Source organism: Neltuma alba, unplaced genomic scaffold (assembly GCF_004799145.2).
Source record: "Neltuma alba isolate B1F8T4 unplaced genomic scaffold, ASM479914v2 tig00011404_pilon, whole genome shotgun sequence".
Taxonomy (NCBI): domain Eukaryota; kingdom Viridiplantae; phylum Streptophyta; class Magnoliopsida; order Fabales; family Fabaceae; genus Neltuma; species Neltuma alba.
The window spans coordinates 4,315-76,403 of record NW_021636091.1 but is presented as its reverse complement, the minus strand read 5'-3'; the positions used below and the strand labels follow the sequence as shown (position 1 = coordinate 76,403).

Here is a 72,089-nt window from a genome sequence, read left to right as displayed (position 1 = left end):
TACCATATGAATGATATCTAAGGCGTGTTTTGTATTGCGAGATGCCCATCTAATTAAGGAAAGTACTCATGAAATGTCATGTTATCCATGTTCTCTCTAATGAAAATGCTCCAAATGCCTTTTCTTATGGATTACACAAATTTCTATCATAATGAGTCATAAAGAGAGAAAAATAATCAAGAGAAATTTACGAGATGTGAAATCCACAAGAAAGGACACTTGGAGAATTTTTATTGGAAAGAGCATGAATGACATAACACTTCAGAAGTATGTAAGTATTTCTCCTAACTAAGATAGATGTAGTTGTGTAAGTGTAATATTACAATAACAATAACAAAACTCATCTCATTGGATGGGATCATTTATATGGATAGTGCTGTGTTTTTTTTTTGGTACAACAGATGGTTTGATGTTATGGTGCTCTATCAATAATTAAGTTTTTGGATATATTGTTAATTAAAAAATCTCATTCAATAATTTCATTAGGGTTGTCAGTCCTCCTCTTATCCTTTTTAGATGATTATACTATTATTAACTTTACTCACTAGCACCTCCAATAACGTTCTTTGCGTATATGTAAATCAAATTAAATGATTTTATATTATTTTCTTTTCAATAGGAGTTACATCAATTCTTTTTCACATATGTTCATTATAAATTTTATCTTTTTTTCTCTTTTGTAATTAATTGAGTTATTGCTTTATGGTACAAATGTCTTGGTCATATTCACACAAATGATTAGAGGAGTATTTTAGGAAATAAACTTCACTAATTTCATTAATCTTCATAAATTAGTTATCTAGTTTTTACATTTAGGATGGAAAAAATGTCTCTAATTGATCCTCGCATTACAAATATTTTGGGCAATTCACCCAACTGATCAATTGACAGCAATGAATTGTCTAAGATAATTGTTATCTCATGATATTCTTATCCGATGCGGTCATATGATAATGCGATTTGTTCATACACAAAGCTCCAATCTTTATATAAATATATACTATTCACACAAAATGCGGTAAGACTAGCAACAATAAATTGTATGTCTAAGAGCTCGTTTGGAATTGTGATTGGATTTTTTAAAAGCAGCTTTTCAAACTTCATTTACAGAATATGAGGTAAGTATATAAGGGGAGTCTTGTCTCGGTTTACGTAAAATTACTTATAAGCTCTTATTATCACAAGCAGGTCCAAACAAGCCTCTTATATATGTTTTGTAGTATTCTTGTTTAAGATAGCTGCTATATATCTCATGCTATTCTTGTTCGACGCGCACACAGGTCTTCTAACTGAGTTATATATATTGCTTCACAACACAAATATTTTGGTGATATTCTCATAACTCGGCATGTCTGACAGCAAATATTGTTGAACATGGTACGCGTTGTCTCATGGTATTCTCAATTACTACAGGTGTTGTCATTTTATGTCTCGGATCCATTGCAATGCAGAGACATAAATGGAATATATATTGAAGAGATCAACTTGTGACCTTGTTTCTGCTGTTAATTAAGGGTCGTAAAATGGTGATGATAGGAGCATCAAAGGTTGCTGGTTTGATCCTCGGTTTCCTCATTTGCCTGCTTGCTGTCTTCTTCTTCAGTCTCTTGTTCATCAAATTGGCCTCACAGGGGGAAAGCGACTACTGATTTAATTTGTGACAGGCAATATGGAGATTTTCTCATGTCCGGGATTATTTATTCTGCTAAGGTGTGGGTGTGCATATATATACTGGGTGTATATATATATGTATATATACTACCTCTTGTCTTTAATATATGAGCCAGTTAACTAATTTGAATAGATTAAAAAAATTAGTTAAGTTAGTTATTTGTAATAAATAGGTATTTTCTTCCCTAAAATATCTTTACCATTTGATAAAAAATTTAATATGTGCAACCACTACAAGGACTACTTTAAGAAAAAAATGGATAAATATGAGAGACAGAATAGATTGGGGTCTTATATTTAGAATTAAATTGAAAATCAAGCTAGATGTTCTATTAAGAACCGGAGGTAGTATACATATATAAGGTTGTTCATTAATCAAGGAAAATGAGAGAAGCCCTTCTGTACTTGTTCATCTCAACCCATGGCTTATGCTTATAGAACAAGATCTGGCGTCTAAAATTTCTACATGATAAAATTAAACACTTCATTTGGCCTCATGTGTTTCAGAAATATTCAAGAGACATTGTAGCAACAAGGGAGGCTAGCTCCTAGATCTATTCTGATGCTGAAGCTGATGAATCCATGTGCAATAATTGTTGCTTTGTTGCAAATCGGTCATATGAGACTTGTCTTCTTTTAGTCCTATCTCCTTCACCATTCATGGAGACAAAGAGAGAAAGTGTTTACCAGATAGAGTTACACACACACACCTAATAGTTTTAATTGGTAGGTTCCTTCGATTATTATATGTTTATTCCAGTATTTATATCTTGGGTCTGTTATTTATGAATGAAGTATCCGTAATAATCTTTGTTGCCCATAAAAATGAAAAATTGAGAGGTTACTTGACCAAGTATTTAGGCTAATGGAGAGTTCGGTTTTTAAAAAATAGTTGAAATTTGAGTAAAATATCAACATGTTGTGATGCTTGTGTAGGTGTGTCAAAAAAAAAAAAAGCATCACATTAATTGGTAATGTGAGAGTCAAAATGAGCACACTCTTATGAGGTTGTTGTGAAAATTCAAATATTATTTTGAAATGAAAGAACATATCAAAATAATATTTATTGACAGCATTAATAAAGAAAAACTGAATATTGAATAGTTTTAATGCCTTAAACAAGGAGCAACAAAAATTCTTAATGGTGCTGAAGATTTCAAATATCAAACGGTGGGTTTTTATTGCACTTAAAGTGCCAAACGATTTCAATGCATTATGAAACCGCACTGCCACCGTTTGAATAATTTAATCATCAATTCAAAACGGAGCAACCCCTTGAAAGCTTTTAAACATTTTTAATATATTAAATGATGATTTTGAAAATCAAAAGGGAATGTCATTTCTTTGCCTCCAACGGTTCAAATCATGCAATTAAGTCATTCAATGTCTTCAACGTTCAAAACTGGAATTTTATCATTAAGAGACAAGCAATGTTCAGATCTTGGAGCCTATGTATACAAGGGGCATTGGCTAGAGGTGCAAATACATACAGTTCTAGAGTTTTCGAGCGCTTATTTCCCTTCTTGTGTGTTTTCTTACCGCTGAGTTTACTACTATCTTTTGATGTTCTGCTCACCCTATTTTACAGGAAGAATCCGTTTAATCTTAGGGAGTGTCGCATCCTTATTTGCCGGTGGTTACGGAATAGCTTTTAAAGACAGCGTCTTTAGGACGTGACTCAGATTAACTATTTATTTTGCAGGTGTTACCGCCAACACAACATACCATTTTTTGTTTATTTGAACCCAGAAAGCAAAAACTATTTCATGAAAATATTAGCCTCAGCATAAGATGTGTTTACAGGAATATTGAAAATGCAGGTAATATATTTCTTTTGTTTGAGAAAAAGGTGGAAACAGCTAAGGTGAGCAAAATCAAACCATGATCGAAAACCGAACCAAACCGAATTCAATTTCAGTTTTTCGATTCGGTTATTTTAGTTTTTGATTACACATTCAGTTTTTTTTTTAATAATTCAGTTTTAGTGTCCGGTTTGGTAAGTGGAAAAAAATTCAATCAAAACCAAAAAAACCAAAATAAATATATTGTATATTTATATTTAATAAATATTATTATAAGAAATATATATGTGGATACATGTGAACTCTTTAAATATATTTATATTCAATGAATATGGTTATAATACATAATATTATAATAAATCACATTAAATGATGAAATATTTATTAATTAATGGTTGTAATTGTGTTTTATTATTTTTTAAATTTAAAATCACTTTTTACATTTATATATTTTGGTTAATCAGTTAACCGAGTCGATATTTTAGTTAATTTAGTTTTGACTAGTTTAGTTAATCAGTTTCGATTTGGTATTTAAAATTTGTTATATTCGAATATCAATGAAAACCGAGCTAAAAAACCGAATGCTCACCTCTAGAAACAGCTATACCATGCAGGATTAAAAAAAAACCATGGGAAAATCACTATGTAACCCCACATAATCTAGTCATTTAAAAAAATCTCACAAGTGAGTCATTTCTTGTATTAGAACTTGTCATTCCTTCTCATTTATTGTGGGATTTTTAGTAATAAGATTACTAACGTAAAACTGCACAGTACCAAAAAAATCATTTCCTTTAAGGGCGTGAGCATGTGTGGTTTAATGAGGCAACATGTGGAGAACATAAAACAGAAACATTGTTTTTCCTGCTATTGGTTATGAGACCAAAGTTAGAATCCAAGTGATTCTACTTATATAAGTGGGTTCAACATCAGAAAGCAAGAATCAAAGGCATGTTTTCTATATGGACAATGGCATTAGAGCAAGAAATCTATAAATCTAAAGACAAGAAATAAGCTTTCTCTGCATAATATTTTGTTATCTCCCTTTATTATAAGACCATTGCACAATGATAGATATATAAAGAAACATGAAAGCCGCTAGCCAGGGTGATAGTATATATTATTACCATACATATCATAATACTTACTACTAGCGAGCTTGGTAACCAGAAGGGGTGCTCCATATTTGGGGGAGAGGACCAAATTGTAGAAAGGAGAGTGACGATAATTAGGGGAAAGAGAGAAGGAGAAGTTTGAGAGGAGAAGAATGAGAGCAATCTTGGCTTCTGTAATGGAGAATTTCTGGCCTATACATATTCGATTTCCGAGTCCAAATGGTAAGTATGCTTGTGGATGCTTGCAAGCCTCTGAAACTCCTCTCTCAAACCTCTCCGGTTTGAACTCATCTGCGTCTTCTCCCCACATCTCTTTCTCTCCGTGTATCGCACTTATGAACACCGAAACGTAAGTTCCTTTTGGCACCACCATGTTTCCTACCTTCACCTCTTCAATTGCCTCCCTTGAAACTCTTATTCCTGGCCCATACAATCTCAGACTCTCTTGAATCACCACTGATAGCTGCCACAAAACAATACCACATTATGGAATTAGTTTGAGTCACATAGTCATATGAACCAGAGGATATTTGTATCACTTTACATGACACTGGTCATCAAGTGGGAGAGAAGCCCCACCAGAAATGAGACCTAGAAATAACAGGTGGCATGCCAACTGGCATCCTACATGGCATTCATCTTCCAATTGCTGGATGTGGAATAAGGAAAGTTATGAATTAAGAATTCTGGGTAGAAGAGTATGATCAACTCATTGTTGTGTTTTTTCAGCCAAGGATCTAGAAACAAGTTTCTTCTAACATTTAACTAATCTTATTTTCTGCGCTTTCAAGTGTTTCCTAAGGTCTCTAAATAGTTTTACTAGAGGAACCGTATCACATATTTAATAATGCACTTTAAGGAGATATTAAAGACTATGTCAAATGTTTCAGCTTGGCCTAGGATACTAACTTGCTTCATCTTTCGAAGTTTGTCCATATCACGAAAGCAGTGAGGCAATATGTTGGGGAAGGTCTCGAGAATTTCAGCTCGAAGACGATGTTGCCATTGAGGGTGCAATGAGAGCTGAACGAGAGTCCAAGTGAGTAAAACAGCAGTAGTGTCAGATCCTGCAAAGTAGATATTTTTGCAGATATCCATAATTAGTTTCTGGGAATAACGTTTATGCTTGAACTTCTTCAATATTCCCCATGCACCACGCCTATTATTGTTCTTCTCATCATCAGCTGTACTCTCAAGAATTATCTGAAGCAGATCCTTTTGATTCTGATCTTTAGAGCTTTGGTTATGTAACTTGTGATTATGAACCACTTTCAAAATCAGCTGCTTTATCTCTTTCTCCAACCTCCACACCTCTTTGTTTTCCTTGGTCGGAAGAATTCTGGGCACAAAATGCAGGTTTGTTTATATATATATATATATATATGTAGATGATGAAATAATAGAAGGAAAAAAGATGAAAGATAAAAGGGAAAAATGAATGAAACCTGGGGAATAAAAGTCCGATAAGAACGGTGGGTTTAGCAAGGGCGTTTTGCAAGGCAGTAAGGGAAAAATATCATAAGACCCACCAAAGCAAACTTTGGAAATGATATCACCAGTGAGTTCCTTCATATCATTATCAATCACAATCTCTGCCATTTCCCCTCCATTTTCTTCTATAATCCTTTCCCATTTCTTCATCATTGTCTTTGTAGATTCCTCCATAAAATCCACCATGTTCTGCAAATTCCACGACAATCACTGCTACTTAAGAACTAGATAAATAATTTGTAGGGATTAAAAAATTTAGTTCAATTGGTTATTAATAATAAATATGCTATAGTTTCTGTGAATTACCCATGTAATCATTTACGTTACAAATCACGAAAAATTTTAATAAACCTCTTCAATAGCCAATTAACATCAGTTAACTCCTCGAAAATTCTGAAATTTCACTGCACCCCTTGACCAAAATTTTATGTGTAAGAAGAAAAAAATACTATTACTTTATGAGTTGTTGTAAATCACTGAATTTGTATTGCAAATTACCGAATTCTTGTTGTAAATAACTAAATTTGAATTATAAATCCTTATAAATTTAATGGATGAATGAACAACTCAAATTTGGCAATTCACAACTCAAATAAAATAAGGGTATTTTTGTCCTCTCATAGACTCATACATAAAATTTTGGTCAAGAGGGCAGTGAAATTTCATGATTTTTTGGGGCTGACAGTAATAAAAGAATTTCTAATATGTACGATAAAAAAAGAGAATTTAAGAAAAAAAATTTATAAATTTGAAAAATAAAATGGATCAAACCCCTTATTACACTCTTACAATTAGAATCAGAAATAGTATTGGGCATTACAGAATAAGTGGAAGCGAAATGAATATACAACCTGAATCTTGGAGAGGTAAAACTGAGGGGCGATAAGATTCCTTTGAAAAGACCAGTAGCGTCCATTGCCAGTGATAATGCCAGAACCAAGCAATGGCTTTAAATGCTTGGTGAGTTGTGTGGGCTTACCAAGATCCCTTGTCTTTAACCGATTTAGCTCTTTGAGCAGTTTGGGATCTCCCACCTGTAGATGTTGCCTATGTCCAGTGGTGTACATGAATGTTGCGCCTGATCATCATAAACACCTCGATAGATATTAAGACACTCGTTAGCTTACTTAGGATTGCGGGAAAAATAGAAGGAAAATAGAGGGAAGAGAACACCATGAAGGAAAATTTACAAAAATTAAAAAATCGGGTTAATATCATCTTTAATTCTTGAAATTTGGTCTTGTTTTGGTTTTACTCTTCAAAAGCCCAAACTAAAATGAAGTCAAATTTTCAGTACTAACTATGATATTAACCCTTAAAAATGTATTATTGTTGGGAGATTTTCCTCCTAATGTTCTTTCCCCTCTAGTATCAAATAATGAGAGTAAAATAGTGGGGAGAATACTATAAAGGAAAACTCATAGTTAAAAAAATATTTTTGCTATATATTTTTTACAATTTTTCCTTATAATATTCTTTCCTCTATTTTCCCCTCATCCTAACTAAGAGAGAGACAAACAGACACTTACCATAATGTTTTCTCCAACGTTGGAGATATGGGAGAAGGGAGTGAAACCATTGTTCAGGTTGTGAGGTAGAGGAGAGATTACTGGAGAACTGTGATTGAACGTGTTTGATCTCAGAGAGGTTTCCCATGGGGAAACTAGGTTTTGGTCCTGTGATCCCTTGGTTCTCCAGAATTGATCTGATTCTTCTAGGTTTCAACCACAGCTTCTCCCATATTATCAGCACCATCAAGCTCACGACAATGGCTGCCACCGACCTAACCATCTCCTTCGTCCGCCATTGCCATGCCCATTCACCACCTTCCATCCCCCCCCCCCGGGTAACAACCGTGCCTAAACAATGTAAAATAAACAATGCTGCAAATAAAGCTTGGCTCTCTGCTTGCGTTCAGGGAACAATAATGACACATACATTATATTCATGTGTTTTTGCGTGTGTGAGAGAGAGAGAGAGAGAGAGTAATTAATTGGATTTTAAAATGAAAATATCTATGGTCATAATAGTATTTATGGAGATTAACAGATATATGGACGTTCCCTCAATTAAAGCAATATTGCCAAGAGGTGTAATTAGAATGATGTTCATGTACTTAATTATAACATTCATGCACAACAACTCATACATTGAATATTAATATTTAATTGAAAATACATGTCATTAAATTCAATATTTAATTTTTCCTTTGGGCAATATATATAAGTTTTAATCTCCCTTTCATGCTTTGTGATATTTATTTATGAACTCCCAAGATTCAAAGAACTTAATTTATGCTTTTATGAATCATGCTTGCAAAGTCCCTCCATATACATGAATTTGAATTATTATTATTAAATATATTAGAACATTCATGTATACCAAATACATCCATGAATCTTTAATTTTGGGAATGCACCTAATTAAGTTGGAGTAAATGCAATGCAGTTCTTGAATATGCATGAATGTTCTAATATTCAATAATAATTCGAATATTCAAGAAATCAATTCACAATTTCTTATTCATATTAACACATCTTTGGATATCTCAAAAACATTTCAAGCTTTCAAGTTTCAACATCATAAATTAACAATATTCTTCTTCATTTAACTTTTGTCCAGAATCCAGAATTTCTAGCCTGACATGACCGTGTTTTCTATCCTAGATTTTTCAAGGTAAGGCTTTTCAACTATATATCTTTTTTCCTCTATTATATTCAACTTATTAGCTTTCTGTTTTCACAAAAGTGTTTCAGATTGCTTTATTATTTATTCTCTATAAATAGTCTGTCAACGTGGATTTGATTCATATTTTCATTAATCTTCATTGTTCATGGTTTGATAACAAATTAATAGAAATTATGTCTAGCTTTAGTCTAATTTTACACCTTTTACTATGGCTAATCTAAGCAAAAGGAGGCTATATTTAGGTTGATTTGGTAATAATTTCAGTTAAATTAAAAAAATTGGATAACTTATTAATAAAGTATATTAGCGTATAAAATTACTCAAAAGAAAAGTTGTGTTCAATTTATTGTCCTATGAATGAAGCCCTAATTTATTTTTTGTGCAACAGGTTGATAAAAAGATCCAAAAGTCCTCTTCGTTAAATTTGTATTCGACTCCTTACCAATCTCCTTTGGTTTACTCACATTCTAAACATATGACTATGATATGGTGAGTTGTTTTTAATATTTTTATATACTCAGATTTGTTGATTCGTGCTTGCATTCATAAGTAGAGTTTATTGTGTTTTTTTTTTTTTTTTGAGAATTACAATGAGATCTCAATGAAAGGAAATAATTATCGGTAAGTTCTAATGACAGTATCATGAAATTTGTTATTACTTGCTGCTTCATTGTTATTAAGATTTTTTAGTAATTATATTCTTTATTTGGGACTTCACAGTGATTCTTCCTTTTTTTTTTGTACTTCTCTGATCCTTAATATAAGACCTAATTAGAATATTGATCTTGGTCCTACTAATTCTTTTTCTAAATTATCCCTATTAAATAATTAAATACCACAATAATACTTATTACTCATTAATAATATACCTATATATTTTATAAAGTGAGTGAGTACTTATTACTCATTAATTCCCAAGGTAAAAAAAACCGGACCGGACCGGCCGATTCAACTGAAAAACCGGTGAACCGGTCTTCAGTCCGGTCTGGTTTGGTTGGTAGACCGGGCATAAAAGGAACCGGAAACGAATCGGCTAAACCGGTAAAAACCGGTTTAAAACCGGATAACCGCCGGCTGAGGTGGGTTGTCCGATCTTTTCCTTTTTTCCATGTCCTACGGGAGGAAGAAGAGGCAAAAAGAGAAGAGCCACAGATAAAACGTATCAGACTTGAAAGAAGAAGAATGAAAGCGAGGAAAAGGAAGAGCAGGATGAAAGGGAAAGACAAAGAGAATGAGAGGAGCTTGCCGATTGTTTTTGTAGAGAGCCACATCCTTGTTGCTTTTGTTTGAAACCCATTGAAGAAGAAGTGAGTTTTTCAGAGAGAGGGGGGGGGAGGAGGAAGGTGGAAGGAGAAGAGACATGAAGTCGAAAAAATAAAAAAAAGAAGACGGTGGAGAAAGAAACAGAAGCTGAGGTCTAGTATAACGTGTTCTGTCCAACAAAATAAAAAGCCTGTGCAAATTAAAGTCAAGTGTTAGACCCTATGTATAGCCTTTATTTTGCAGGCCTGGTATAACGTGTTCTGTCCATTTTTTTTCGTTTTTCAAAGCCTCATTTAATTTAATTTTTTTTATCTCCCATGACATGTAAATTGTAAATACATATTTTATAATAAAAAAAATGACCGTCTTGCAAAACAATGAGATGAATGCAGTTTCTTTATTATACTACGTAAAAATTTTATAATCAAATATTTTATATCAAATATAATATTTTGAATTTTAATGATTAAAAGATTGTAATGATGAATATTTTCAATTATTTTGTTATGTGCTGTAACTAAATTATTACTGTATTTTTTTATATTTTGTTATAAGTGATTATTAATGTTGTTATATTTTGTCATTATTAATTAAATTATATTATTTTAATATAACCGGTCTGACCCCGGTCTGACCTCGGTCTAACCATTAACCCTTAAACCACTTCCTCGACCGGTTCAATACCCAGTCCGGTTTTTTGTTCCTTGTTAATTCCACACATACATCGATTCTACCATTTTATATTTTTAATAAAATAATTTAAAACATTTTTTGAAATGTCAGTGTTTTAAAGAAGTTTTAATTGAGGGTATTTTGGAAAACATATGTCATATTTATGATTATTACCTAACTTAAGTAACTTCTTTAATTTAATTAAAATAGTTAAATAGGTTATATACTAAGGAGCGGAGGAGTATAAAAAAAGAGTTCATTGTTTTTGTTTTCGGTAGATTAGGAATTTTTAAGATTTTGAGTCTATATAATTATTTCCATCTTTTTCACAGAATAATTCGTCTCTTCAATTAAAAATCAAATTGTTGCTTTTTTTATGGTAGTTCCTCCGGTCTTAAATATAAGACTCTTTTTATAGTATAAATTACACTATAAAATAAGTCTTATATTTAGGACTGGAGGAATATAAAACATCATGGTGGAATTTTAATAATGAAATGAAAATTGAAATGAGAGTAAAATTAGATTTTGAATAATAGGAGAGCTTTAAAATGCAAAAGACCTTAATACCATGGTCGAAAAATAATCATTTTTTCCATCAAATTAAATGAAAAGAAAATCTATCAAAGGTATGTGAATAACGGAAAGGAACACATTGAAATGTAGGAAGTAACTACCGTTGCTACTATTATTGCTGATAAAACCACAACTGCCGTCATCAGCACTGAGGCCATGTGGGTTTAATATTGATTCTCCGGAGAAGAAGGAAGAGGCTAGTCGAGGAGATGTGAGGGAGGGTGACGGTCAGACGTGGATGCGAATTGAGACCACATATGTTTGGTTGGGACATGGTCTGAATTTGATGAAAGTTGGAGGGCATTTTGGTCACTAAAATTGCATTTCCCATAGCTAAGAATTTTTAATAGAATTTTCCTTTCCGAGGCAAGGAAAGAAAGTTACCTCTTATCAAATAAAAGAGAAAGTCCTTTTTGTTGAATTTTATACACAGTGAAAGTTACATCCAGCATTCTTATATTTCTTCCTAAATATATTTAGTATCCTAATCTTTTGTATGGTATATCTAACATTCTGATCTTATCTTTAGTATATCTAACACTTTAAAGAAGATGTAACAAAAAAATAATATCAATATGCTGAACGTATCTGAAAAATAACAAAATCAAGATACTGAATGTATTTAGAAAATAAGATCAAAGTACTAGATGCACTTTTATCTTTTTATATATACCAAACGAGTCATTGTCGTCTACATGACAATATAATGTATATCTTCACCTATTTACCACACCAAATAAGGCACATGCTTGCATCACTTAATGGCATGGCATACCATACATTATGTGCCCGTCGGTTGCCCCTTACACATAATTTTTTTTGGGGCATAATATATGTTATAATATTCTTAAACATAAAAAAAAAAGTGTAGCTTAATTAGCTTTTTATGGGAATGGAATGAAGTATGATAAGATTTTGAATTTTGATATATTATCTCAATACTTATTTCCCCTTTAAATCCTTTAAGCCCCTCAAATAACTTTGCTGCAACCTCTGTTCAATCAGCAAAGCTCAATCTCTAATGGAGTCGATTGAGCCATGTTATGTGATTATTAATATATATATAATTAAGAAAAAAATTCATTTGCAAATCTCTATACTTTTATCCGATTTTTAATCAAGTTTTTGTAGTTAACTTTGAGGACCTAACGAAAAAAAAAGCTACATAAAATTGATTAAAAATGCGGTAAACTTGTAGGTATTCCTGTCATTTTGTGGTTAAAAAGGAGATGAAGAAAATGAACCACTTTCTATAACATCTAATTTCCACTACAAACAATACAAATTTCCTTGAATGGTTGTACTTCAAAAATTAATATAAGACCAAAAAAATAACAAGTAAAATGTATAATAACTTATCAATGCACTTTTTGAGCTTATTTCAAGAAAATTATACAACACATAGGAGATTCATTTAGGTCCATTTGATTCACAAAGTGAAATCATGTGACGCTCTGTTATAACACCAAAGTTTCCCTGACCTAATTCTAGCATAGTCGGTATAACTAAGAATAGTGAATCATTGGTCTTAGGATCGACTCTCATTCGGATGGACCTTTACCCAGTGGCTTAATCTTTGGATTTTATCCTTTAATACTTCTGCCCTTCTTTTGTGCTGCTTACCTTTCTATTTGTTGGAGTGTTTGAGGTTCGTTCGGAATCAAATTTGTCACACAGGACAGAAGTTTTCTTCTCCTCGGATCATCTCCATGGCAATGACAAGCACCTTGAAGAATCAGAGATGTGAGTCTCACTATTCAGATCGAGAAGCATATCCAATGGCATTTCTTGCAGCATCCTATCGTCCCAATCCAAGTGATGGTCTTAATTGCACATCAGTACTGGTTTGTTCCATTTTCTGCAAGAAAATCAAGACAGCGACGAATAGAAATACATGTTCGTATGTCTTTTGCTCACAGAGTTAAATTCATGGTGCTTTTCTCCCAATCTTGCCAAGGGAAAACTTCAGTTGCAGCTGCTAACTCTCCAGCGAGCTTGCTTTGTCATTTCCCATCAGACCTTGGTGTCACAGGCGTCACAATCTTGATCTATTCCTTTGTTATGTAAACTTGGATTAGCAGGGGCGAAAATGAATTTTATTCTATTTGACTTTTACAAACGTGAGTTAGGACAAAAGTCGTAATGTGATTTATGTTTAAATTAATCTTTATAAAAGTCAGTTTGATATATTGAAACTTGTTTGGAAAGTGATAAAAAAATAAGTTCAGATATAAAATAATTAAAAAAGATATCGTTTTCTCCAAACTAATTTACCTGACTTATATATTTATTTGTAATCTAGTGATATGTATAAATATTTTAGAGAGATTATATGACATATGATATAATCAAGTAATTTATCTAACTTCTATGATCTCTTCAAATTAGTCTTCTAGATATTATATTAAGGACTTAAAACAATATATCACATGTATATAATTTGATTAAAATTTAAGAAAAATAATAAATGAAAAAATAATTAACTTATTACTGAAAAATTAAATTACTGGATCGAGATAAGATCCATTTAAATATTTTTATCTTTCTTTTCATTCTCATTTGCTTTCTCTCTCCACGATGTAGCTGCAAAAGCTGAAAATTTTAGCTTTACAGCGTAATCAACTTTTAAAGCAAAAGTTGTTTGCACAAAAAGCCAATCCAAACAATCCAGAAACTCTAACTCACCCACAAACTAGATTTTTGTCAATTCCAAAACACATTTGGTGCTACTACCAAAAAAAAAAAACACATTTGGTACTTCAATGGCAATCCAAGTAGGCGCTTAAACTTTCTCATGTAAAACTGCTAATGACTGGTAGTACGGTCCCACGGGAACTTAACTATCTCCTTAAGGATGTAAGAGACCTGCTAAATATGATTGGACCCTTTGCTTTTGTCAATTAATGTGAAATTTGCATTTGCTATCCAAAAAAAAAAAACAATAGTGAATCATTCACAATAGGCAATTCCCTGTGATATTTTTATAGAAACAAGGTGTTATCTTGTAACATCCGAGTATAAAGAAAGTATGATTAGTAATGTGATATCTTCATTTAAGATCGATGGAATCATGTCATGTTCTATTACAACAAAAATATTTTTTGTTAATTAAGGTGTAGCATACACGACATGACTGATGATAATAAATCATTCGTGATAGGTATTTTCATATTTTAAAATAATTTATTTTTTTTTTTTAATTTTTTTTGTAATTGATGTGTCTAAAACTAAAGTTGTCTAGTTGCTAAGTGGGAGAATTATAAACAAATCTTAAAAAATAATTAACACTAAATACTAATGATAAGTGAGGAATTGTCATTTACCACTTTAAAACTTATCATTATAAGCTGCTATGTTATTATAAATTTTTTTAATAATTATGTCTTTTATTTGAGACTTCATAACAATTCTTTCTTGCTAAACATGTCTTACTCAAGGAAACAAATATTTTGTACAAATGATGATACAATAAAAAAACAATTACTCTTCTTATCCTTAATGTAGAACCTAATTATAAAGTTAATTTTGGTTCTAAATATAAATTTTATTTTTAATACTAATCAATTTTTTCCAAATTACTTCATTGATGCTCTTTCATATATAATCAAGTAGGAAAGAAATAGAAGACATTAAAAAAGATGACTAAGATATTTTATAAAAAAAACATATTATATTTATTATAATTAATCAACTCATCTAACTTTTTTAATATAATTAAATTAATTAAATAGGCTTTATATTAAGTATCAGAGATAATTTAATTTTTTGAAATTATGCCTAAAATACTATTGTCGTGCCTTATGATCATTTTCCCCGTCCCTTGTTTCAATTTTCGTTCCAATTTATTATTCAGAAGCTATTGGTTTTCATATTTTCTATTTTTTTTTTTTAACTGATTCTTCACTTAATAATCTGAAGACCATTTTCCCTTTCGCGGAGCTTCAGGAGATCAAAACGCAGATGCTTCGGTGCTTCAGTCTTGCTCGTAAGATCAGCTTCTTCATCAGAATCTCTACCTTGAAGTTTATTTGATTATTTCACCACCAATCTTGCAGAGAGAGATAGAGAGAAGGCAAAAATGGCAGGAAAGCATGTCCCAAGATCCAAATCTCGAATCCTCCTTTTCGGTCTCTTGCTTCTCGGATTCTCCCTCCTCTTCTTCCTCTTTTCCCCTTCTCCAAAGCGCCAATCTGTGCGTTCACAGTTTCTGAACCCTAACGTTAATGTGGAGACCTCATTTGTGGCCTCACTAGAGGATTTCCTCACACGTAAAGCACCTACTGGATCAACATTCGGTCGCGATGATACTGTGAGTGGGGAAGCTGGGGAAGAGGAGGTGAGAAAGCTGGATAATAAGATTTATGAAATGGAGATGGATAGGTTATATGGAGATCCTTACTATCCTGTGAGTTTGCCGCTTAAGGTTTATGTGTATAACATGCCAAGCAAATTCACCTATGATTTGCTCTGGCTGTTTAGGAATACTTACAAGGAGACCGACAATCTGACCTCCAATGGCAGTCCAGTGCACCGTCTCATCGAACAGGTACCATCACAACTCAACTAGTTTCTGTTTTTCAATGATATTCGTTGTACCTTCTCTTTTTCGCTCTGTGAATTTTATTGTGCAATTGTTTTCCTCTAGGAGAATGTTTTGTTTAACTATGTGATGATATGAGGAATAGCATGAAAGAGGATTGAAATCATTAGACAATCAGGCTTACTTTTCTCGAAGTTATTGTTATCATTACTGGTATTCAAGGTTATCTCATGCTATTTGAATGGCTGTTTTGTCGCGGATTAGTATCTAGCTAACGGAGAACACATAATGAAATGATTGTCTTAATCCTTTTGTAATTTTAGAACGATTATTCTATGAAATTATGGGAAGAAAGCCATCTATACTGAATTGACATATTAGAAATATCTTCTTTTTACTCTTTCCCTACATGTAAATCTTGGGATATAGGACTATGTTGTTCTGTTGGTATTGTTTGATTGCTTTATATAACTTTCCATGTCCTTTTCTCTCTCCTCTCTCTCCCATAATCTCTTCTTTAATCAGTGAAATCTGTTGTCAATGCAGCACTCCATTGATTATTGGCTTTGGGCAGATTTGATTGCTCCAGAATCAGAAAGACTTTTAAAGACTGTTGTTAGAGTTCATCGGCAAGAGGAGGCAGATTTATTCTACATACCCTTCTTTACTACCATAAGCTTCTTCCTGATGGAGAAACAACAATGCAAGGCACTTTATAGGGTGTGAGTGCTCTTCCAAGAGTGTATTTTTTTTCCAGCTTATTGTTGTCCCTTGTCTGTGTTGGTACCTTTGAGCTTGATTATAAATGACAATGAAGAAATTCTTTTCCTGCTGCATGAAAGTTGCTGCATTTATGAATTAGCAGTTAACTGGTTTCACTCAGAAGTTGCCTTCTCTTTTTGGAGGTTAATGTGTTGCTTGTATATTCATTAGTTGATTGTTCTCAGTGTTGCAAGTTCTCTCCCATGGCTTATGACCAGAAATATTTGTCTTCTCAGTTGGTCCATCTGTTCCACTTTGATTTGCTACTAGTTACAACATTATGATATCTTATGTTAATTGTGCCAGCAAGTCGCACTAATTCTTGGTTCAGCAATCAATTTATTTGCTTTTGTGTGTTCCTCCAATATTTAACGGCGGGCTGTAAATTAAGTCCTTTTTTCCCTGTTTTTTTCTTTCTCCACAAGCAAGCACAAATGAAAAACAACTAGGCTGTCTTATTGTGTATGATGTGATCTCCCCTCTCCTTCCCTTCTTGTTAAAAAGTTCTACTTTATTAGCACAGGTGAAGCATTAATACTGTTGAGTTATGATTTATATCTACACGGGTTTGATTTTATGTCATTATAACTACTATGCTGTCCTTTCTTTGTCTCTGTAGTAATATTTTTTCTTAATAAGAAATATTGCTTAGAATTATTCACATTTCATTTGTTTATTAAATGTTTTAATTGGTTCCCCTTTCTTTTCATGCGTGCTTTAAGTAATAGCCAACCTATGGAGGCTGCTGTTGAAGAATGGTTTTATAAATTCTATCAACTGAGCTGCTTTTGATTTAGTAGTTTTAGTTCGTAGTTCCATGGTAACAATTCCTGCATTTTTTAGGGGAGTGAAAATAATCTGTATTGATTAAACCTTTTCAAATCAATTAAGATGAAATTTACAGAATTATTATTAGCAGGAAGTCATTTCTGCTAAATTGTATGTGTAATTTCATCCAAAATCTGTTGTCATTTCACCCTTGAAATAAGTTTCCTGTTTAGTATACCTTGAACCAAGTCTATAATCCATTTCTGATACGTTTTTTATATCAGAAATTTGCAGGGTAGAATCTCTCTGTTCTGAAAGACTTGGCATTTGGTCCATTTTTGTTGCCTTTTAACCATGTAACTTAATCCCATCAAGTTAGACTGTGGAGCTAGAAGAGCTAGCTCAGATGCCTATTTTATGTGGGTTCATATTGTTTTTTCACTGCCCCTTGCATGTATTGTAAATTGTGTTTTGTCTCTTGTTCTTGTATTGTAATTTGTGCTTTTACCTTTCAGATTTTCCACTATGAATATATTTAAAAAGCAGCATACTGATCAATGCGTTTTTTTCCAAATTTTATGATTATTCTCCTGATAGTTGGCGCCTTCAGGGAACCCATTTTTCATATTTAACAGGAACTATTTGTATCCCTTGTGCTTTATATATGAATGATTGATGTAATTTAACTTTTTCCTTATTAATAATTCACTATGTCTTCTATCTGTAATGTTGTCTTAATTGTGGGCATAGGAAGCTTTGAAGTGGGTGCAAGATCAACCCGCATGGAAGCGCTCTGGTGGAAGAGACCACATACTTCCGGTGCATCATCCCTGGTCATTTAAAACTGTTCGCCGATTCATGAAGAATGCGATCTGGCTGTTGCCAGATATGGATTCCACAGGAAACTGGTGAACGCCTAAGTTCCATTTAAATTTGTATATCAAAATTTTAGTCTTTGAAACTGGCCCTGATGATCTTTCTTATCTTGTAGGTACAAGCCAGGACAGGTTTATCTTGAGAAGGACCTGATTCTTCCTTATGTTCCCAATCTTGATTTATGTGATGCCAAATGTTTATCTGAAACAAATCCAAAGAGAAGTACATTGCTTTTCTTTCGTGGTCGGCTTAAAAGAAATGCGGTAAGCATGCTACTAGTTGAAAGTATGAAAGTAAGAAATATTGTACTTGTTACTGAGTAATTGTTTTTTTTTTTTTCATAACCGCTTATGAGTAATAACATCCTATTTTAATAATAAAATAATGTACTAATTTCAAATCAATTAATCATGTTTTCACCCATTAGTCTGGCTTATTGCTGGGGCCATCATTTGTGGTAATTAGGTAGATATTGTGTGAAGTAATAATTCTAGACTTCTACTGTTCTTCATGTGATAACTTTACTTGTTATCTATGTCATGGAACATCACTTTGTTTCTTTTTGGAAGTCAAATTATCTTGATCATGTTTAGTTTAGGCTTAATCAAAATCAACTCTTGAAATGGAAATTGTAGCCTCATGTATCTATAGCATATCAGTTGTTGATTTATCTGATTAAAAGATTTTGATTGTAGACCTTTTTTCTTGCGATACTTTACTACCTTGTGAGTGGCTTTGGTATACGGAAATGCCATGGTTTTAAATGCACTTCTTTAAAGGTGTTATCCGGTATCCAGCTGTAATTTTCTAGGCACTTTTGACTCTATCTGAGTCCCTCAAGAATCGGTCAGCATCATGTGACTTCATTTGCATCCTTTAGATTATTTGATTTTCAATCAAGGTTTTTGGATGGTGTTTATAAAATTTAATTTGCTTATATTATTCATTTGCTGCTATGGGGTGAAAATATGAATGCACGTATGCTTAAAAGTTTAGTCATTCACTCACTATATGATTTGGCGGGCTAACATTTCTTGATGGATTTGTTGTTTATTTTTATATTTTGGTTTGGCTGATTTCATTTTCATTTCGCAATTTCAGGGAGGAAAAATACGTTCTAAACTTGTTGCAGAGTTAAGTGGAGCTGATGATGTAATTATAGAGGAGGGAACAGCTGGAGAGGGAGGAAAAGAAGCAGCTCAAAGGGGCATGCGCAAGTAATCTAGATTAAACACTTGAAAATATTTAGCATGTTTAGATACTTTGTGGTAATTATTTTGTTTCCTTCTATGGATCAGGTCTCTATTTTGCATGAGTCCTGCTGGTGACACTCCATCATCTGCTAGATTATTTGATGCTGTTGTTAGTGGATGCATTCCTGTCATAATTAGTGATGAACTGGAGCTCCCTTTTGAAGGAATACTTGACTACAGGAAGGTGTGTATGCATTCATGTCAGTTCCCTTGATAGATTCATATCTAGGGGGCGTCAAGTAATTAATTAGATGTAAAATGTTATATTAATCAATTGTTAAATAAGATGTAGCCTTGTGAGGTTGCTAGTTAGCTAGCCTAATTGATCTGCCGGCTTTATTTTAGCATAGAATATGTGGGCAAGTTGCTCTGTTATATCTGTTGCATTATATGTCTATGCCTGCATATATAGTTATAGCAAGCATATAATGGCTTAATGTATTTATGAAGCGTAGGATACAAACATGTTAACGTGTCAAATTTCAAAGAAAAATTTAAAACACATCTCAACATGGTGTATATTATTTGCATTAGTATATTTCTCCGTCGCTCATCTATGTCCAAGAAAAATGCAATCAGCATTATCCTAAATCTTAAATACTTGTCAACCTTGTTCCATTATTTTCGGTTAAGTCTCTCATATAAAATGTTGTTTGATATGTTATTTGTATGCAACATCATGGGGAAAGATTTTTTATTATCTCATCAAGATGAGGTGTATAGTCTCATTGTACTTTTTTTGGGGCCATTTTTTTGGGGTTTCTTGCTATCCAAGCCAAAAAGGGAATGTTTTGTCTTACATGTTCTGGCAGTGTGTTGTGGTGGTGTTGATGGCTGACATGCCTGTGAAGATACTTTATGGATGCATCTTTATTGGAAAATGCTTTCTTATTCATATTGCCTATGAGAAACCTGCCAATCTGGAGAGGAATATTGTTTAGTCTTTGAGAATTTATTTCTTTTTCATTTAATCACCTAAACGCATATGAATTAAGTAAAATAATAAGCTGGGAACCAACAGGGGCTTAGTCTAATGGAAGGGGCTAGTCTCCCATAATGTGGTGAACCAAGATTCGAATCCCCGCTGAGAGAGGTCTTTACATTTAGTGCCCGACAGTACCTCGAACAGGATTACCTCTAATAGGAGGATATTTATGCTGACAAAATAATGATGATGATGATGATGATGATGATGATGATGATGATGATGATGATGATGATGATGATGATGATGATGATGATAATCTGGGTATGATTCAGTTTTGGTACTTTTGTTTTATTGATCCATTGGCTGAAAACAGAGCAGATTTATCATAAATACTCACGTTTTATTATTCTTAAAAAATTTACGGAGGTCATTATAGACGTGACATTGGTGATGGTTGTCTTAGTCATATGGTTGTGTTGTCAAGTGTGTCATATGGCCAATTTAATTGTTGGAGCTTTAGAATATATTTTTATTTGATTGTTCAATGGGAAATTGCGTCTGACTCCTTTTGCATATTTTCAGATAGCAATGTTTGTTTCTTCTAATGACGCCGTAAAACAAGGTTGGCTTTTGAAATATTTGAGAGGCATTAGCCCTGCTGTTATCAAAGAAATGCAAGAAAATCTTGCCAAGGTTTGTGGTCATGTTATTTCTTGACTTTGTAATTCTCATTTAGAACTTTGTTGTTTGATTCTTCTGCTGTGTATCTTGCAAAATATGGGTGGTTATCTTTTAAAATCAATTTGCACGGGTATTGTTTGGTGTTAAGTATCATTTATACGCATCAGACTTGGAAATTGGTTATGTCTAAAATATATTCTAGAGTAATCCATTTTGTAATGTAAAGAAATAAATGCTCTTGTTTATACTTTTTCAGAAAATATTTTGTCCTTTGTCTTTCTGGATGTTGATACTTTTGATTGTGTTTTCTTCAGTATTCAAGGCATTTCCTGTATTCCAGTCCAGCTCAACCGTTGGGTCCTGAAGACTTGGTTTGGAGAATGGTTTGTTTATATCTTATGCATTTAAAGCTCCCTTATTGTGGTTTCTTTTAATATTTTCCACGGTATGGCATTAGATTTTTTCCAGATGCAATGCACGGTTAATACAGGGTCAATAAAATATTGTGGTGGTGATTGGGATAATCCTAGGTTTCGTCCTGACGATGGATGACAGACCGAACTGTAGGAATCCATGAGCTTTTTTAATTTAGAATGAGTCTGATTGGACCTTACTTGAACACCGCAGCGAGTACTATAATTTTTTAAAGATTTTGTTAGGTTCCTTTTAGTAGTTTGAGTCCTTAGATAATGGAAGTATTTGCATCCATGGATTAAAGTCATTATGCTCAGGTTATTACAAATGGTTATAATACACGATCCCAAGTCCCAAAAATAGGCATATGATCCTCTCTCTGCGCATTTTGTTCCAGATTATTCCTTTAAACACTGATTTGATTATACATGTTTCTGACGAGTATTTTTAGTAAGATGGAGAACCCTCTCCCGGAAATTGATTATCGAAATGGGAGACCCAACCAACTTAAATATCCCATAAAGCACCTAATAGTAATCCATGTGTATCTTAGGCGTGTCACCCTATTTTAGTCTTTGTCAATTTCTTCCACCTATTCCTCCAAATTTAGAGAATGTTAAATGGAAGATCTCTAGAAATACTTTCTCCGTTCCTAAATGTAGTTGTTAGATAATTGATCAGGATTAAGGAAATTAGTTTAGTTATTTGTGAAAAATGTGTTGGTTTTTGTAAAATACCTCATTTAATCATTTGCATTGGAATTTACCTCCTTTAATATATGCAATTAATAGAAATAGTTTGAGAAGACATTATAATCTTGAGAGATAAAATGGATTAAAGCCTTATACATAGGACCAAAGCTTACCCCCTCAATTAATTCCTGTATTTAGATGAGTATCAATGAAGAGCTGCATAATCAGATCTTAATCACCACCACTTTGAGGTGGTTTGTTTTACAAGAGGCCCACTCTTAGGATTTGCGTCATATTATGGTGTGTTGATGTTGTTATAGGAACGGTGCATTTGTCTTGTGTATTGTGAGTATAATGATGATGTTTTCTGCTACGTGATGGATGCAACAGTTGGCTGGAAAGGTGGTGAACATCAAGCTTCATTTGCGAAGATCTCAGCGGGTAGTAGAAGGATCTAGAAGTCTCTGCACGTGTGACTGTAGGCGTGCCAATACCACTTCTAATAGTGCTCCAGCACTATAAGATCTCTCTCAACGGTACTGTGTAAATGCTATCTTTATCTTTGTGATTCTGCTCACCTCTCTGCTAGAAACCACTCCCAAATAGCTCATTATTTATTTATTTCTTATGACTTGTTGTGCTCAGATACAAAATTTACGTATAATTCTTGAGTTTAAAGAGTTTGATTTTGTTATCGAAACGGAGAAGCATCCACATCGGCTTGGTTCTTTCCGATAGAAACACTATCCATCATAGTTGTCTTTAAAAAATATACAATTTTCAGATCAAGAATGGTAAAAAAAAAAAATTGAATTGCCAGATTTAATAATCAGTTAAAGATAATATTAAAATATAAAATGAATTGTGAGTATATGTAATATGTATAAATCATTGCTCAATAGACTCGTTTATTGGATAATTTAATTGTTAATGTCTAATTTTTGGTGTAATAGTGTATAGTACTTTTCAGAGGTAATGAATTATAATATATTTTGGAAACTAGCGTTTGGAAGGAATTCATTGCTTCAAGTTAGCTCGTCATTTTCTTTTTATTAAATTCTTCATTGCCTTGTAATAAATAAAGGGGTAAATAAAAATTTTTATTCTCCAAGCTTGCTAGTTGAATGTGAATATTTATCTAGATGTTATGATAACCCATAAATAAATAAAGAATCTAATACATTCAACTAGTAGTTCACCTTGTTGTTATTTATCAAGAGGATAATAAATTTTTTTTTGAATTGAGTTTTTTTATTTGAAAATCAAATGCATTGGAGTATTAAAAAAACCCATGGTAAAACTATGCAAAAAAATTCAGCTAAAAAAAACTATACAAAAAAAATTCAAAAATTAGTAAAAATATGATAATCAGAAATTGATTGAGGAAAAAAACTTCCTTTTGAAAGAGGAAAAATAAAAATTCAAAATATCCACTAAAAAAATTATATAACTCATAAAAAATTCATAAATAACAACATGATCATAAAAATCAAATAGAATAAATTTATGAAATTAAGAAAAAATAATATATCCAAATAAGATTGGGATGGGACACCATCTCATGTTCTGTCATGTCTCGTGACTCTTGTATCCCATTCAGTTTTTGTCTCATCTCAATAATTGGGACTGAAGCAAGACACAACCAAACACGCTTTAAGGAAATCCCCATTCTAAAAGCTAGAGGCAGAGAGCCTCCAACAAAACCCCTACTTCAAGATAACCTTGGCGACAGAGGACTCATGACATAAGCCTAAATATTTAGTTCATGATCGTTGATGCAGTAACCTGCACTTTATCAAGCCATAAAGTGAAAACGCAAGGCCTGGATGTTATAAGGAAAGTGTGGTAAAGAGCATACTCTTAAGCCTTATACTTTTGACTAGAATTCAAAATCTCCATGTAGTGCTCTTGCATTTCCACAGCCGAAAACATAAAGTGAAAAAGGTTATCTTTTTGGCCTTCTGAAAATGCCAATTGTAAAAAGAGTTAATTAAAACTTATCCACAGATCATTACATAGAGCCAGACGTTGCTTTTCTTTGCACTCAAATTGTTAAAGGAGGACACGAAGTTTGAAGATTGGTCAACTTCACCGCAACGGCAACTTCCTCTCAAACTGGCAATTAAGTTATACTTCTCGAGCCCTTAATATAGAATCTAATTATTGAGTTAGTTTTTATCTTAAATATAAAACCCATTTCTCATGTTTATTAATTTTTTCTAAATTATCCCTATAGATACTCACTCAACCATAATTAAGTAGAAGAGAAATAAGGGGTATTAAGAAAGATGATTATGATATTTTAGGAAAAATGTATTACATTTCTTATAATTAACTAACTTACCTAATTTTCTTTATCTAATTAAATTTATTAAATGGGTCTTATATTAAGAATTAAAAGAGTACTATTAAAATGATTAGATATAAATATCTTGAGTAAAAGCAAGTCAATATTTTTAAATCAAATAGTATTACTTTCGACTCTAAATATAGGATCTAAACGTAAGATCTCAATTCATTTTTTTTTATGTTAAAAAAATTTCTGGTAAAAGATAGTTCAGATGTGAATGATAAAAGAAAAATATTTTAGAAAATTTAATATATATATTTTTATAAATAATTAATTTAAGTTATCTCGGTAAATTAGGTATTTAGAGGAAGTAATATCTAAATATAAACCATATTACATTAATTGATTTGTATCCTTAGTTTAGTTTGCAAAATGTTAGATGAAATAGAAGTTCCTTTTCACAAACATTAATTCAAACAAGCTCAACTCACAAGCAAATATATAAAGGAAAAGCACACTAAACAAGCTCATATAAGATTTTATATGTATTCCTACTTGATTATGGTGTATATTTATATATACAAACATATATTATGATTTCTCATAAATTTTACACAAACATATGGATTACAGATTTATTTGATACGTGGAATAATTTGAGTTCTCAAGGGTTTCATCATAAATTTGATAAAGTTTGGGTCATTGATTATAATTTTATCTTTGAAATGGCAGATGGGGACGAAAACGCAGAAAAAGGAGGAAACGCGTTTGCCAGTTGAAAGCGCATGTTTCGGTAAAGCACATGTGAAAGCAATCATGATTCGAGATTGAGAGAGAAAGAAGGACACTGACTGAGGAATATAATATCCCCGAATTAATAAATAAAATAAAACAAAACAAAGGTTATATTAATATTTTACATTCTCATGATGGCGATAAGCATGTGAAGACGCACGTCTTGTTCAAGCAATGCTACGTATGTATTGGTTGCTTTTACGCGTTCCCACGTCCTTGGCCGCTATTTAAATTGAAGACCAAATAATCATTTTGAGAGCTACTTATTTCGTGGTCTTGTAAAAGCTGTAATCTAATAATAACAATTTAGAACAATACGTAGAAGTGTTTGGAAGTGTATTACTACCTACCTCCGGTCTTTAATATAAGACTTTGTTTAGTTTTTATTTTAATTCTAATTATAAGACCTCAATCCATTTTGTCTATCATATTTATGTATTTTTTCTAAAGTAGTCCCTCTAATAATAGTAGTTCTAATCAATGAACTTAATTAGTAAGGATATTTTAGGAAAGACAACACAATATTTATTACAAATAACTAACTTAACTTATTTCTTTAATCTTCTCAAATTAGTTAACTAGCTCTTATAATTAAAACTGAAGGTAGTATTAAATTAAGAATCAGCATTGTTTTCACATATATTCTTTTACTGGATATATTAATGTTGGAAGTATTGATGAATACTAAATGTGAGTATATTTTTTAATGGAGATATGTTTAAATCTTAATTTGCTGTATTATAAGAAATTAATTCCTTCTATTAAACTCATCTCTTATTTATAATCAAAATTCGCTTGATTTGAGGTGTAGAATAGAGCTAGAAGAGGTATTGGGTCTAATCATCAATTATATTCTTGAAAACTTGTAATACCCGATTAGCTTAAAACGGGTTGGGTATGATATTATAAGATCTGAATATATTCAATTAATAATAAAATCTGAATAATATTTTGATTGGGGTTTGGGTATATTGAATTAAATGAGGAGTATCATTATTAAATGAGATTTTAATGGAGGCTCAAATGAAGAAATTAATAATTAATTTTGAATTTTAATAATATTTTAATTGGGATTTGAATATATTAAATTAAATGAGAAGTATCATAAAATAATATGTCAATTGGGGTTTAAATGGAGAGATAAATAATTAATTTTAAATTTTCATATATTTTCCCTGAATTTCACATCTTTAATTCAGATACAATCTGAAGGAATAAAAAAAACACACTTCTATAAAAAATAAATCTTGAATTATCTTAAATAATACAATTTATTAGAATTTAAAATTAATTAAATATTTTAGTTCGTGCATTGCACGGGAGAGAAATTTCTAGTTGAGCCTAAATTTGGAAGAAAAGCACGGAAAAAAAAGTTGCTATCTCATGTGCTATAGTTTATGGTGCAGTTTATGAGCCTTCAAATCTCACAGAAACAGAAGGGGGGGGAGGGCAGCAGCTTGGACTCAATCTTTTGCTAGATTTTGATTTCCTTCATGCTCTTGAGCTATAAATAATCAAGATAATGATTCTAAACTGTCTCTTTAACCTTCATCTTCTCTTAGATTTCTGACATGACTGATTTAGAGTTTTGTGGCTAGTAAAAAACCTACCGCTTTATTTGAGTTTTTATGTTTTATTTGACACTGTATACCCTTCATGACTCGTTTAGGAATAACCAATTCATGGGGTGGTTGGAGTATCACAGGAGGGACTATAACGAATCCTGGTATTTGGAGTTACGAAGGTGTGGCCGGGGCACATATTGTGTTTTCTGGCTTGTGCTTTTTGGCGGCTATTTGGCATTGGGTATATTGGAATCTAGAAATCTTTTGTGATGAACGTATTCTAATGGTTTGGTGGTGATTTTTCTTGGACTTGTGATTGTCTAGCAAAATCCTAGGTTGAATATTATGGCTTTCTGGGTGATTTGAAAGTTAGGTAGTGAGCATGTGGTGTCTAAATATTAATAGATATTGGAATATGTTAGAAAAGGTGATGATGAGTAGTGAGAAATGTGTGTGGATGTGAGATTGAAAGGAGTAATTGAGGACCAAATTTCATGGTTTAATCCCTTGGTTATTATAGTGGGGTCACTTTAAACTTGTAATGAACATGAGCTGATTCTTTTTTTTTTTTTTTTTGGGTAAGCTCTTTTCTACCATTTGTAGTGCGTCATTGGGTTTATTTATCTTTGACCGTGATTTAAAAAAAAAATTTCTACCATCATGGTGTTTAATTAATCTTTGAAAATAAAGGTGCTACATATAACATCCTCAATTTTCTTCTTTTGAAATTGACTTGGTTTAGGATTAATTAACTACTACCTCTGGTTTTAAAAATCAAAATTTACTCTTTTTTTTCCCTATACATAAAAAATTTAGGTAGGGGTTTGGATTCAACCCAACCCAAGAGCAAAGCATCTGATTTGCTCCTCCTAGTTGATTGATACTGAGGAGGTGTTTAGATAAAAACCAAATCATAGTTTTAAAAATGTTTTTACGGTATACGAGATAAAATGTGGAGGAATTTGTCTTGATTTGCTGAGAAGTACTTTTGGGTGCTTCCAAACACTCTTTGATACTAATATTGGATAAGGTAAACTTACATTATATCCTCATTCTTTCAAGTGTTAACATAGGCATTCTAAACTTAGGACGCCTTTCCAAGGCCTGACAGAAGGTTAAACCCCCTCCCTTATAAGTGAAAGGATGTGGTTATCACCATTAAAACCATGGATGATGGATTAATAATACAATTTGTACTATAAAATATATATTATATTTAAGACCGGAAATAGTATGAATTTTTGGGGAGTCATCTAACAATGCGCTTCACGCCTACCACCTTTTTCCAAAGTGCGAAATGTGGAGACTGCTTTCACATTTTGATCAAATAAAAACGCAAGTTTTTTGTGGGATAAGTGACAACGGATAACACAAATTACAAAGTTAAAATGATATTGAGATTGTGACTTCCACTTCAGGCATGATAGATGTGTAAATTATTCTATTGGGTAAAGAATTAAAAAAAAAGGAAGATCATAAAAAAGTACATATTGAATTTTGACATGTCAAAAATATTATAAGAATAATCAGTATCACATATTTTGTTACATTTCTTCTTCTTTTTTTTTGTCATTTTTCCAAAAACAAATTTACTAATCAATAATTAAAATGAAACAAAAAAGTGATGGCAATTGTGTAAATAGGGGAAAGAAGAATGGCGGCAAAAGGAGAAGGGGATTAGGTGTTGAAGATGTCGCGCTCATGCCAAAACAACAGCTGGCAATTAACGCGCACGAATTGGCTTTGGTCAAATTTTTCATTTTTTCATGCATCAACAGAATAGGAAACAAAAGGGTCTCAGAATTAGTAGGTCCTACCCAGTCATCGTCTTATTGACCTAAGGTCCCATTTTAACGTTAATCTTATTTTTAAGGTATAATTTTACCCTTAATCTTTTGATGATATAATTTTGATCCTGATTTTATTTTTTTAAGTGCAATTTTGCCTCTTATCTTTTTTTTATTTGCAATTTACCCATAATTTTTAGGTGCCATTGCAAAAAAAAAAAAAGCCATAGTCAAAATTACACCGCTGAAAATATGGGGACCAAGTTGTACTTGAAAAATAATACTCCTCCAGTCCTTAATATATAATTGTTAAATTGATTTTGATCTTAAATATAAGACCTATTTCTCATATTTATTATTTTTTCTTAAATTATCCCTATGGATATTCCTTCAACCATAACCAAGTAAAAGATAGAAGAATGATATCAAGGAAGATGATTATGATATTTTAGGAAAAATATATCATATTTCTTATAATTAACTAACTTACCTAACTTTCTTAATCTAATCAAATTAATTAAATAGGTTTTATATTAAGGATTGGAGGAGTATTAGGATCAAAATTGCATCTTAACCCTTTTATTTGCTAAGAAAATTTAAAATTAATAATAATGAGATTTATTACCCAGGAAAACGTGTCATAAAATAGAGCGGATTCAAATTTGCGAACAAGTCATTTTCTCGCATGTTTTTACCGACAAAAATGTAGTATTAACAATTAAAAGATATCTAACAATTATTTACCAAAACAAAAAATCATGAATCAATGAGTAATGATCCTAGTTGTATCGTCACACGCCATGTTTAGGTGAGACTCTGGAGAGATTGTGAAATTTTCGTAGATTTTCATACTCCCTCTGTGCTTTTTTATAAACAACAAATATCTTTTTTTTTGTCAGAAATAAACAACAAATACCATCTTTCTTTTATATCTAAATATAAACAATATTATAAGTTGTCTCAAATTTTTCTAACAAATTTTCTATTTTGCTCTCATTAATTATTTATTTTAATACTTAATATATTTATTATCTTATTTTCCAATCCATCGACTTTCTCCATTTAGATTCTCTCTTTTCACAATTTTTTATTCTCTTTTTTATACTCTCCACTCCCCTATAAATAACAGTATTTTGAGAAAAATTTTAATTTCTACGTATTTATTGTTTTTAACTAATTTTGATCCACATGATAAAGTCTTCTGTTTTTTTTTATAAAAAATGACGGAAGGAGTATCAAAGAAGCAAACTTTGATCCATATGTATTTTTGTTTCGAAAAAATTATTTGTATTTTAGCCGTATAAAAAATTATTCTTGTCAGTTCAAATTTTTTTTCAAAGAAAGTCGTATAACTGAACTTTATATAAGAAATCGTTCTATTTAGTGTGAATCTAAAAAAATGTTTTTTTTTTCAAACTTATGAATAGCTGATTTTTTTTCCTCCTAATTTAATTCAAGTGAAATAAAGAAGATAAAAAAATGGTTTTCATAGAATAGAAGTGAATTCTTATTTTTTTCCAAAAAAATTCCAGTCAAGATTGATTCAAGTATGCTCTTCATTATTTTTGAGATATTAAAATTTGAATGGTGAATAAAACAAAATAGTTAAAAGTGACAGAAGTCAAGCGGAAATCGGAAAGAAAAGAAAGCAGAATGATGCACATGGCTCAAAGGAAAAAGTTAGCAATTATTCCATCACAGATGAATAATAATATGGGCATTTTTCTTAAACAATTTTGTGATGCATAATTATATTTTACTAAATTCATTTATTTTCAAAATTATAAAATTCTAGTTAATTTTTTACAAAAAGAAAAGAAAATAGAGTGCATCTTATTGCTAATATTTTTAGTCTAACAGGAAGGTGAGGTCATATAAGATCCAACCAAGGAATACTAAATTTCATTATTTTAAGCAATGGATTTGAAAGAACTGAGGGCCTGTTTGTTTCAGCGTTTCAGTGGGAGAAAAGTAGCTTATTGAGCCAAAACGTACGATTGTGCAAGTGGGATAAAAATTGGTGTGTTTGTGATGGCGTTGGAGCAATTGAGCTTTTGGATGAAAAGCCATCATAAGCCATAAGCTACTTTTTGAAGCTTATGACTTTTGGAAAAGTGGAGAGAGAAGATTTAAAAAAAAAAAAAACGTTGGAACCCATGCCTTTAAAAGAATTTATCTTAAATCATATTACACTATATTATATTCAAACTTAGACTTATATTCTTTCAAGTACAAAATATAAGCATCAAAATTTTCATATTAATATAATATATGTACACTAATTATTAATATAAGAACTAAATAACTAATTTGTGAATATTTAAAAAAAATAATTAAATTAATTATCACTTTATTATTGTTCATTTTAAATCTTACGAAATAGATATAGTTACGACTTCCAAACATAAGTGTATATGGTATACATGGTTTGTGCAATAATAGTCATTCATAACCTTATAAAGAAACATTCAAGTTCTGAAACCTTTTTTTTTTATCATATTTCACTTTAAATTTAAAATATTTTTTATGATTTTTTTAAAATTTCAAAATTTAATTCACTCATTAAAATTGACTTCTTCATAATAAATTATTTTAATTTTATTATATTATATGAAATTATTTTTTTATCATGTTCCATTATGTATTAAAACTCATACTTATTTTGGTCATTTTACAACCAAACTTACTTTTACTTAACTATAATCCAAACAAGCTTTTACCAATCTCACTTTTACAAACTAGCTTTTCTAAACTCCAATCCAAACACAATTCAGCTTATTCAATTTAACTTTTACCAACCTCACTTTTTCATAAGCTACTTTTTCAATAAGCTACTTTTTCAATCGCTGATCCAAACGGACCCTGAATATGCAAATAATATACTCCTCCGGTCCTTAATATAGGACCCAATTCTTGAGTTGGTTTTGATCCTAAATATAAGACCCATTTCTCATATTTATCAATTTTCTCTAAATTACCCTTATAGATACTCCCTCAACCATAATCAAATAAAAGAGGGAGAGGGGGTATTAAAAAAGATGATTATGGTATTTTAAGAAAAATGTGTCACTTTTCTTATAATTAATTAACTTACCTAACTTTCTTAATCTAATCAAAATAGTTAAATGGGTCTTATATTAAGAACCGGAGGAGTATATAAATATATATAAAGCAATAGATATAAACATGGCTATGATGATTACATTGACATTTATTTAATTCAAAAATTCTTTTTTTATTTCTATATTTCTTTCACTCCTCCAATGTCCTTTTGCTTTTAGAGGAATCTCAGATTTGTGCCTCATATCATAATAACAATTCAATTACAATGAATAATAACATGCTGCCCATAATGCAGCCAACTGGGCAGATTTGTAATGACTTTAATTTTTTTTTTAATTTACATTTTGCTTTTTAATTTTAGTTTGAATGAAACCAACCATAATTTGAAATGCTCTTAGTGCTGCCCCTTAATTTGTTATCATTTCATTATAATTTTAAAAAATTGGCTGCTGGCCAGCGCTGATTAAGTACAAAATATCTGAGATTATTTAAATAAGATTGAAAGTTCTAATTTTTTTTTCAAAATTTTTGCACGAATTTTCGCCTTCTTAAAAATATTTATATTTAGTTTTTTTAATTTATGGCCAAACCATATAAAATTTTCTTAACCTTATGTGATAAGTAAATAATTTTTTAATCTTTGAAACTTAGCAATAAAACTCTTCAAACTTTTACATTTATGTATATAATTTCTATACTATTAGTTTTGTTTATTATTTATCTACAAATGATTTAGAACTTATGTTGTTTATCTTCATATAGTTCAAATTCTGAGAACTTATACGGAATATAAAATTAATAGTACACAGAACTGAAAAATTTTGAATATATTATTAAATTTTAAAAGTGAAGAAAGTTATTTGTACATGATGCTATGTTTACAGAAATTCAACGTAATTTAATTTTTATATTTTTGTGACAAAATGCAAAGTCAAAGGATAACATGTGACTTATACTGAGTCATTTTGGGAACATATTTCTCCTTCTTCCTTTTCATGGTAGAAATATTCTTAGTATCCCGACAAATTTCTTTATCCTTTTATTTTTGTAATAATCCCCTTCTTCCCTTGAGGTAATAATGTCCTTTTGCTTTCAATCCAATCTAGCTCTAATTTTTCGTATAATATTTAAAAAATAAATTTTAAAATTACTTCTTACCAGTTAACTTATTATTTTTTAAAAACATTATTAATTTGGAAATTCAGGAAAATCGGGTAAAAATGCATGGGTCTATAGCAAATATACAAAAAGATAAGGGCTAAATTCTAATTTAACCAAAGATTTAAAATGATCGTTCAGACACCATTTCTGCCACCTTTGACGTTTTCAAATCGCAACCTTTCGAGGACTCCTTCTCTTTCTTCCCTCGTACCCAAGAACCTTCACACTTTCTAACGCGAAGGTTTTTTTTTTTTGGCACAATTTAATATTTTCATATATTAAAATAACAAAATTGTTTGATAGTTTCCTTCCAAGAAGAAGCCTTCAATCATGTTTTCGTAGTGCTTGTGGCTTAGCTCACGACTCAGTCCATCTGTTTCCGCTCTGTCTCTCTGCGTGTTTTTGTGTGTATAAGGGACAGTTGGATTGCAACCTCTTCAAAAGTTTGAAGCTTTCCTTCATTTTCTGAGCACAAGCTCCTTCTGCTTTAATGGGATTCTGGGAAGATCGAGCAGAGATCTGAATACTCAGTAGCATTTAGCTTATTTTTTCCTTTGGTATGCTTGTTTACACTATCTCTGCAACTTCTTGCTTGATCTCTTTTTCAAAAAATGAATTTTTGTTTTTCATTTACTGGTGATTTTTCCTGCATACGGGCTGATTGATTGCCGAGATAAACGCGAGAAAGCAGTGGTAAAGGAAAATGGACCAGATTTTTTTTCCTTTTTCTTCTAGATTTATGGTCATTGTTTGTGGGTTTTGGTAAAGCGGGGAGGGAAGTCAAAGGGAATTACCTAATGCTGCTAACTTAAAGTTGATGAGATAGGTTTGGGAGACCAGTGTTGTGCTTCTTTTCTTCTGCAATTTTGTCAAATCTAAGGAAAGAGAGACCGTAGTCGAGGATTGAACTTCGTCATTTGCACCTGGTTGTATTGTGAGCTTGGTTATGAGAAATTGAGGGGCGAAAGGAAGATTTTCGTAACAAGATCCCTATAAGTCGAGTATTTGCTTTTGGGTACTTCATATTCGGGCGAATCTATCACCTCTCACCTCTTCTTCTTGTACCATTTGAATTTTTTTTGTAGATTCTGATTACTCTGTTGGTCCATAGTGCTATACGGGCAATGCTTTCTTAAAAGTTTCTCGCTTTTTCAACTTCTTGTTTCCTTTTTTTCTCTTCTTTTCCTGGGAATTTCGGATGGTTCATACTTTGATTCCTATAATGACAGAGGAATATGTGAGAAAAGTTTTTAAGCTTTGTGATTGAGACTCTTACAATGCCCCCTTGCCATTGTTTCATTTTATTCATCACCGTATTCAGATCCATAGAAGATTTAGATTCTTTTTTTAACTTCGATGACAATTTTTGACTTTTAATTTACCATCTTTATAATGCTGAAATTAATCTCTTTTGGAACATTACTGATTTGCAGGGCATAAAGATTATCAATCTTAGTCCCTAAACATCCCTAAACATGGCGTCAAAATCATTCAGGGCTAGCCGATCATCCCTGTCAACAAGTTCTGATGCGCCCGATGGCCAGAGGCCTCCTCTACCTCCTACTGTAACATTTGGTCGGAGGACTTCATCTGGTCGATACATCAGTTACTCTAGGGATGATCTTGACAGTGAGCTAGGTAGTAGTGATTTCATGAATTATACAGTGCATATACCGCCAACCCCGGATAACCAACCTATGGATCCATCAATCTCACAGAAAGTTGAGGAGCAATATGTATCAAACTCTCTTTTCACAGGTGGGTTCAATAGTGTTACACGAGCCCATTTAATGGACAAAGTAATAGAATCTGAAGCAAACCACCCTCAGATGGCTGGTGCAAAAGGATCTTCCTGTGCAATTCCTGGTTGTGATTCAAAGGTGATGAGTGACGAACGTGGTCTTGATATTCTTCCTTGTGAGTGTGATTTCAAGATATGTAGAGATTGTTATATAGATGCTGTAAGAACAGGAGGTGGAATGTGCCCAGGATGCAAGGAGCCATATAAAAACACAGAGTTAGATGAAGTGGCTGTGGAGAATACGAGGCCTCTTCCCCTTCCTCCGCCAAGTGGAATGTCTAAAATGGAGAGGAGATTGTCCTTGATGAAGTCAACTAAGTCAGCACTAATGAGGAGCCAAACTGGAGACTTTGACCACAATCGGTGGCTGTTTGAAACAAAGGGGACCTATGGCTATGGAAATGCTATATGGCCAAAGGAAGGCGGCCTTGGGAATGGAAAAGAGGATGATGTTGCTGAGCCAACTGAATTCATGAACAGACCTTGGAGACCACTTACGAGGAAACTGAAAATACCTGCTGCTGTTTTGAGCCCATATCGGTATAGTTTATTGCTCTTAACCGTGAACTTCCTTTATTTCCTTGTAAAACTGGATTAAGCATTTTATAAGACATTGCATTTCCTCTTGGTTCAGAATGATTAAGTCCTATACATTCTATTTTAATTAATGTAATATCATGATTGGAATCAACAATGATTTCCTTGCAAAAAATTATATTAATTTTTTAGACCACTGGGTCTGCATGCTATTGTTGATTGTAAACAATTGGCTTACAGTGATCAATTTTTAGGTAACCAATCTCACATAATGGCAACTAACTTCGTTAGTGGTGTACTTGGACTCTATTTGGCAAATTAATATTAGAAAACCATGCTTGATTTTTGTTGGAAGGTAAAATAAAATTAAGCTTGATGGAGTGTTTCTTTAGGGTCTATTTCACGAATTAATTTAAGGGAGGAGGTTATTTTTTCAAGCTTTCGAATTGCTTAAATTGGAAGATGCATTTGTTTGGAGTAGCTGTTAAATGTGGTTGACCTCATTAATACGCTACTAAATTTATATTGTGGATAGCAATTAACTGCAAAATCTGTTGCATAACATACGTTTCTTTTTATTTTATTCTGTTCTATTTTTTGCTTCCTTGAACCTGAAATACTATATGCTTTCGTTCACGTCCCTGACCATGGCCTTTTTCTTCTTCCGTTTGTTTTTACAGTCTTCTTATTTTAATTCGCATGGCTGTTCTGGGCTTGTTCTTAGCATGGAGGGTCAATCATCCAAATAATGATGCAATCTGGCTATGGGGCATGTCTGTTGTTTGTGAGATATGGTTTGCTTTTTCGTGGCTTCTGGATCAACTGCCCAAGCTATGCCCAGTTAATCGTGCCACAGATCTTAATGTCTTGAAGGAAAAATTTGAGGCACCCACCCCAAATAATCCAACTGGAAAGTCTGATCTCCCAGGAATAGATGTCTTTGTTTCTACTGCTGATCCTGACAAAGAGCCACCACTTGTCACTGCAAATACCATCTTGTCTATTTTAGCTGCAGATTATCCTGTTGAGAAGCTATCTTGTTATGTGTCTGATGATGGAGGTGCACTTCTAACTTTTGAGGCCATGGCTGAAGCTGCAAGTTTTGCCAATATATGGGTACCCTTTTGTCGTAAGCATGATATAGAGCCCAGGAATCCTGAGTCGTATTTCAATTTGAAAAGAGATCCTTATAAGGATAAAGTGCGGTCAGATTTTGTCAAGGATCGTAGACGGGTGAAGCGTGAATATGATGAGTTCAAGGTCAGGATCAATAGTCTTCCTGACTCTATCCGTCGCCGATCAGATGCCTATCATGCAAGAGAGGAAATCAAGGCCATGAAACTTCAAAGACAAAATAGGGAAGATGAACCTGTTGAAAGTGTGAAGATTCCAAAAGCAACTTGGATGGCTGATGGAACTCATTGGCCTGGGACTTGGTTAAATTCTGCACCTGAGCACTCTAGGGGTGATCATGCTGGTATAATACAGGTATTTGAAAATTCCTAATATAATTCTGTTCGATTTTGAAATTATTTTTGCATATGAAAATGAGTATATTATTATTCATCCATGATGCAGGTGATGTTGAAACCTCCCAGTGATGACCCTCTTCTTGGAAATGCTGATGATACAAAGCTCATTGACTTGACTGATGTTGATATCCGTTTGCCCCTTCTTGTTTATGTTTCTCGTGAGAAGCGTCCAGGTTATGATCACAACAAAAAAGCAGGGGCTATGAATGCCTTGGTTCGAGCATCAGCTATAATGTCAAATGGCCCCTTTATACTCAATCTTGACTGTGATCATTATATCTACAACTCAAAGGCAATGAGGGAAGGTATGTGCTTCATGATGGATCGTGGAGGTGATCGCATTTGTTATGTCCAGTTCCCACAGAGGTTTGAGGGGATTGATCCCTCTGATCGATATGCTAATCATAACACAGTTTTCTTTGATGTCAATATGAGAGCTCTAGATGGACTTCAAGGTCCAGTCTATGTGGGAACTGGGTGTCTTTTTAGACGAGTTGCCCTTTATGGTTTTGACCCACCTCGTGCAAAAGAAAACCACCCAGGTTGTTGTAGCTGCTGCTTTGGCCGTCGCAAGAAGCATTCCTCGATGGCAAACAACAATGAAGAGAATCGGGCATTAAGGATGGGTGATTCTGATGATGAAGAGATGGATCTTTCAACATTCCCCAAAAAATTTGGAAACTCAACTTTCCTCATCGACTCTATTCCAGTTGCAGAGTTCCAAGGCCGGCCTCTTGCTGATCACCCTGCTGTGAAAAATGGCCGCCCACCTGGTGCTCTCACCATTCCCCGTGATCTTCTTGATGCATCGACAGTGGCAGAGGCCATCAGTGTTATCTCATGTTGGTATGAGGACAAAACTGAGTGGGGAAACCGTGTTGGATGGATCTATGGTTCTGTTACTGAAGATGTGGTTACTGGATATAGGATGCACAATAGGGGATGGAAATCTGTATATTGTGTGACCAAGCGTGATGCCTTCCGTGGAACTGCTCCAATCAATCTCACAGACAGGTTGCATCAGGTGCTTCGATGGGCTACTGGCTCTGTTGAGATATTCTTCTCTCGAAACAATGCCCTTCTGGCTAGCCCAAGAATGAAGCTTCTTCAACGAATTGCATACCTTAATGTCGGCATTTACCCATTCACTTCCATATTTCTCATTGTTTATTGTTTCCTTCCTGCACTTTCCCTCTTCTCGGGCCAGTTCATTGTTCAGACGCTCAATGTTACGTTCCTTGCTTATCTCTTGACCATCACTGTGACTTTGTGCGTGCTTGCTATCCTTGAGATTAAGTGGTCAGGTATTGAGCTCGAAGAATGGTGGAGAAACGAGCAGTTTTGGTTGATTGGAGGCACTAGTGCCCATCTTGCTGCTGTGCTCCAAGGTTTGCTGAAGGTCATAGCAGGGATCGAAATCTCCTTCACATTGACTTCAAAATCTGGAGGTGATGATGTTGATGATGAGTATGCTGATCTCTACATTGTGAAATGGACATCCTTGATGATACCACCCATCACAATCATGATGGTCAACTTAATAGCGATAGCAGTTGGGGTTAGCCGAACAATATACAGCGTCATACCGCAGTGGAGCCGTCTGCTGGGTGGCGTCTTCTTCAGTTTCTGGGTCTTAGCTCATCTGTATCCATTTGCAAAAGGTTTGATGGGAAGAAGAGGACGGACGCCGACCATTGTTTTTGTATGGTCAGGGCTGATAGCAATCACTATATCTCTCCTATGGGTTGCAATCAATCCTCCTGCTGGTTCTACCCAAATTGGTGGATCGTTTCAGTTTCCGTAATAGATCATTCTTTTTTCCCCCCCTTCTCCTTAATGTTGAATCTGTCCTGAAAATTTCTTATTTTACCATTCTTTTCTTCTTTTTTACTTTAAGTACTGTGCTCATGAATTTTGTTTATCAGTTATTTATGTAATGAGTAAAGATTAATGGCAACTGAGACTTCTGGCCAAGGCTTTTATGGCTACTAACCCGCATGATCTCTTGAATAAATCTGCATTTGCATCACACGTACAGACACAAGCACAACCTTCTGTGGGAGGGAGAGAGACCTGGAGGTGGAGTTCATGTTGGTAGGGTCCGTGGTTTCTCAGAATCCCCTAATATTTTCCCAGAAGCCTACATTTAACTCGGGTCTTTCTTCTTCTTCTTCTTCCTTTAATCTTTTGATATAACCACTTGCTTGAGCCAAATTCGAGCATTGTCGGACTTAATCAAAGTGATTATGATTCTTTTTATGGGATTTTTTTTTCCCGCATTATATAGATTTGAATTTGAATTTGAATTTGAGATTTCGGTCAAAATCTTTCACAAGGATTTGGCTCAATAGAAGGGAAGGAAGGGATGGATTTTAATGGAGAGAAGTGAAAGTGAAGAGAGAGGAGGGATTTTAATATTATTGATCAAAAGAAAAGGGATTTTAATATTATCTTGTTTGGTTCAGAAAGAGAAGGGAGGAAAAATATTTTTATGTGGACAATTTTATTCTCATTTTATTTAAGTTGTTTTTCAGACTTTTTAAAATGTTTAATAAAATAGATTTATAAATGACATTTAATATATAAAATTATAATTTTATAATTATAAAAAAAATAAATGTAATTATAATAGACAATCAACATCTAAATCTTTGAGACAAGAAGTTTTATTTTCTTTCCAGGTATGTCGTTTTGTGTCGGAAAAATTTTTTTTTCTTTAACATGTGACTGGAGTATTTTGCATTGTATATTATATAAAAATGTTAAAAAAAAAAAAAAACAGATTTCGCTCTTTACAAATAATAGAAACTAGCTTATTTCCTGTCATCCACACTTTGCAGTACCTTTTTAAATAATAGTCAATAAAGAATTTCATTGAGACAAATGGACAAAACTAAAAGCAATTTAATAAGATATGGAAAGGGTGAAGGAGGTTAGAGTGGATAGTTTGGGAACATTAAATATAATTATGGGTATATTGGTCATAATAGAACAAAAATATTAAAACTCCCCTCCAAATCCCCTCCAAAGGGGAGAAGAGGGGAAAATTTCCCCTCCCCTCATACAAATTTTACAAAGCCAAACAAAAGGAGGGGAGCAAAATCGCCCCCTTTCTTTTCCCTTCCCTCTAAATCCCTCATACCAAAAAAGCCTTATATTTCTTCAACACACACTCACTATTACACATAGATCATATATAGAAAGATTGAGATTAACACCTAATCAATTAAGTGATGACTAATATGTCAACTTGAGTTGGTTCTCTTTTTTCTTAGTTTTACCAACTTGACCTTTGAGAAAGTTTTATATTTTTACAAGTTAAAATGAATATAATAAGGTAACCATGAAATAAGAACTTAGATTAAAAGTTTAGGGTAAGTTTAACAGATTTTTCACAAAAATTGCAAATCTCTTTATGGTTATAATTCAGGTTATATATTAACTTTTTTATTTTGGTTTGATTAAATTATTGGTCAGCTAAGTGTTGGTTTTTGTATGCTGTTGGAATACAACGAACTTGGAGTTTTCTTGTTGGGGGAACAAAATGAGGGTTAGAGCCCAATTTAATTAACTAAATCACAAGGGCATTAGATCCCATACAATCACCAATTTAATAACGAACTTGAAGTCTACATGGAAGACTCTGTGGTGACGGCCCAATGTAGTGAAATGATGAGGACTGTTTATACAGATGATTCGTTTGAGTTATGGGAGCTTCAATGGGCCTCCAACATAATCCATTAAAAACTGATTTTGGAAAGGGCCTTCAATGAACTCATACTGCTCGGTTTGGATGTGATGACAAAATCATTATAGGTTGGGTTTAACTAAAAGGGTTAGTTCATAACAACATGACAAACAAATATTTGAATGCTTGGTGAGAGAGGTGTCCTCATTTACTCCCAATAATGTCTTAAACGGGATTACCTTAAACATGAGAATACTTGTGCTTATAAGAAATGATCAAAGATGACAAAGGAGACTGGGTTATGGGATTCAAGAAAGAACCTTAAACTCTACCCTGTCACAAATTGCTGAGATTATGCCTATTAGAGCTGGCCTGGAGGTCTGCCAAAATCTAAATATTTCCAGCGTTTAGGTATTCACAGATTCTATAGAACCTTTCAGCATTCTGATAAAAGTCTGGGCCCCCAATGCTCCAATCCTTCCACATTTTCTTCCCATACTTTTTTCCTCTCAACTTTTCCTTCTATTCAAACATGGGGTTGGTGTTAACTGAACTAGTTTTGCTATCAACTGTTTATGAGAGTGTTAAAAACACTATTTTTGGGCATGTGCTTTGAAGTACCTGGGCAGAGATCATGTCTGAAGGATACCTAAAAGAAGATGGGTCTAAGTATTTAAAAAAAAAACAGCAACGAGGAGGAAAAACTCAAATAAAACTATTTTCAATTAAAAAAAAATACTTTTACGCGAGTAAAAAAAAAAAAAAAAAGTGAATAGGGCACATGGCAATTGGGCATATTAAACCGGAGAAAAACAAAGAAAAATTAAATATGTGTAGAGAGAGAGAGGGTTGAAGAAGAACATAAAAATAAGCAAGAGAATATCAAAAAAATGCAGCCATATGATGACGTTATAAGGAGAGAGGTAGGAGACAAATTGCATATGAACACAATAATGTAGTTGAAAGAGTGAGATGCATAGGATCTGCCCAAGCATAGCAACTTGGTACTTAAAAATGTTAGTTAACTTGTGAAGAGAATCCATGTATGTGGTCCAATAATCCATAATTAATTTTTTTGGCCAAATCCATAAATAATTAGGTACATTATTTATGGCTTGTGTGTGTGTATAATACTAGTATATGCCATAAATTATTGTATCAATATATGTGTGCGTATATATTTATGCAAAAATACGCCTTTGATTTTTTATCTTTACACAAAATTTCATTTTGATCCCTTAATTTTGTAATATGCAAGATTGTGATAGGGATATAAATTCAGATAGTAAACTCAAATCGTAAACTTATAAAAGTTTACTTTTATTAATAAATTGGTATCAAAAGTATATAACTAGATAATTAAAATATAAAATATGACAATAATTTCATTTAAATATATTTTAATCTGAATAATTGGAATTAAATCCGCAAACATTCATAATTTACCATATTCTACAAAGAAATTTCTATAAAATTCATATATAAAGTCACTAAAGGTCATTAAACAAAAAAAATTTAGCTCGTGTTTAAAAACAAATCGGCACAATTTCTTAAAGTAAAAATGCAAAAATGGTAAACTTGATTAGTCAACATGCAAGTTTAACCAAGTTTACAATTAACATGAGTTTAAGAGTGAATTGACACGATTTTGTTAACTGAAAACATAAAAATATTAAAGTCAGGATGATAAGGTGTCTTTTTGGTCATGTAATCTTAACAGTTTCATTTAATAAAAAAAAATGGTGACATTAAAACTGTTGAATAATACACAAAATATGCAATAAGTAATTCTTTTTGAAATATGATCAACCTCATATATTGAATATTAATATCCATCCATCCTCATAGATGTGATATGATCAACCTCATAATAAATAAAAATTTAACTATGATTTTATTGATCTAATATTTGCATGGTTAATTAAATATTAATATCCATCCTCATAGTGATGTGCGTTTTGAGAATGCTAGTTGTGACCTTTTGACGTTTTGTATTGTGATAGGCTCAAAGTGGCTTTCCTAGTTTCTGAGTACTACATTACATAATAAAGCTCATGAATTATTCGGTTCTTAATATAAGACCCTGTTTGATTTTTATTTTGATCCTAAATATAAGACCCTAATCCACCTTGTCTCTCATATTTATGTATTTTTTTTCCAAGATAGTCCTTCTAATAATTGTAGTTCTAGCCAATATAGTTGATTAGTATGGATATTTTAGGAAAGACAATACATATTTATTATAAATAACTAATTTAACTTCTTTCCCTAATCTTCTCAAATTAATCAACTAAGTCTTATAATTAGGACTGGAGGTAGCATATTTTACGGTTGGTAGGTACTCAAAGATTCATAACGAACTTTTGATAGCGCTTCTTCTAAATAAATAAATAAGGCATTGATCTCCTCGAGGTCAAAGTCACAAATGAAGATATTTTCTATTCATAAGACATAAGCTCCAGTTCCAGAGGAGGAATTTTGGCCCAAAAAAAAAAGTTTCATGGGAGGATTTTAATTTTTTTTACTAATGAGATTAGATTTAATGAAAAGAGTTAGTTTTTATAACGTGACAAATCAAGATAATTAGTTTTTCACATTATGACTAACTAAGATCTGAATTCCCGTTAAAAAAGATGCTCATATTTAGTGCAGATAGTACTTTGAATAATATTAACTTCAATAAAAAAATGCCTTATGTGTAGCCAAAATTTTTTTTTCTTTTTAACTTTTATACTTCAAGTTTAATATTTTTACATTTTCAACTTACAAACTCTATCATTATAATATCAACTAATTTTTTCACGATATATATAGAGGATATAGGTCATGATCGATTCCTTTTTCAAGTAGATTTTTTGATTAACCAAATCATGCATACCCAGAAAAATTAATTAGATTATAAAAATTGTTCAAAAATATCTCAATGTTCCATGGTTTTGGCCTCTATTAAGTAAACTAATAAAAGCATAATAATTATCACTTCACCACTCCTTTCAATAATTTATAAGGGGCTCATGAAAATGGTAGAGAAATAAAAACGCCCATCCATCATAAAAATATTACAATACAACTTATATTGTCAATTACAAAAAAAACCTTTTAGAAAACAACCCTAGCTCTTCTATATTATTTTCGTTTCAGTTTTTTTGTTAGATGAAATAGAATTTCAAGAAAATTGTGAGAAAGTTCCTCTTCGAGAATTTTTTTCTTTGTAAAGATTTGAATTGAGCGGGAGCAACTTATCTTTATAAAGTGTAATGTTAGATGCAAATGTGTTCTGTTTTACATATAGATGAAAGTATTTTACATATATCTAAAAAAACAGTTGCGTTTAAGCAAATTTTATGCATTTTTTTAATAATAAACATTTCAATGGATATTAATTCATTGTTGCTTTGTAGGCGCCTACGATGATGGTCCATCACTCCATCCGTTATCCCTAAAAAGAGAAAACACTTGTATTTAATAGTCAGCAGCCACGATAGAACCTGGAGACAGAGCTACAAGACAAATTGGATAAGGACAGAGCGCTGGTGGGTGAATTCTGAAATGGGGAATTTCATAGAAACTGGTTGCTGTTATAAATGAAAAAAAAAAAAAATAGAGAGAAGAATCATACAGAGAAAAAGAGGATCAACAAGAGAGAGTATTTCTCATTCCATTTAAGAGCGCTCAATACATTATACACGGCCTTTATTTATAAGCACAGCTTTACGTCTTTGATAGAATCTACAGATTACATAATAATATGAGATAATTATGAAAAACAGACATAATAGGAGATATTAGAGATTATAAGAGATATAAGAGATAATAGGAGATGTATAAACATCTATATAAAGACATTATTATATTCATAACACTTGCTAATATTAACTTTATATTCAAAAAAAGGGACCAAAACCTTGTGGGGAATCCATGAATTGTGGCCCTAGATTTTTATTTTCATCGTCACTTCTTCATCAAACAACGTGCCCCATTTGTTTGTTTCTATATAAAGCATGCAATTAGGAGGCTTAAAGTGAGAAACTTGAAGTCTTAGACGTAAGCGAGCATTTTTCTTCTCTAGTTCTCAATTCTCATCCTTCCGCCTGCAGCTCCGGGTTCGTGCTATTTTCCTCAGTCTTCGTGCTTTTCATGATAAACTGCTCGGATTTGCGAAGTTTCGTACACTCGAAAAGGTAATGATAATCTCCGATGTCCAAATATGAAGAAACTTGTTTCAATTTTGGAATCTTCCCCCTTTTTCTGGTATGTTGCTGTCCATTTGTTCAATATAAACTTGTGTTTATATTGTTAAATTACAGCGTCGGAGTATCTTGTTGGTTAATGAAGACTGTGTGTTTTGGCTTTTAATTCAAGAGATTAATATGGCTATGATAAGTTAGTCGCCTAGACCATGGGTTTTGTGTTGAATTACCTCGGAATACGATCTGTTTTCCGCAGTCATAAGCTATTAAGTTCCAAATTATTGTATATTTAATTTCAATCTTTCCTTTTAAGGAATTACAACTCGTATCTGTTCATCACTGAAAGTTAAAATGTATCAATGGCCCAAGCTAAGACTTCGCCCATGACGATCAGCTACGTTCAACACAAACTGATCTGGGTTATACTGCATTCTGTTGCTGTGCTCTGTTTTTGGCTCTATATTAAAAAGAGAATTGTTAAGAAGTTTGATATAGAGCTTCCTGTAAATGATTTTCATGACATTCAAAAGAGAAAATCTAGATTTTAATTTGTTGTAATTCTTGTGATGTATTTGGAGATGATAATAGTAAATTGATACGTTACTTATGAAAATATAATGTAGGATAATTATATGAAATTTTTCCTTCTTAAGTATGTTGTGTATTTTTAGTTTTGACGATTCAGCAAAAGAAAAAAAATTTGATCACCCTCCAATCTCATGCAGGCTCTGCCGCTGATTTAAGAGCTTGTTTGATAGAGTTCACGCCTACTTGGAGTATAAGAAGTAGGTCATTGCAAATTGCAGTTTTATTGAAGTTTCTGGTACTTACTAAGACTTCGCAGCTTTTCGTTTTCTTTCTTTGTTATGTAGGTGGTTGAATTATCCTTTTCTACTTCCAGTTTTGTAATTCATATGCTCGGATTCAAATTTTACCTTAAAAAAGAACCATATATATGGAAGAATATAATTTCAAAATTTTGCAGTTCCCTCTTCCATGTGTCACCCATTCTCTGTAGCTATCAGATGCTTGTATATCAACTGTATTTTCTTTTGCTTGCTTCTTCTTCTTCTTCTTCTTCTTCTTCTTTTCCACAATGAATATCACGTTTAATCCAAGGCATTTTAGCAAATCAAATCAAACTTTCCAATGATCTTTAGAATTTCTATATAAATGAGGAAGCGGACCTCACACATTTTGCTGAGTTCCGGTTCCATTCTTATCTCGAGAGAATATAGTTTTTGGTTGGTTGTTATCTTATTTTATAATGGAATCTGTTGATGATTTTCCTTCTGCTCAGTTAACTGTTGTACTCGTTTGGAATTTGGTGGGAAAATTTCCGTGTTTCCTTTTGGAAATATATGCTAATGTTCAGCATGGTGTGCTTAGTTTCAGAGAAAATGGTAACTAGGACGGTTGATTTTCGGTCAGACACAGTGACAAAGCCAACAGAAGCAATGCGAGCTGCGATGGCAAATGCTGAAGTGGATGATGATGTGCTAGGCTCTGACCCAACTGCTGCTCGCTTAGAAAAAGAGATGGCAAAAATAATGGGGAAGGAGGCAGCCTTGTTTGTTCCATCAGGGACTATGGGAAACCTGGTGAGTGTGCTTGTTCACTGTGATATCAGGGGAAGTGAAGTGATTCTGGGAGACAATTCCCATATTCATATTTATGAGAATGGAGGCATTTCCACAATTGGAGGGGTACATCCAAGAACTGTGAAAAATAATAAGGATGGAACCATGGACATTAATTTGATTGAGGCTGCCATCAGAGATCCAAAGGGGGAGCTTGTCTATCCAACCACTAGGCTTATCTGCTTGGAAAATACCCATGCAAAGTAATCCCACTTTTCCTATTATTTACTTTCCTTATTTTTGCCTTATAGCTGTATCACAATGATGTTAGATTGATTTTATGCCCTTGCACTTTGGGATGTGCATATTTTGTGACTTCATTGATGATTCGATTAACATATTCCTTGATATAATCCAATCACATGCCATCACATTAGATTTGACTCTATAACTGAAAATTTTGGTCAGTTTTTTATGCTACTTTTTCATTGAAAGAGCAATCTGGTGTGTTAGTGATCCATTTTACTTGTTCGCCTAGGTGTGACTGCAGTTGTCCTGTGGTTGAAAACCAAGTTTAGTGTCCAGTCCTAGTCAACACTTGTCATTTTAGCTAGGTGTGATTAAGAAGCAGTTGTATCTTGATTAATAGTGATTGTTAGCTGAGGTGTGACAACAACTGTTTCATGGCAAAGGCCTATGTTTGAAGCCAAGTCATAGTCAACAAGGAGCCCTTGAGCTAAGTGCGATCAAGTAGAAAGAATTATGCCTTCAGTAATAATACTGACATTTGGTCTAATGATAAATTCTCAATCCAACATCAGCACGATCGATCCATCCCAATGTTCACCCTTAAGTTGCTTTTACTACTGTCTCTGGGCTCTGAAAATCCCTTTCCTTTCTAAACTGATGGAAATTAAATTACTCTTGACTGCAGTTCTGGTGGGAGATGCCTTTCTGCAGAATATATAGACAAGGTTGGAGAATTAGCTAAGAGGCATGGACTGAAGCTTCATATTGATGGAGCTCGTATTTTCAATGCATCGGTTGTGAGTACTTTATGGTTTGGCCATAATTTGATTTTACAATGGATGGTAAAATTAAGCTGGACAGAAAAATGTAAGTTTTGGTAAACATCTGCTATGAAAAGATCGTAAATAATACATCTGGTTATGTTAACTATAATGAAACTTCTGAAGCTTACACAGATTGCCTTATAATAAGCAGTGGTTGGATCGCTTACTAGAACACATTTTGATGTTTCAGGCACTCGGTGTTCCTGTGGATAGGCTTGTCCAAGCAGCAGATTCAGTTTCAGTATGTCATATGATTTCTTTTCGTTTTGGTCCGGCTGAGACGTCAGCATATTCTCTTGGCGTTGGCTGTGTTAGATGTTTCCATTCATAATGTTTCAGAAGACTAATCTATTAAGACTGTTAACCTCATTCATATCAAATTTGCACTCTGTTTCTTTTATGTTTATAATTCTAATGCATGAAAATCGAATTAACAAAGTTTTTGTTTCTTCCAATATATGAATCAGGTTTGCCTGTCAAAAGGCCTGGGTGCTCCAGTTGGATCTGTTATCGTTGGTTCCAGTAGCTTTATCACTAAGGTACTCTAAACATTAATGGCAGTCATTTTCCTACAGTAAGAACTTGACGTGTGTGTTATGTAGGCTAGGCGGCTCCGAAAAACCCTAGGTGGAGGAATGAGACAGATCGGCATCCTTTGTGCTGCGGCACTAGTTGCTGTGCAGGAAAATGTTGCAAAGCTAGAGAGCGATCACAGGAAAGCTAAACTTATGGCTGGTAAATTTCCTGCTCCATTTCCAAATTAATCTGAAACATGTCCCATCTAAATTGCACTCACTTTTTTTCGATTTTGATCAATTATCTTTGTCCCTCCATTTTAGAAGGACTGAACCAAATTAAAGGACTTAAGCTTGATGTCAGTTCTGTGGAGACCAATATTGTGAGTATATTATACAAAAGCAGAACCCTGAACTGTGCATTATTAGTCTAATCTCACTACTTTGCTTTGAACACATATTCCTATATTTTCTTATGGCTTAACTGTAATGAGCTACTGGTACCAGATATTTATTGATATTGAAGAAAGCTCAAGAATTACAGCGGGAAAGCTATTCAAGGACTTGGAACAACGTGGTATCCTTTTGATGCTGGAGAGTTCTAAAAGGTCTGAATCCACTTTCTATTATTCTTGGTAGCTCACGAGTTCCTGTTTTAATGGACAATGTGGGTTATGAATCAATTAATGTTTGCAATCTGCAGATTGAGAATTGTGATGCATCATCAAATATCAGCAAGTGATGTGCAGTACGCCTTGTCATGCTTTCAGGTTTTGTTGTCTCATTCCTTTTACTAACATTCCAAGACTAATTTTATTTAGCACTTGGTGTCCCTACCTCAACCCACAACTATTAGGACCCTCCTAAGTGGGCCCCACCACCCAATTGGGTCCCACCACCCAATTGGGTCCCAGTAGCTGTGTGTAAATGGGGCCCACGGACGTATGCACGCATACTGATTAATCTGTTGAATGCTGCAGCAAGCTGTGAAGGGGGTGCAAAGTGAAAATGGCATCTAGTCAGAAGAATTTGAGTTTGCTGCTTTTAATTATATATGATTCCATTGGGTTATGTGAACACATACGTAGATGTAGACCTTCCTGTCTCTCTTAATGGGTCTTATGGAACGTATGTAAGAACAATTGGTCCCAGCTATGTTTTAATAAATCAGATTGAATGAATATATTGTGCCCAAGTTATTTGAGATTATATTGGTAAAGAAGGTGTTCTTCAACTTGCCTTAACTCCCTGCACTTTTATAGTAACTTAATAAACATGGATCAATGTTCTTGTGAAGTTGCAATGAACTTTTATTTCACGTATCTATAATGTTCATGTTTGGGATAGCCTTGAGAAGTTTTAGAAGCTAGTTGGAACTGGAAAAACTAGTTGGATGAAATGATGTCCGGGGTGGTTTTGAGGACAATTGACTTTACCCGTTACTTTGAACTTGAAATAATTTTCTAACTTCTAGCTTTTGGCATTTCCTTATATTTGAACCTTTTGAAAATGACTTTGATATATTATTTAAATAAATTTCTGTCAGACTAATTTTTTTTTTCTATAAAAACTTATTCAAACCATAAATCATAATATAATAATTGATTTTTTACCCAAATTTTTATTTGCGAAAGTTGACTGGGAGTCAATTTTACTAACGGTAGGCATGATATTAACAACCACTGCACAGTTGAATCTACAATAATACTGGCTTGAGCATAGGGGGAGGGAGCTGGTGACTTGAGAGTTCATGCATGTTTGGAAACAAGTCGGAAAACTTGATTAAAGAAGTGTTTGATAACTTCCAAATCATAGTTTCAGAAGCACTTTTCCGTAAAATGAGATAAATTTCTCCACATATTTACTTCGTAAATCACAAAAGCACTTCTGAAACCATGGTTTGGTTTCTATCCAAACACCCTTTAAAACCATGTTCCGGCAGAAGCACTAAGTTAGATAGTGTGTTTGGTTTTGCTTATATCAAAACGTGATTTTAACTTGTTTCGACTCATTTTCAAATACAGTTTCAGATGGATAAGTATGGGTAAAATGTTAGGTGAATAATATGAAATTATAAAATATTTGAAAAATGAGTTGAGTGATCAAATTTTGCAAAATTAACTGTAAACTGAATCTACATCTTGTTTGAAAAATGAGTTTTTGGTGTAATTTACAGCTTATTTTGGGATTTTTACCAAAATGCTATGAACAGTGAAATAAAATACCAAAATGCTACAGCGCGGAAAGATATTACTGAAATGCTACACTTGAAATTCATCACCAGGAGATGAATTTATAAACTTCATCTTGCCCAGAATGAGTTCTTCAATAAAGTGGAAAAATTTGCAAATTCATCTGGTAGAGATGAATTTGTAAAGTTCATCTTTGAGTGATGAACTTCAGAAAAAGTACTTTTGTCCTTTTCTCCCCATTTCCATGCGTATGAGCATCCTCTCCCTGTATAAATATCTCAGAACCACTTTTGTCTAAGTTAAAAAAGTAATTGAACTCTTTGCATGCGTCTGAAGCTAGGAAGAATATTAAGTCATCTCATCTCCCTTGCTTGTGAAGCTACAGTAGCGTCGTGGCTTGCTATATATTTTGCATCTCCTCTTACGCCCATGAATGCGTCTGAATCGTCCGAGCTTTACTTATACATTTTGCATCTCCTCTTATGCCAGTAGCCCATGAATGCGTTTGAGTCCTCCGCATGTTGAGCTATCTTTCCGTGTTGTAGTATTTTGGTATTTTATTTCACTGTTCATAGCATTTCGGTAAAAATCCCGCTTATTTTCCAAGATTTATAACTGAATTATTTAGTATTTATCTTCTAAGATTTATAACCGTATTATGATTTAGTCATTTAGATCGAGCAAAAGGCATTTTCATCTATCTTATGTTTCCCTCGACATGTAAAGACCTTGAGACTGTCAGTCCAAAAAAAAAAAAGATCTTGAGACTGTCAGTCCCAAAAAAAAAAAAAAAGATCTTGAGACTGGTTTGTCGTGTTGCAATTTGAGTTACTTATTTGTCATTATTTTCTTTACAAAGCACTTATGTGTCATTTTCTTAATAAAAATTGTGTAATTTATATGATAATTTAATCAAAATTTGTATAGTATAGGCTAAAGTATAGATTTTGTTCTTTAATTTTGTACAAGTTTTTAATTTGGTCATTTAACTTTAAAAGTATACTTTTAGTCTGTTAACCTTAAAATTGTTTAAAAATAATGATGACATTAAGATCTTAAATATTGATCAAATATTCTTAAATGTTAACATGTTAAGTTTATTTTTTTTAAAATTGAAACTTTGTACAAAATTAAAAGACTAAATATTATCTCTGATCCTTAATATAAGACCTCATTTGATTTTTATTTTGATCATAAATATAAGACTTTAATCTATTTTGTCTATCATATTTATATATTTTTTCTCAAAATAATCTTTCAAATAGTAGTAATTTTAACCAATACACTTGATTAGTAAGAATATTTTAGAAAAAGATAACACTTATTTATTATAAATAAATAACTTAATTTATTTTCTTAACTTATTCATATTAGTCAGCTAACTCTTATATTTAAAACAAAAGATAGTATATGCTTTAGCCTATAATATATTATTTGTCAATATTCATATATCGTCAGCAGTTATTTCTTCTTCGTGTTTTCCTAATGCTACAATTGCAAACTTGCCTGCATATGACTATGTGATCGAGTGAGTGAAATTTAAATTGTCAGTTGTAATTAGAAATAATTCTTTTAAAGATGTTTCCTACAGTTACACAAACGAAATGATTTGTTGTTGTACTCCTCTGGTCCTATATATAGGACCTAATTGTTGAGCTAGTTTTAGTCTTAACACTCATTTCTCATATTTATGAATTTTCTCTAAATTATTCTTATGGATACTTCCTCAACCATAATCAAGTAGAAGAAAGAGGGGGTATTAAGAAAAATGATTATGATATTTTAAAAAAAACGTGTCACATTTCTTATAATTAACTAACTTATATAATTTTCTTAATCTAATCAAATTAGTTAAATGGGTCTTATATTAAGAACCGAAGGAGTATCTCTTTTTCCTAAATATGCAAATTTGTGTCGATGAAAAAGAAAGGATAGAATGATCTGAATATAATACTACATCTAGTCATTAACATAAAAGTCTTAACCTTCAATTTGATTTTAAATATAATATTTTAATCTACTTTATTTCTTATATTAATATTGTAGAGATATGATATGATTTGATATGTAAATATTATGTAATTATGATTAGGATTTGATAGGATATGATATTATCATAATGAGCCATTAATGCAGAGGCTCCTCTCACTTGTATATATATGTGTATATTCTAATCAATGAAATACAAGAGAATTATTCTCCATATTATTCTATTCCCTACATGGTATCAGAGCGTGGGAATTTTCTTTCTGGGTGTTAATTTTCGGTTATTACTTTCTGGCGTTCTGTTTCGTTTCTGGCGCATCTCCGGCACACTGTTTGTGCAATTCAGTTCTGTTTGCAGCTCCCTGTGTAGCTGTTGGCCTTTTCACTGCTTTGTGTTCCTGTGTAACACTCTTTCGCATTCCCTTTGGTTAGTGCACTTCATCTATGGCGGAAATTAAATCTGTCTCGGAGCTTGTCCCAACTATTACTAAAATTACTGATCACAAGTTGACTTGGGTAAATTATTTGGATTGGAGTAAAACCATTCGCCTCTATCTGCGGAGCATTGAGAAGGAAGACCATCTGACTGATGATCCTCCAACAACTGATTCCAAAAAGACCTGGTTGCGGGATGATGCACGGCTATTTTTCCAGATCCGTAATTCCATTGACAGTGAGATTATTCCCTCTATTAATCACTGTGAATTGGTTAAGGAACTAATGGATTATTTAGATTTTTTGTATTCAGGAAAAGGAAATATCTCTCGTGTTTACGAGGTCTGCAAAGCTTTCTATCGTTCTGAAAAACAGGATCGTCCTCTCAAAGCCTACTTTATGGACTTTAAAAGGATGTATGAAGAACTGAATGTGTTAATGCCTCTTACTGCTGATTTGAAGGTTCAGCATAAGCAACGGGAGCAAATGGCTATTATGAGCTTTCTTACTGGTCTCCCACCTGAGTACGACACAGTTCGGTCTCAAATCTTATCCGGATCTGAAATTTCTGACCTTCAAGATGTGTTTTCCAGAGTAATGAGAGCTGAGAATCTCTTGCCACCAGCTGCTAGTATTCCTACAAGTGCCTTGCTCAGTAAGGGCACCTATGAGACTCGTAGTCCCATTGATAACCGCGGGGGGCCTACCCGTGGTGGTTCGAAGCAAGGGGGAGCCCCTTCTGACTCCAGTGGGGTAGTGTGTTATTACTGCAAAGAACCGGGGCATACAAAACGCACATGTCGAAAACTTCAGAATAAACAGCAACGGAATAACTCTGCCCACGTGGCTACACAAGCCAGTGACACAGTCACGATTTCTGCTGCTGAGTATGCCCAGTTAAAATCTACTACACCGTCTGTGAGTGCCGCAGCTACAACAGGTAATAATGCTACTGCCCTTGCTTCTTCTTCCTCAAAGTGGATCATAGATTCCGGGGCTACTGATCATATGACAGGTAACAGCCATCTCTTCTCCTCTTATAATGCTTTTGCCAATCCGTCAAGTGTTTCCATCGCTGATGGTTCCCAGTCTCAAGTTCTCGGTTTTGGCACTGTTAATCCCACACCCTCTATCCGTTTGTCATCTGTGCTAAATGTTCCTAAACTTGCTTTTAATCTCCTATCTCCCAGTAAACTCACCGTCAACTAAACTGTTGGGTCTCACTTTTTCCTTCTCATTGCTTGATACAGGATCTTTTGACGAGGCGGATTATTGGTAGAGGTTATGAATCTGGCGGGCACTATATACTGGATGATCGGGTGTCTCATGCGGTAGCTTGCGCTAGCAGTCATTCTCCCTTTGAAGTTCATTGTCGATTGGGTCATTTGTCTCTATCTTCTCTTAAGAAAGTTTATCCTCAATTTCAGCATTTGTCGTCTTTAGATTGTGAGTCATGTCAGTTTGCCAAGCATCATCGTCTTCCTTTAGTGTCTCGTGTCAATAAACGGGTTTCATCCCCTTTTGAGTTAGTCCATTCTGATGTTTGGGGTCCTTGTCCTGTAGAGTCCAAAGCAGGGTTTAAATACTTTGTTACATTTGTTGATGATTATTCCCGGACAACTTGGTTATATTTAATGAAACATCGTTCTGAATTGTTTTCCCATTTTTGTGCCTTTTGTGCTGAGATTAAAACTCAATTTAATGTTTCTATTCGCACCTTACGAAGTGATAATGCTAAAGAATATCTCTCTGCTTCGTTCCAATCTTACATGCTTCAAAATGGTATACTTCATCAGTCGTCTTGTGTCGATACACCAGCTCAAAATGGTGTTGCAGAAAGAAAAAATCGCCACCTACTTGAGGTGGCCCGTGCACTTTTGTTTCAAATGCAGGTTCCTAAACCATTTTGGGCTGACGCGGTCTCCACTGCCTGCTTCCTTATTAATCGAATGCCTTCCTCTGTTCTTGATGGTAACTCTCCTTTTTCTACCCTCTTTCCTTCTAAGCCTTTGTTCCCTATTGCTCCTAAGATATTTGGGTGTGTCTGTTTTGTGCGGGATGTACGTCCATCTATTTCAAAGTTAGACCCGAAGTCTCTTAAATGTGTCTTCCTTGGATACTCTCGGGTCCAAAAAGGTTATCGTTGTTTCTCACCTACTCTCAATCGTTATTTAGTATCTGCAGATGTCACCTTTCAGGAGTCCACACCATATTTCTCGCATTCTTCCCCACCTGCTCCACCTGCGGAGGAGGATGACCTTCTAATATACTCTGTCACCTCACCATCACTGTCGTCGCAAGCACCCGCTCCCGCACTCGTTCAACCATTTGATCGTGTGTATACACGACGGTCAAAGGAGATTACTACCGCCACGCCAGCTTCTATTCCTCCCTGGTCCGCCTCGCCCTCAGATCCTGAGTTGAGCAACACTGAACCTCGTTCTGACCCTAATCCTGAGACACCTCCTGTTCCAGACCCGGATGCCTCTCTTGATCTACCCATTGCCCTTCGCAAAGGTAAACGTACTTGTGCCCATCCTATTTCGTCCTTTGTTTCATATGACCGCTTGTCTCCTGTGTCCAGTTCCTTTGTTGCCTCCCTAGATACTATCTCTGTGCCCAGAACTATTCGTGAAGCCTTGGCCCACTCAGGTTGGCGTGCTGCAATGGAAGAGGAGATGGCGGCCCTTGATCGGGCTGGTACATGGACCCTGGTCGATTTACCGGCGGGTAAAAAAGCCATTGGATGTAAATGGGTGTTCACTCCGAAAACTAAGGCTGACGGCACACTTGACCGCCTTAAGGCTCGCCTTGTGGCTAAAGGTTATGCACAAACCTATGGCATTGACTATTCCGAAACCTTTTCTCCTGTTGCTAAGCTCTCATCTGTCCGTCTGTTCATCTCTCTGGCTGCTACTTATGATTGGGATCTACATCAATTAGACATTAAAAATGCATTCTTACATGGTGATCTTCATGAAGAGGTCTATATGGAGCAACCACCTGGGTTCGTTGCTCAGGGGGAGCATGGGAAAGTATGTCGCCTTAAGAGGTCCTTGTATGGTTTGAAGCAAAGCCCTCGTGCATGGTTTGACCGGTTCAGTACTGTCGTACAGAAATTTGGCATGAGCCAAAGCAAGTGCGATCATTCTGTATTTTATCAAAGAACAGCGGCTGGCATGATTCTCTTGGTGGTATATGTAGATGACATTGTGATCACAGGCAGTAATGGTTCGGGCATCTCGTCCCTCAAGTCCTTTCTTAATTCCCACTTTCAGACGAAGGATCTGGGCTCTCTGACATACTTTCTAGGTATTGAAGTTATGAGAAGCAAGAAGGGCATATTACTGACACAGCGCAAATATGTTCTTGACCTCCTGAAGGAAACTGGAAAGTTGGGAGCAGCACCGACTAAGTTTCCTATGGTTCACAACCCACTCCTTGACGCTGATGGGAGCATACCACTCGATGATTCTCTTGATGATGAGAAACGGATGCTTGAGGCTCAGAAGAGCAAACCATTTGAGAATCCTGAGAGGTACAGGAGAATGATTGGCAAGTTAAACTATCTCACTGTAACTCGTCCGGATATTACTTATCCAGTCAGTGTACTAAGCCAGTTCATGGCATCCCCGACTGTCAGACAGTGGGAAGCCTTGGAGCACGTGTTACATTATTTGAAGGGATGTCCAGGTCGTGGGATATTATACAAAAATCATGGCCATACAGACATTGAGTGCTTCTGTGATGCGGATCATGGTGGATCAAAGGCCACGAGACGGTCTACTACAGGATACTGTGTCTTTGTGGGTGGGAATCTGGTGTCCTGGAAAAGCAAGAAACAAAATGTGGTGTCCAGATCGAGCGCAGAGGCAGAATACCGAGCTATGGCACAGTCTGTATGTGAGATAATCTGGATATATCAGCTATTAAAGGAAGTTGGCCTCAAAACCACTTTGCCAGCAAAGTTGTGGTGTGACAATAAGGCTGCCCTACATATAGCCTCCAATTCTGTGTTCCATGAACGTACCAAACATATTGAGATTGATTGTCATTTTATCAGAGACAAGCTTAAGGAGAACTTCATCTCCACTGGATATGTGCGTTCTAGTGATCAATTAGGCGACCTTCTAACTAAAGCTCTAAATGGGACTCGTGTTGACTATCTATGTGACAAGTTGGGCATGCTTAACATTTATGCTCCAACTTGAGGGGGAGTGTAGAGATATGATATGATTTGATATGTAAATATTATGTAATTATGATTAGGATTTGATAGGATATGATATTATCATAATGAGCCATTAATGCAGAGGCTCCTCTCACTTGTATATATATGTGTATATTCTGATCAATGAAATACAAGAGAATTATTCTCCATATTATTCTATTCCCTACAAATATATTTTTTCAAGGTAGTATTTGTAACAGTTGTCCATATTAAAAGTTTCACTTGATAGTTCTAACTAATATATAAAATTAATAAGAATATTTTTAAAAAATAACCCCCTATTTATTATAAATAACTAGCTTAATTAATTTTTTAATCTGCTTAAATTAATGAATTAGTTTTTATATTAAAGATATGGGGTAATATTGAAGATAGTGAGATGGCTAAAACTTAAATTTATCAAATAATGTAAAAACACCACCCACTAAAAAGTACTAAAATATTGCAATAGACTATAATAGTGAGATGAAATAATGGAACATAAAACATAATCCTCTGGCTCAAAATATAATACCTATTTTATGGTAAAATTACACTACAAAATATATCTTATATTAAGAACTGAAAAATTATTAAATAATTGATCCTGCAATCAATAATATTTGAAGTATAAGTTATCTTGAGAATTGTAATTAATACTGATTTATAATAAAGATAATTTATTTTTTCAGGAGATGGAACTATGAGAGATTACAGGTGCAATTTTAGGAAAATTATATAATAATTTAAAAATAAAAATTAAATTAAATTAAAACAAAATAATTTGTCTAGGAAAGATTGGTAAAAAAATTTTATTTGAAAATTTAATTGGCTAAAAAGACTTGAACTTGAATGAGTACAACTATGATCTATGAGTGCAATATATCTTCTATTGTGTATAACATATCATTAATGATGTGTAATAATTATTAATACCGAAGTCATTTGCACACAAAGAAAGATTAGAAATTCTTACATGAACTTGGTCTGTCACGTCATTTGTGGTGTGACCAATCACAAGCTAACAACTCAACTAATTTTCATCCTAGTTGGCTGATGATTCACTTGCTCCTAATCAATTTAATTTTTTTCCAAACAAATAAATAAACCTCTAAATTCTAGGGAAAAAACTCATCACCAAGGTTCAACAGAGATAGTGAAGGGGTTGAAGAAGTATGCCCTAGCCGAGCCTTCCAAAATCTTCTTCGTCGGCAGGGAGTATGTAGCATTGCTGTCAGAGAGTCCCTAGCATCACGGTGAAGAGTCCATAGCTTTGCTACATCTTTGATTTCAGTTTCACTTCTAGCGTGCTTTCTTCCTACGGCATCTCTCGTGTCACGCGTTCTTCATACTTGAATGGCAATCCCAAGTATTACGTCAAGTTTTTCTTTTGTCCTCTACATGGATAAATGGACCACCATGGGATGGGGACATGGTTTATTGTTAAATGGAAGATATTTATGGGCGGTAAGGTCTTGTTCTGGATTGACGCAGAGTTGGTGGTGTCTATTTAATTAATGCCTTCTTATAGGAAAATGTTAGATGGGAAATTAGTGTTAGATTTATAAGCTATATGTATGATTTGCTACATATTTTGTGACTGTTCCATCAAACCCATGCTACTCAGACCTAATGTTTAAGAAATAGACAATGTTTACCTAAGAATTTACCGTCCTTCTTATGCTTTAACTTTTAAAGTTTCTTTCATTATACTCTAAATTCACCCCCCCCATCTTATTAGATTTTCTCTATGGTAGTTGTAATTTTTCCATAGGGAAAAAAATATCTGGTGGGTATTTCCTGTAGATAACTGTTCCTTTTTTATGCCCAACTAGATTAGTGTTAATAATATCACGAATAAAAATGGTTTTGGGCAAACAAAATTGATAATTAACTAATAGATACAATGATGTCATATTTTTTATTTTGTAAATGTTTTCTCTTTCCTTCTGTATTTCACAACCGATTATATCTTAGATGCTATATCGTAGTGTGTGTGTGTGTGTGTGTGTGTATATATATATATATCAATACTAGGGAAATGTATCCAAAATGATATCATCGTATAATACTTTAATACTTGACATAAGAGCCAACTCATTTCATCCGATATATAATAATAGTATTAGATATCACTTTATATACTTAATATAAATATAAGAGCTAGTTAGAAATTAGATTTGGTTATATATATAAAACTCTATTCTACTTTATCTTCCAAATTTTTATAAGATTATTTATTTCTATTTTCAGAGTTGAACATTTTGAAACATATGCTGAAAGAAAGGTACTCTTCCGAACCTTAATATAGGACTTAATTGTTGAGTTGGTTTTAGTCATAAATATAAGACTTATTTTTTATATTTATCAATTTTTTTAAATTATCCCATAAATACTCCCTCAACTATAATCAAGTAGAAGAAGAAGAGAGAATATTACGAAAAATGATTATGGTGTTTTAGAAAAAATATGTCATATTTCTTATAATTAACTAACTTATATAACTTTCTTAATATAATTAAATTAGTTAAATAGATATTATATTAAACATCGGAAGATTCTGGTAAAAAAAAAAAAACATCGGAAGAGTATCATTTTAATTTAGTTGAACTCTGACCAACACCGGCACTTATATAATGTCTGCAATTTGCACTTACGTAGTTTTCATAGAAGGGGCTTTTAATTCAAAGCTTGAACTGTCAACTCAAATTTGTAGACTCGTAACCTCTGATTATCTTCTCTTTTACATTTATGTTTTTCTTCAATTTAATTAATTTTACTTTTTAGACTGACTTTCACGCACCAACTAATATTTTGAACAGATGGAAAAAAATAAGAGAAATTCTTGTATGCACCGAGAGCACCGCCATTTGCGATCTTCCCAATTTGACGAAAGTCACGTAACCAGCTCAGAGAAATTCAATCTCACAAGACATCACTGGTCAGAGTCAGAGAAATAAAAAGTCATGGGTCCCACAAAAAGATTTATTTAGCAATTTTCTCTCTCCGTCAATTTAATGCCTTTGTCTTCCTCCCATTTTCACTTCCAACAATGTCCCAAATCTGTCATCTGTTCAAATTTGAGAACCGCCCCGGAAAACCTTCACAAGTAACCCCATTCCACCAACGTGCCCTCCCAGTAATATATTAAAAATATTTATTTATAAAATTTTTACTAAGTTAATGTTACAAAATGACAAATACATAGGTTTATATATATATATTAAATTTTTGAGTGGAAAAAACTATTTTTTTACTTAGTAAACTTTGATTGTTATTGCAATTTTGCAAATTCTTTTAAATTTTAATCCACATTTAGATAAAATTTTTAACTTGTCAATTTTTAATTAAATTGTGACACGCACATGCTTTTATAGCTGATCTTGAATATAAAAGTTAGATAACTAATTTATAAATATTAATAAATTTAGTTGTATTAATTTTCATAAAATATTTTTAAATCATATGCATTATAACCGCATTACCTGTTCATGAAAATTTTGTTACTATATATAATAAATAAGAATACTTTAAGGAAAAAAACTACAAACTTGATAAATAAAATAAACTAAGTCTTACATTTAGTCCAAAAATGAATATCTTATCAAGCTGTTATATCTAAAATAAAGATAATATTTTTTAAAAGACAAAACTTACATCAATTTACTTATAGTAATTAGGTTGATCCGGTCAAATCTTGTTATATGTGATTTTTTATGCAATATGCATATATCCATTGGGTCCATTTTGTCAATTTATTTATATATACATATGCATATAAATGTTTAAGGTGAAAAAATTTAATAGATGTGAAAATATATTAATAAAACTAAAATTTTATAATACCGCTGAATTTTATTTAAATGTATATCAGATATGAATAAATATTTTAATATATAACTATGTATTCATTATTTTGTAACATTAACTTATTAGTTAACATAAGTGTTGTAAATAAATATTTTTTTTCCGAATACTGTAAATAAATATTTTTAATATAACAATTAATATATTACGGGGAAGCATGTTGGTGTCCTGGTGTCTTAGTAGAATGAAAAAGGATGACGGTTCTTTAGTGTGGTTTTCTAACAGCAGAGCGATTTGGCGATTTTTTATAGAAGAGAAAAGAGGGGCATTGTTGGAAGTAAAAATGGAAGGAAGAGAAAGGCATTAAATTGACGGAGAGAGAAATTATTAAATATAAATTTTTGTGAGACCCACAACTTTTTATTTCTTTGACCAGTGATGCCATGTGAGACTGAATTTGTCTTGAGTTGGTTTCATCTGATTGTAGAGGTCATAAATGACGTGGTGCTACCAGTGCACACAAGAATTTCTCTAAAAAATAAAAAAAAGATTTTGACGATGCTCATAAATCTCTTTGTTTGAAGAAAAACCATACCCTGTGTCCTATATGTGCATAAGAGCTAGATTTAACTAGTTTACTGAAAATTAATGAAATTGGCTAATTTTATTATTTGTAAAAAAAGTGTGCATGGATTTTTCTAACAGAGCTCTTTTAATTATTTACGATAAAAACTACTACTTTCTATCTTTAATATGAGAGCTAAATAACTAAATTGGGGAGATTAAGAAAATTAGTTAAGTTAGTTATTTGTAATAAATATGGGTAGATTTTCTTAAATTATCCTTATTCAATCATGTACATTGAAATTATACTTGGGTGAAAATACTTTACAATCAACAGGAATATTTTTTAGAACACATTATAATTTGGGAGACAAATTGAATTTGAGTCTTATATTTAGAATGGTCAACTAGCTTTTATATTTAGGAGTAGAAGTAGTACTTCATTAATAAAATCCTTTTTAACATATGTAATAATAAGAAAAATATAGGACAAAAATTATAAATTTTAAAGAGAAAGTTGATTATATTTTTATATTTATGACCAAAACAACATCTTTAAGTTCTAGAAGTATTACAAAACAATATATGGAAGTAAAAGGACTTGGCCGGGGGCTCCCTCGTAGTGACCATCACAATCAAGACAACGTAGGAATGGAAAATCATGCAAACTTACAAACTATGCTAAAAGCTTCTATGGGAAAATTAGGGTCTTGATGCCATGATGGGATGTATATCTCACTGTTGAGATTAAAGAGACTTTGAAATTAACGTACGACTTAGAATCATTCAATTCTAATGCAAGTGATAGTGTATAAAAGAATAATGTGAAGTAAAGGGACTTGGCAGGGAGTCTTTAGTGGTGACCATCACAATCAAGACAACGTAAGAATATGGAATGGAAAGTCATGCAAACTTACAAATTACGCTAAAAGCTTATATGGGAAAATTGGGCTCTTGATGCCATGATGGGATGTATATCTGACCGTTGAGATTGAAGAGACTTTGAGATTAACGTATGACTTAGAATCATTCAATTCTAACGCAAGTGACAATGTATAAAAGAATACTGTGCTTTGATAAGGCAAAAAACAACCTTCACCTTCCTCATTTGATCATTAACAGAGAGGACTGGAGTCTCTTATATGCAATGAGGTCCATCCTAACCTTATGGCTTTTCTTGGTACCTTTCTGCATCATAAACTTGGGCATCAATATCTTTGTTGTGACTGGTAATTATATTAGCCATCAAAAATCTGCATTGCTTCATCTGAGGAACAACCTTGTATTCAACCCTTCCATGTCCGAAAAATTGGTTCATTGGAACCAAAGTCATGATTTCTGTCAATGGAGTGGAGTAACATGTGACAATAAGGCACATGTTATAGCTCTTGATCTTAGTGAAGAATCCATCTCTGGAGGACTTGACAATTCCAGCAGCCTCTTCAACTTGCAATTTCTGCAAAATTTGAACTTGGCTTATAATGAGTTTGATTCTGAGGTTCCTTCAGAGTTGCACAGGCTGAAAAACTTGAGGTATTTGAATTTGTCAAATGCAGGTTTTAAGGGTCAAATTCCAAATGAGATATCTTATCTGAGAAAGCTAGTTTTTCTTGATTTATCAACCTCACTTCACACTACAAAACTTGAAGAGACCAATAAGGCAAAGTTCTTGCAGAACCTCACAGAAATTAAAGAGCTATATCTTGATGGTGTGAAGATGTCTGTCAAGGGGAAGGAGTGGGGCCAAGCGCTATCTTCACTACAAAATCTTCAAATTGTTAGTATGTCTTCTTGTTTTCTCCTTGGACCTATTGATTCATCACTTGTAAAGCTTCAATCTCTCTCAGTTCTTCGGTTGAACAATAACAATTTCTCAAGCTCTGTGCCTGAGACCTTTGGTGGCTTAACCAACTTAACCACCTTGCATCTTAGAAACTGCAATTTGATTGGGATGTTCCCAAAACAAATCTTCCAGATATCCAACTTGCAGGCCCTTGATTTGTCAGATAATCAAAATCTTCAAGGCTCTCTACCATATTTCCAGCATAATGTATTTCTCCGCTCATTAAACCTTAGCCGTACATGTTTCTCAGGGCAACTACCAACTTCTATTCACAATTTGAGGATGGTGTCTTCATTGGATCTGTCAAACTCCAAATTCCATGGTAGGCTTCCCAATTCTATTTCAGAATTGACTTCACTTGTTCATCTAGACTTGTCATTCAACAACTTCACTGGTTCTCTTCCATTTTTCAATATGTCAAAGAACCTTTCATATCTATCTATCAATAACAATAGCTTAGAGGGTGAAGTTCCATCTTTTTATTTCAAGGGCCTTGAAAATCTTATCTTTATTGATTTAGGTCGCAATTTTCTCAATGGGAGTGTTCCATCATCTCTTTTTACACTTCCATCTTTGCGTGGACTGAGTCTTTCTCATAATAAATTTGAGGGTCTGTTGGATGAATTTCCAAATGCTTCTTCTTCCCCATTAGAGTTCCTCGATATCAGTGGGAATAATTTACAAGGGCATATTCCTCGGTCTATCTTTCATCTCAAAAAACTAAGTTTCATTGAGTTTTCCTCAAACAAGTTCAATGGAACCATATGCTTGGATATGTTCAAAAGCATGGAAAATTTGGCGACATTAGATCTCTCTCATAACAACTTGCTAGTTGATGGAAATTTAGTTTCTAACCAAAGTCATCAGTCACCATTCCCTAAATTGAGCAACCTCATGTTGGCTTCTTGCAAGTTGAGCGAGTTTCCAAGATTTCTCAGACATCAATCCAATTTGTTGTACCTTGACCTATCCAGCAACCAAATTCAAGGAACAATACCCAATTGGATTTGGAGGTTTCATTCATTGGTTTTCCTAAATCTTTCCAACAATTTTCTAACAGATTTGGAAGGTCCTTTTCAAAACATTAGCTCCAATTTGTTTTCTCTTGATCTTCATTCCAACCGACTCAAAGGCCCAACTCCCATACTTCCAAAAAATGTGTTCCATTTGGACTACTCAAGCAATCAGTTCAGCTTAATTGACCCACCAGATATCGGTAACCATATCCCTTTCGCAACTTCTCTCTCCCTTGCAAATAATAGTTTTCAGGGGAAAATCCCAGAATCCCTCTGTAACATGTCTTCTCTTCGAATGCTTGATCTTTCTGATAATCAATTCAATGGTTCCATTCCTGAGTGTTTGATAAGAATGAGTTCAACTCATAGGGTGTTGAATCTAGCTGGAAACAACCTCATAGGCCATATTTCAGACACATTTTCAACTTCTTGTGCCCTCCAATTCTTAGACCTAAATGAAAATTTCTTGAGTGGTAAAATCCCAGCATCTTTGGTTAATTGCCTTAAACTGCAAGTCATAAACCTCGGAAACAATCAATTGACGGATAGATTTCCGTGTTTCTTAGGGAACATACCCACCCTAAGAGTCATTATTCTCAGGTTAAATAGATTTTATGGGAGCCTTGAATGTCCAAGTACCAATGGAAAGTGGAAGGCACCTCAAATTATTGATGTGGCGTCAAATAATTTAAGTGGTGTTCTACCTGTTGCACTTTTGCAAAGTTGGAAATCATTGATGACGCCTGATGAAGATGATAGCAAATCAAAGTTGGGCCAATTGTATATTGACATCTATGACAACATTAATCTCATGGACGTCAACGTTGGAATATCCTCTGTGAACAAAGATCTTGCATTGGAGCTAGCCAAAATTATAGCAGTAGAATCACAATTTGTGATCAATAGCATATTCTTTGATGTCAATGCATATGATTTTGGTCGTCGTAGCTACTTGGATTCAGTGACAATTGTCAACAAAGGAAGACAACTAAAGTTGGTCAAGATTTTGGTCGCCTTTACTTCCTTGGATTTCTCATCCAATCATTTTGAAGGGCCAATACCAGAGGAAATTATGAATTTCAAAGCACTTCATGCATTGAACTTGTCAAAGAATGCTTTTTCAGGTAATATTCCTTCATCTGTAGGAAACTTGAAGCATCTTGAATCATTAGACTTGTCAATGAACTCTATTAGCGGGAGAATTCCATCAGAACTAGCAAGTTTAAATTTCCTTGCAGTTCTCAACCTCTCCTATAATCATCTGATAGGGCCAATCCCAACAGGCACTCAAATTCAGTCATTTGAGGCTGATTCCTTCAAAGGAAACAATGGTTTATGTGGGCCTCCATTGATACAAAATTGCAATTTTGATGATGTACCAGGATTGTTGACCCCGACATCGTCATCCAAAACATCTGATGAATCAAATCATGGCAGTGACATTGATTGGAATTTCTTAAGTGCTGAATTGGGATTTACTTTTGGCCTTGGTATTATTATCTTTCCCATTATTTTTTGTCATCAATGGAGGTCTCGATACTTCAAATATGTAGACGACATGCTGTATAAGGTTATCCCTCAGATTGATTTCACATATGAACACCGTGGAGGGCAAACTTATAGATCCTTAAGGTGGAAACCTTTCTGATTTTTAGCTGAACAAGGGGAAAGAGCATGCAATTTCTTTTCTTTTTTTTGCTTTTCTAATATCAAGAAGAGATGAATAATTAGTTCTCTTAGAGAAGTCAGAAGTGCAATAAAGCTGGTTTTTCGATTTACAATTGCTTCTTCTTGTTTTTTTTTTTTGGCAACAATTTACAATGCAATTTGAACCCTTAGTTCTTCCAAGTATTATATTTAGTTTTATGAGTATGCGCGTTAAGCATAAAATTAATGAGGCTATAGTGAAATGTGAGGACTTGAAATATAGTATTTTGTATTTTTCTTTGTTTATCAAGCTTTCTCAAAGTTTAATATTACCTTATGTTCTAAATATAAGAATTAGTTGAAAATTCAATTTGAATCTAAATATATGACCTTAATCTACATTATTTTTCATATTTATTCATTTCTCTCAAAATAATCTCTATGATGATGATTATACATGTTAAAAGGTTTTTATTTTAATACACATGATTAATAAAAGTATTTTAAAAATACAATACATATTTATTATAAATAATTAACCTAACTAATCACACAAAATGTCGTCATTGAAAATGTGACTTTCAACAGTGACATTAAGAGTTGCTGTTGAAATTCTTACTGTCAACGATGACTATTATCTGCAACTCCTAATATTGCTTCTAAAAGTATGCCTTTAGAGGTGACCTAATGCCTGTTTGGGTCAGCGTTTGTTGGTCTAAACATGGCTTAAGTTTAACAAAGCCTGATTGAAGATCGATTCATTGTTTGGAATGGCTTATAACATATTGAGCGTATTGGAAATAAGCTGGCTGACCGTGTGATGTAAATTAAGCCAAGAAGAAGAGCTTTTTTTTTTAAGTTTGAAAAGCTTAATTCAGGACCGTTCTGCAACCAAAGTCATCGAAGACGCCGAGCCCAGCCACTGAAGATGCCATGCCTTACACTTTCCATTCAGCTACTAAAAGTTGATTGGCAACTCCATCCATCACCACCGCCTTCTTTTATTGTGGATAAGCTCCCGCAACATCATCTATGAAACCATAGTCGAGTTCCACAAATCCGTGTAAATGTAACTGAAATCTGAGGGTTTGAAGATGACCATGTTGATTTGGTTAGGAATATGGAAATATCGAAGGCGATTACAAGAGCGAAAACCATGTCCCATATGCAAGGAGGAGTTCAAATGAGGAGGAGATGCAGGCAAATTACCTTGCGACCATTTCTTTTGCTTCGAATGTATCCATGTTTGGCTCAACATTGACCAAAATGATACTTGCCCTGTTTGTCATCGCTGCTTGTCTTCTCAGAATTTCCAATCACCTAGAATCGCAATCCCATCCCCATGTACAATTCTTGATAGCCCCTGGGAATATTTCTTCTTTCCTCCTGCGCCCATTCTTACAGAGTGACGTCTTATTTCACTCTATATTTAAAATATTTTTTTATAATTTTTTTAAAGTTTTAAAATTTAATTCACCTATTAAATTTCATTTCTTCATATTAAATTAATTTAAATTTATTGTATTATGTTAAATTATTTTTTAAATCGTGTTTTATTATTTATTAAAACTCATACTTATATTGGTAATTTACAAACAAACTTATTTTTATTTAATCATAATCCAAATAACCTTTTACTGATTTTACTTTTACAAACTAACTTTTTAAAACTATAATCTAAACACAATTCAGCTTATCCTGTAAGACCTCACATAATTATATCAATATACGCCATAAAATATTTAATTTAAAAGTCCATACATATTTTTAATACTGCAATTAAGTCAAAATTTCAAAACATTTCTAACATAACTTAACAACATCAACTATTAGTCTTATAGTCATGGCAAATAAAAATATAACATAGCATGTGCTTGAGGAGCACAAAAGCCTTCACGGCTCACTCCATTGGTGCCTTCCCTTGCCTACTAGATCCTTCGCCTGAAAAATTGTTAATATAGGGGGTGAGATCTAACGTCTCAGTAACTACTGAAATTCTAACCTATACAAGCAAATCATATATGATAAACCAAAAATCTGTTTATATGTGTGTATATAAATATATTAAAAATCACGGATTTGAGACATCCAATTCAATTTCATTTTTTTCCCAACAATATACCAATATCATTTTTCTAATATATCCAAAAAATAATGCAATATGCTACCTCCCTTATATCACCGTCCACCCTTATACCGCTGACTGGAGCCATAGGCTAACACATAGTCCGATAGGAACTAATCCATTTTACTGAATTATTCCAAGCTCACCGATACTAGAGATATATCCGGCCAAAGATATAGAGCTCAAGCTCGGACTATGGCTCCCCTCCTTTGTGAATAGGGAGGTGTCACATGTCCCACAGCTCCAATGAATTCCCGGCCAAAGGAAAACATGGAAGAAGGGGCCCTGACAAGTGCCATCTACTGTGCACCGAGTGATGGCATACCACGTGGTAATTTTATATCCATGCAATCTCCTTCTATCCTTAGCCCAACAATGCATGTCAGATGCCAACAATGTTACATCATAAATACTTCCTCAAATATATTAAAAATAAGATAGCAATAAAACTTATATACCATTTAATAGCAATTCATGATAATTTCATAGCTATTAATATATTTAAATATTGAACATAATTACTAGCAACAAATCTTAATAAAATCATGTAACATACCAAAACATTTATTTTACAGAAATCATAATATTATATTTCAGGAATATAATAATTAGTAAATCCACAATATAATCATACACAATTCACATGTACAAGAAAGAATTTTCAGAGTTACCTGGTACTCTTTAGCTTACAAATATTCACACAAAGATTACTCCAAAATCCTCAAGTCTACAAAATTGCACATAAATATTTATTAACATAAACTCAAAGCCACTCCAAAGCTACTCTAAAATTCTAAGACTACCCTCTAAACCAAAATTACATAAATATATTAACTCTCCCAAATCTAGACATTTATAATAGATATTATTTTGAAAAATATAGTTTACATATAAGGCTATTTAAATTTAACAAAAGTATATATATATATTTTTTAATTATAAACAAACTGTAGCTTTATTTAATTTCACAAAATTCTCAATTTATAATTTTTCAAGCATTCAAAAATTATTTCAAAAATATATATTTAACTTATTCAATATTTAAGCCGATTAAAACATCAATAATATATTAAATAACTCAAATAAATTATTTAACTCAAATTTAATCGGTAAAAACATATTACAAGTCTAAATAACAAACTTTTCAACTAAAATCTTAGTTTAAAATTCTCAAAATAATCATTAAACAAAAATAAACCGATTAAAATTCCTTAATAATGGATCTTTAAATTTCTACGGTCATATATTGTCAAAACTCCATATTTACTCTATACTCAAACGGTAAAATTTTCTCTAAACATGATAATGAAACTAATAATATAAAGATATAAATATATAGGAAATATTCATAAAGAAAATATGATAACAAGAAGTAGTTTTGTGTACCTAAATGATCTCTAAAACCGTCAGGTACTCTGCAATTTAGCTCTCTCTCTCTTTTCCTCTCAGCTTCTCACTCTCTTCTCTCTTCCTTCACTCTCTTCCTCCTCCGTCTCCTCTCCCTCTCTTTTATCCTATTTTCCCTTCCACCATCCAACTACCCTATTCCATTTTTTCCATCTTTCATTAAATGCTACTCCCCCCAATTTCTTCCTTTTGTCAAATGTTCCCAGCTTTCCACCGAAAGCTGTTTCTTTTTTTTTTTTAATAAATTTAATAATAATAAAATATTATTTTATTTAATTTAATAAATATTTTTTTTAAAATATTTTTTTTTAATATTTTTTTTGTATGTTACAGTTCTTCCCACCTAAAAAGAATTTTGTCCCCAAAATTCGATACACGAAGAGAAAGAGTTTACTTCAAGCAACAGACACAAACACAAATGTCTATACTACACATCAAAAGCACCACAAGTACAATAAGTACAAGTACAAGTATACCATAATACAATCACCAAAACTAACACAACACTAACTCTTCCTAATCAAACAAGTTAGGAAAATCACGCCGCATTCGCTCTTCGGTTTCCCAGGTGGCATCTCCAGGAGACATTCCTTTCCAGAAAACCTTAAGCAACCGAATAGTTTTATTCCGAAGTTGCTTATCCTTAACGTCCAGAATGCGTTCAGGTTCGGCCTTGAAAGTAAGATTCTCTTGTAACTCGATCTCTTCAGGCTCGATCACATGAGATGGATCTGGGTGGTACTTCTTGAGTTGTGACACGTGGAATACATTATGAATGTTGGCCAGTTGTGGAGGTAGGGCAATTCTGTAAGCCACTGGTCCTACTCTCTCCAAAATTTCATAAGGACCTATGAAACGGGGAGTGAGTTTCCTTGCTCGAATTGATCTTCCAATACCCGTCATCGGTGTGACTCTTAGAAATACATGGTCTCCTACCATGAATTCCAATGGTCGTCTTCTCCTATCTGCATAACTTTTCTGTCTGCTTTGGGCAGTAAGCAACTTCTGTTGTATCATCTTAATCTTCTGAGTTGTGTAATCCACCAGTTCTGGACCTATCAAACTTCTCTCGCTCAACTCTGTCCAACAAAGTGGAGATCTACACTTTCTTCCGTACAATGCTTCATAAGGCGCCATCTGAATACTTGAGTGGAAGCTATTATTGTAAGCAAACTCTGCTAAAGGAAGGTGATCATCCCAATTTCCTTTTAATTCAATTGCACAAGCTCTTAACATGTCCTCAAGAGTCTGGATAGTTCTCTCTGTTTGTCCATCAGTTTGGGGATGGTAGGCGGTGCTAAACCTCAACCGTGTTCCCATGGCGTCTTGCAACGATCTCCAAAACCTTGAAGTGAACCGTGGATCTCGATCTGATATGATACTCTTTGGTGTGCCATGTAATCGGACGATCTCCTTCACATAGATCTGTGCTAGCTTTTCCAAAGAGTAATTTGTCTTGATGGCTAGAAAATGAGCTGATTTAGTCAATCTGTCAACAATCACCCAAATAGCATCATGCCCTGATTGAGTTCTAGGAAGACCTGTGATAAAGTCCATGGAGATACTATCCCACTTCCATTCTGGAATCTCTAGATTTTGCAATAATCCTGGAGGCTTCTGGTGTTCAATCTTGACCTTTTGGCAAGTTAGACAACGAGAGACAAACTCAGTTACATCTTTCTTCATACTAGGCCACCACCAGTTTCGCTTTAGATCATGGTACATTTTGGTCACTCTAGGGTGGATAGTATATTTGCTTCTATGAGCTTCATCAAGTAGTAGCTTCTTTAACTCTTTATCATTGGGGAGGCACACTCTCGCTTTATATCTTAGTATCCCATCTTCACCAATATTAAACTTGGACTCTTTTCCTTGTTCAACTTCTTCTCTAACCCCTAGTAGATACTCATCCTCCAATTGGGAAATTTTAATTTCCTTCCAAGTTGTACTCTCAATGGTTAGTGCTTTCATGGTAGCAACTAACCCAGACATTATATCAATAGGTGTACTTTGCACATCTGCAGCAGGTTCCACTCCTTGACCATCAATTGGGCTGCATGGATAGATTTTCTACTTAAGGCATCTGCTACAACGTTTGCCTTCCCTGGATGATACTTTAGCTCATAATCATAATCCTTAAGAAACTCCATCCACCTTCTTTGTCTCATGTTAAGTTCTTTTTGATCAAACAAGTACTTCAAACTCTTATGGTCGCTAAAAATTTCAAATTGCGAACCATAGAGATAGTGCCTCCAAATCTTCAATGCAAATACGACTGCTGCCAATTCCAAGTCGTGAGTAGGGTAGTTTTCCTCATGCGGCCTCAATTGTCGAGAAGCATAAGCAACTACCTTACCATTTTGCATTAATACAGCCCCAAGACCCTTCTTAGAAGCATCAGTATACAAAGTAAAAGACTGTGTAGGGTCTGGAATCACAAGTACCGGTGCAGTGGTCAACTTGGTCTTTAAAGTCTGAAAGGCTGCTTCACATTTCTCAGTCCAAACAAACGGTTGGTCCTTTTTAGTTAGTCTGGTTAAGGGCATAGCTATCTGCGAAAAGCCTTTAATGAATCTCCTATAGTAACCTGCCAGTCCAAGAAAGCTTCTAATTTCTGTGACACTTTGTGGTCTGTCCCATTTCAACACTGCATCAATCTTACTAGGGTCCACTGATACACCTTTAGCTGATACAACATGACCCAAGAATTTTACTTCTTTGAGCCAAAACTCACACTTTGACAACTTTGCATAGAGTTTGTGTTCCCTTAACACTTGCAGCACAATTCTAAGATGCTGTTTATGCTCTTCCTCATCCTTAGAATAAATAAGGATGTCATCAATAAAGATCACTACGAATTTATCCAAGTAAGGTCGGAAGATTCTGTTCATATAATCCATAAAGACAGCTGGAGCATTGGTTAACCCAAACGGCATAACAAGGAATTCATAGTGGCCATATCTTGTTCTAAATGCAGTTTTTGGGATGTCCTCAGATCTAACTCTTAGTTGGTGATAACCTGACCTTAAGTCAATCTTAGAGAATATTGACGCTCCAGATAGCTGGTCAAGTAGATCATCGATCCTGG

General features: G+C 33.5%; 4 protein-coding genes across 7 annotated transcripts; all 4 read left to right on the top strand.

The window, feature by feature from the left end:
- Positions 1–15,279: 15,279 nt before the first annotated feature.
- Positions 15,280–22,908, top strand: LOC114712942 (probable arabinosyltransferase ARAD1). The gene is made up of 9 exons (XM_028897503.1): positions 15,280–15,824; positions 16,365–16,538; positions 18,099–18,256; positions 18,340–18,487; positions 19,326–19,441; positions 19,523–19,661; positions 20,988–21,098; positions 21,401–21,469; positions 22,583–22,908. Exons 1-9 carry the CDS (start codon positions 15,357–15,359, stop codon positions 22,712–22,714), a joined length of 1,515 nt encoding a protein of 504 aa, XP_028753336.1. The 5' UTR covers positions 15,280–15,356; the 3' UTR covers positions 22,715–22,908.
- An 11,420-nt stretch (positions 22,909–34,328) lies between these two features.
- Positions 34,329–38,715, top strand: LOC114712959 (cellulose synthase-like protein D3). Its single transcript, XM_028897527.1, has 3 exons — positions 34,329–35,194; positions 35,872–36,679; positions 36,770–38,715. The coding sequence occupies exons 1-3, from the start codon at positions 34,329–34,331 to the stop codon at positions 38,525–38,527; spliced, it is 3,432 nt and encodes a 1,143-aa protein (XP_028753360.1). The 3' UTR covers positions 38,528–38,715.
- Positions 38,716–44,537: 5,822 nt separating this feature from the next.
- Positions 44,538–49,013, top strand: LOC114712957 (probable low-specificity L-threonine aldolase 1). 4 transcript variants are annotated; one of them, XM_028897522.1, is made up of 11 exons: positions 44,560–44,592; positions 45,327–45,424; positions 45,991–46,444; positions 47,116–47,227; positions 47,445–47,495; positions 47,722–47,793; positions 47,857–47,989; positions 48,094–48,152; positions 48,277–48,377; positions 48,473–48,539; positions 48,750–49,013. In XM_028897522.1, exons 3-11 carry the CDS (start codon positions 46,002–46,004, stop codon positions 48,786–48,788), a joined length of 1,077 nt encoding a protein of 358 aa, XP_028753355.1. In that variant the 5' UTR covers positions 44,560–44,592; positions 45,327–45,424; positions 45,991–46,001; the 3' UTR covers positions 48,789–49,013. The 4 variants fall into 4 exon arrangements, with proteins under 4 accessions (XP_028753356.1, XP_028753355.1, XP_028753357.1 ...); XM_028897523.1 differs by lacking the exon at positions 45,327–45,424 and having other exon boundaries at positions 44,538–44,592; XM_028897524.1 differs by lacking the exon at positions 45,327–45,424 and having other exon boundaries at positions 44,574–44,592; positions 45,997–46,444.
- A 13,097-nt stretch (positions 49,014–62,110) lies between these two features.
- LOC114712946 (receptor-like protein 32) lies at positions 62,111–65,470 on the top strand. The gene has a single exon (XM_028897507.1). The coding sequence runs from the start codon at positions 62,111–62,113 to the stop codon at positions 65,468–65,470; it is 3,360 nt and encodes a 1,119-aa protein (XP_028753340.1).
- The last annotated feature ends 6,619 nt before the right edge of the window (positions 65,471–72,089 follow it).

Bases quoted from the DNA above. Each gene is read 5' to 3' on its own strand.
- LOC114712942 (XM_028897503.1), top strand. From the start codon at position 15,357: ATGGCAGGAAAGCATGTCCCAAGATCCAAATCTCGAATCCTCCTTTTC. The intron at 18,257-18,339 runs GTGAACGCCTAA...CTTATCTTGTAG, and splicing joins ATGGATTCCACAGGAAACTG to GTACAAGCCAGGACAGGTTT. The intron at 18,488-19,325 runs GTAAGCATGCTA...TCGCAATTTCAG, and splicing joins GTCGGCTTAAAAGAAATGCG to GGAGGAAAAATACGTTCTAA.
- LOC114712946 (XM_028897507.1), top strand. From the start codon at position 62,111: ATGAGGTCCATCCTAACCTTATGGCTTTTCTTGGTACCTTTCTGCATC.
- LOC114712959 (XM_028897527.1), top strand. From the start codon at position 34,329: ATGGCGTCAAAATCATTCAGGGCTAGCCGATCATCCCTGTCAACAAGT. The intron at 35,195-35,871 runs GTATAGTTTATT...TTGTTTTTACAG, and splicing joins GCTGTTTTGAGCCCATATCG to TCTTCTTATTTTAATTCGCA. The intron at 36,680-36,769 runs GTATTTGAAAAT...TCCATGATGCAG, and splicing joins ATCATGCTGGTATAATACAG to GTGATGTTGAAACCTCCCAG.
- LOC114712957 (XM_028897523.1), top strand. From the start codon at position 46,002: ATGGTAACTAGGACGGTTGATTTTCGGTCAGACACAGTGACAAAGCCA. The intron at 46,445-47,115 runs GTAATCCCACTT...TCTTGACTGCAG, and splicing joins TTGGAAAATACCCATGCAAA to TTCTGGTGGGAGATGCCTTT. The intron at 48,153-48,276 runs GTGAGTATATTA...TACTGGTACCAG, and splicing joins GTTCTGTGGAGACCAATATT to ATATTTATTGATATTGAAGA.